The sequence below is a fragment of the Psittacula echo genome, assembly GCF_963264785.1.
Source record: "Psittacula echo genome assembly, chromosome: 4".
In the NCBI taxonomy this organism is placed as follows: domain Eukaryota; kingdom Metazoa; phylum Chordata; class Aves; order Psittaciformes; family Psittacidae; genus Psittacula; species Psittacula echo.
The window spans coordinates 104,259,726-104,321,312 of NC_137738.1; the positions used below are offsets into that span (position 1 = coordinate 104,259,726).

A 61,587-nucleotide genomic window follows, 5' to 3' on the forward strand; every position below is an offset into this window, starting at 1 on the left:
GAATATTCTATTAATGAAGTCTTGGGTGCAGGGGGAAATAAATTAGTCAGCTCTCAGAGTGAGAGCCTTAAGCAAACGGGTTGGGAGTACTGGGAGAAAAAAAAGGAACATTTTAAAATGTGAGTTAGACATGCTCGAAACCATCTAAAACCTTTAAACCTTGTTAGAAAAATGTCACTGCACTCCTTGGCTTCAACAGTTGCAGCTGTTTCACCATGGTAAAAAAATCAGCTTTTAAAAGAGATGAGTCTATCATGAATTAATCATGCTATCCTACCTGACAGCATTAGGCTGTGGCCATGCCAGCACCTGATGAGGTGGTCAAGGACTGCTGATGGCTGTTTCTTCATCAGGGAAGCACAAGCCAGCCCAGGAAGGATGGGTTTGGGTCTGTACATTCTGGAAGTGATGGCAGTGAGATGTGTAATGTGGTTCTGCATCCCACAGGGTAGGATGTTCAGCCACAAAAGAGGATCCCATCACCTTGTCACTTCTGGGGTGAGAGAGCAGCTCTTCCTTGCCTACTTTCCATTAAGCAGTTGCAATACAGGGCCATATGTGCTGGACTCAGCAATCTGTATTGTCTATCTGGTAGGGTGCTCCCTTTGAGCCATATATTCACAAGCTTTCCTGAGATGTCAGCAGGGATCAGGACCAATTACTAACATAGTTATTATCCTGGAAGAAAGAATTTAATAAAGGCATAGCCATACCCCACCTTAGGGACAGGGACAGGAGTGGTTTAGTTTTCTGGCACAGATGTGGCCATGTACTGCAAGGACTCTGTAACCCCAGTGGGGCAGGCAGCAAGCAGCAAGCAGCTCCAGACTCTACACCCAGGTCCAAGGACTGCTCAGATAGTTTTAATGTATCAGTGACTGGATATAATAAACACAGACAAAACAGAACAGAGTCTTCTAACCTCTTCCTTGAAGTGCTCCTGTCTGTCTGGTGTGGGGAACGGAGAAGAGAAGCTGAGTGCCTTGTCGCTACAGTGCAAAACTGGGAAGCTCCTGGTCCAGGCATTGCTTCCCAGCAGAGAGCTATGGGGATGAGTCTCTTCCAGCTGCCGCTGCTCCTCCTCTTGGTTTTTACTGGGCCAAGTACTCTGCTGAGGAGCTTGAGCCAGCAATGGCCAAGGACCAAATACGTCACTCGGGTCCCATCATTTCTGGAGTGCGGTGATGCCAGACAGAAGGCATTTGAGGTCAGCCCTGCACGTGTGACAGGAGCAGAAAACCATCAGGACACACTTTTTTTGCTTTTTTTCTGAATTTTACTGGCACACGTCTCATGTGTCAGGTCATCCCTTCACACATACACATGTGTGCGCTTCATTACAGCTCCTTGTCTCCCTCCTTTTCTTTGCTTTGCCCCACTTCCCTGCTGTATCGTCCTTCCACCCTGGGGCTTGGAAGCTGCATTGAGCCTCTGCAAGAAAACTGCTTCCAGCTGTGGGCTGTGACAGGCTCTCAGCCGCTGTGCAGCTGTTCTCAGGCTTTTGCTCCCTAAAGGAACGGGACCAGTGGGGAAAGGCTGATCCTTGCTGCTGACCGTCTTCACAAGCAGTTACGTGAGCCTGGGTTTGACGGTTGCCTTTGGACACTGCCAGCAATAGGCACAGGACCCTTCCAACAAGCTAAACCAATGAGCAGGGCTACAAGACCTAAAGGAAGATCTCAGCAAGGTGCGTCATAGCAATCTGGTGTCATCCACACCATTAATGCAGGAAGGGTCTAACGGATTCTTGGGGAATCTACCCTTCTTGAAGCAAATTTGGCAAACAAGGATCTTGCATGTGCTGTGCCAGGCAGCTCTGTCTGTGCCATGTGTTTTTTCCCCATGTGGTTACCTATCAACCTGTTACTGATGCAGTTTGGTTGGATATCAAATATCATCAAATTCTGAAGGAAGCTGTTTAAGCCTCCTTAAAGCCCTCCCTCTGGCTTTGACCTTGGATACTTGGGCCACAGAAGATCAGATTTATGAAAGGTTAAAATTCCTGTGAAGCATTTCAGCTAGTTTCCTAAGGCAACTTTCCTTTTGTGCCAAAGGCTCTCTTCAGTAGTGTTCAGACAGGTTTCTCTTTGAAACCAATGGGACAGAGGTGCTGGATTTGTGTTCCTGAAGACAGCAGAAATAGCCCAAATACAAAGAGGAAGACTTAGGTGCTTGCAAATGGAACTTGCAAGTAATTTAGCTAGTTTGGCCCCAAAAGCTATCTACAGCCATTGGGCCCCCTCATTTCTTTGTCACAAACATGTCACAGAACTGGCCCAGGCTGGAGGCTCCTTTCTGGTCTGAAGAGCCACCATGGTTTGTACAAGCCAAAGTGCCCCCAGAAGTGCCAGGTACAGTATAACCCAACCCCAGTTTTCAGTGTAAGTGGCTGTGACTACATTCATCCTTATGCTTCAAGACTTTGGAGGTACCACTCAGTGTCTGTGATCCAAAGGCAAAGAAGTCCTTTAGAGAAATCTGTCCCTTACAATACCAGAGGGTTGGCAAACTGCTGTCCTGCTGGAGAGGACTTCCTAGTAGGTAAGTAGGTGCCTCCCAACCAACCAGCATCTCTTGACCTCTCCTGGACAAGTCTTCATCATTATTTGTGATTACCTTTTGCTTGGTGTTTGCAGTATATGTGTCTGCCTGGCTCGAGCTTCTGCTGCAAACCCTTGTTCTTCTGGCTGAGTCGGCAGTTTCCTCAATCACTGTCACAACTGCCCCTTGAGTGGCTGCATTGGCTTGGCTGTGCTCCTGGGATCACTCATTGCTGCTGGAAAAGGGGAAGGCAGGCAGACGTTTGTGCATTCTCTGGTGATGCACAATCTGTGTCCTGTGGTCACTGGGTAACTGTAAAATTAAAACAGATCCTTGCTGTTAACCAAGAGGTATTTGCAATAAAGAGAAGTTAAATATAGTGCTGGAGGGGTTCATTTGCTGTCAACAATACTTTACAGGACCTGCTAGGAAATCGGTTTCACTGCTCTGCCCTTGCTCCCATGATTAAGTTCACCCCAGTTTAATGTGATTTAGAGTTAGGTGGGATTTTTTGTGCTAATAGTAGGTTGAAGGACTTTTGTGATTTTTGCCTGGATGTTGGTAGCATTGCCATTGTTAAGAATGACAGAATAAAATCCACAGAATGTGCTACAGCAAGCATGAAATATATAAAATACAATCCTTGAGCCTCCTTTTCTCTCTGTACAATCCTTTCGTGACGTAGAGGATGGCCACCTTCTCCCACCTTCCTATCTAGAGACCAGGCAAGAGGCCAAAGCCAAAAAATTCTGCCTTCGCTGGAATTTGGATGTTTTCCAGGCAATATGGTGATGCCGGATGGTTGATCTCTGTTACCAAAAGTCTGGACCTTCATACTCCTAACAGTGCTGAGGTTTGGCATCTCCTCTGGAAAGGCACTTTGTCACACAGAAATGACACACTTGTGTGGCTAAACATCTGCTACAGGTACAGAAACTAGCTAAGGCCCTCTAAAGCAATGTTTCTATAACACCAGAAAGCCCAAGGCTGGGTTGAGATGTGAAGATGCACCACAAAGCAGATACCTTTGGGATTTAGCCCACAGAACTGGGACCTCAGAGTGATTTCTGAGGCACATGGGATTCATTGATGTCTGAGAGCTGGGCACAAAAGTATTAAAGGAACTATTTCCTCTTTCACCACTGCTTCTAGGTTTGGGTTGGAAGGGACGTTAAAGCTCACCCAGTTCCAACCCCCTGCCACGGGCAGGGACACCTTCCACTAGACCAGGTTGTTCCAAGCCCCATCCAATCTGGCCTTGAACACTGCCAGGGATGAGGAAGCCACAGCTTCTCTGGGCAACCTGTGCCAGCGCCTCACCTCCTTCATAGGGAAGAATTTCTTCCTTATATCTAATCTATTATGTACCCTCTGTCAGTTTAAAGCCATTCTCCCTTGTCCTGTCACTACAGACCCCTGTCAAAAGCCCCCTTCCGGCTTTCTTGTCAGCCCTTGTAGGCACTGGAAGCTGCTCTAAGGTCTCCCCAAATCCTTCTCTTCTCCAGGCCAAACCAGCCCAGCTCTCTCAGCCTGTCTCCAGAGCAGAGGTGCTCCAACGCTTGGAACATCTTTGTGGCTGCCTCTGGATTTGCTCCAAGAGCCCCACATCCTTCTTATGTTGGGTGCTCCAGAGCTGGATGTTCAAAGTTTAAAGCAAGAAGACCAGAATTGTTTCTTTTTAAATAAAACATCAGGACAAAAGTTAGTAAAAGTATCTGAGGTCACTGCTGTAGCCAGGATGAGCTAAGGACATAGAAGCAGCATAGTCTGAAGGGAGAACATCATTCAATAAACCAGCTGGAACAGGGAGATGAGATTCTAGTTTCAGAGTTCAAGACTTCACGTATATCTGTGTTCACCTGTATGGTTTAACAAAAGACCCTTCCTTTTCCCAAACCCTTGAAAGTGCTTTGGTAGGAGCACGAACCAAAGAGGGGCTAGCCTGTTCTGTGATAAAGATTGATTTAGTTGAGCTTGAATTAAGAAAGAAAAGTGGGGGGACGCAATCTATGAAATAATTTCACTTCTATTTATATAATTTTATGGTCTGCCATGCAGATTAATTAATGTAGCCAGCAAACTCAGTCTTTTTTTAGGATCCAGCTGCAGCGATGGGCTTGCCCAAGACCTAAGATAATTAATGAACATCAATAGATAAGAGGGAGACAGCTTTGAAATCAATGCTTTATACAAGGGCCAGATATAACGAAGATCAGTGCAATAATTAATTAAAATAAAAATCATACAGCTGAAATACTCCAGGGGTGCCTTTGTGTCTGAGGTTCAACCAGTGGATATAGTCCTTTTAATCAGAATTAGTTCTGGAATAGATTTTGCTGGCCATAGAGCTAAAAACATAATCCTGACTGGCTCATTCAGCTTTATTAAGCATCTCTTGACTATTTTTCAAAAGAGTATCTCTTTCTTCTCCCAACAGAAAGGCTCATCAAATGCAGACAGGAGAGTAGAGGAAAGGAAATCTCAGCTTCATTGAAGTTGAAGCCAAATCTCCCATTGGTTTCACTGGGGCCACAGGCTCACCTAAGCTGCATAACATGCTTTAAAATGCTACTGCCATGATAATTATACAAAATAGACCCCACGTTTCTCTTCTGGGAAAGAGAAGGGAGTGGGAGAAGAAAAGGGGAACCTAACACACAAGTTTGTCTGATCCTATGAGGCATTTACCAGTAGCATGTACTTGGCAAAAGATCTGATATATGACCTGAATAAGTAATAAAATAGTCTGTGTTTCCTCGCGTCACAATTCGTAAATGCTTTCAATGTACCTAAATGATCTTAAAAGAGGTACTTTCATTTCCTCTGAGGAATCTTTGAGGAATTCAAACACATCAGAACCACAGTTGTAACTTGGAAATCTGAAAGTGATCTAATGAGGCAGATCCTGTCTAATCTGATATGTGAAAAACCTTTGACTTTAACTTGAAAGCAAGATTTTTCTAACCCTGATACTAAGGCATCTCTTAATAAATTATATATAAAAATCCCAAACCAGAAAACACCCCCTAACAACTGGCAAACAATCAAATCTACTATGAGTAATCATACCAGCAGCAGAATTGATGCTGTAAAACACTGCTTGCACCCACTCCTTTACCTTTTCACCTACTGTGTGGATCACAGTTATGCCTGAGGCAGCAGGAATTGGTTAAAGCCACCTCATTTAAATACATCAAAAAATTAATGAACAATAGGCTAGTTGGAGGGAAGAGGAGAGACTCACAGTGCCTGTATGCAACCAAAAAGTGAAGCTCCTTTTTATTCACTGCTACTCCCCTTTGCTGCAGTTATTAACACCCTGATTCAACAAAGTGCTTAGAGACCAAGTTGAACTTCTGAAGCAGTGGGACAATTGTATGTACTCAGCGGAGACAGAGGGATGGATTGGTTTACATACATTTTAAGTACATCTTTTAAGTGCTTTTCTGAATCAGGGTCCGATCTCACTCCCATGTGAGTTAACATGAGTGTAAGTCTTCAGGACCAGCAGAACCAAGTGCTCCGTTGTTCATAAGCGAAGTTACGAGCCGGGGTCCTAGAAAGGCAGAAAGTACAGGTCTGGAAACAGTTATAAGGACACTTTGCTTTTAGATGAGTATCTGGCTATTTTTCAACATGCATTTCACTCAACTAAGAAAACAGAGGAAATGCTATTTGATACTTCACTTTTATATCTGGCTTGGAAGACAGGTGCTGCTTTGAACCCACAGTATGGAAGATAACTGCAAGCTGGATTCCCGAGATGAATGTGAGGCAGATTAAGTCCAGACCACAATAATGTCATCTTCTCCAGCAACATCACTGTCCTGGGATACCGAAGGCAAGCCAAAGTTCACACACTAGTTTAAGATACTGCTAGCTAGTTTGCAGCCAAAGCAAAAAGTTCAGACATAGCTTTGAATGCATTTTATTTAGAAATCTATGTTCAAGCCATGTTTGCAAAAAGCAGTGAATCTCCAGCGTTTATCGTCAGGGGCTCAGATCCAGTTGAGTCAGTTACAGTGCCTAATTGTGGGTGGTTGCCTCATGTTAGCTACTTGCCTTGAAGCACTGCAGGCCATGTTTCACACTCACTTTAAGCAGACAATGAAGTGGGACAGCCTCTGACAGAGGCAATTCTGCCCCACTTCCACCTTCTGTTGCACTCCCTACCTCGAAAGCTGGTCCAACACACCTGTACAGAGAATTGCACAACTAAGGTGGATCAACATAGCTAAAACCAAATGTGGCTGCCCCAGTGCTTGCACCAGCAAACAAGGGTGCGAAAGCAGAACAAGCAGGAACAGCCAAAGACAAGATGCTACTTCTGTTGGCACTGCTTAAGTCTCTGCTTAAGGAAGTCAGAGAACTAGAGTGTATCTTGGCCTTTGCCAGCTGGAGTGACTAATTACAATGTCAAAACGGTGCATGTTTCACTGGAGATTTGCCACCTTTTGAAAAGCTGACTCCAGCTCTGCTGGATTTCTCACAGGGAACCTTCCTGTGGCTTAGAAAAGTCTCCCCCTTACCTCCAGGTCACACTTGATTTTTGTTGTCTGTGCATATGGATGAAACAGCTGTTATAATTTAATGCTGCTGTACTATTAGCTTCCCCAGGTACACATGTCCAACTAAACTAAAGCAATGACAGTCTTATCAACTCTGCAGACTTTGAAGCAAGATCCAGCTACGGGATTGATCCAATATGTAATAGCAAGTCTGATTCCAGGAAGAGAGGAAAATCATCAGCTGAAATTATTTAAAGACTTGCAGATATATCTTGGCATGCTAAATGGAAATGAAGGAATTTCTCAAACAGAATGTTAAATAATTCTCAGCATAATTGTTAACACACATAGCACAACCCCCATCCCACCTCTGTCACTCAGCTGGGTTATGATTTACCCACTGCAGTAAACTGTTACCTAGTTTGCAGTGTTTGTGGTTATACTTGTTCTTGGAAACAAAGACCAAATCAGAAGCTTAAAATAAAGATTTGGTGTCAAGGTGTGCTGGTCACTCTAGTGTCCACCAAACATCTGCATCAGATTTACAAAGTATTTTAGAAGGAGATTAAGGGAGCATTGTTTTGGACATAAACTGGGTCCAAGTCCGAGAAAGAGATCTAGAAAGCCCAAGCTCCATCACCACCTCCTGTTGGAAGCATTGATATCTACCAGCATTCAAATTTGAACAAATTTCCTAAGCACTCCTGTTTAAGCTACCGTACCTGAATTCCTTAATATGGGGATGTGTTAGACAGGCTCTCCTGCTCCATTCACATCCCTCTGGATCCAACAGACACATCCACAGACCATCCAGTGTGAAGTTTTAAGAGTGCTTTCAGCAGATCTAAGGCTTAGAGTGGGTACTAAGGCTGTGAATGATACCCAGAACTAACCAACCTCAGAAAACATCTCAAGCATCTGACAGTGACAAGTTACTGCCCTGTGGCACTGAAATACTTCTGGAAAAGGAGGCAGGAGTGGTGCCATAGTCACACCTCTGCCAATATTTTGTGTCTGCAAATTAATGGTCCAAGACTCCAGTAGTAGTGATAGAATCATAGAATCATAGAAGAGTTTGGGTTGGAAAGGACCTTAAGATCATCTAGTTCCAACCCCCCTGCCATGGGCAGGGACACCTCACACTAAACCATGCCACCCAAGGCTCTGTCCAACCTGGCCTTGAACACCACGAGGGATAGAGCATTCACAGCTTCCCTGGGCAACCCATTCCAGTGCCTCACCACCCTTATAGTAAAGAACTGCCTCCTTATATCCAATCTAAACTTCCCCTGTTTCAGTTTTAACCCGTTACTCCTTGTCCTGTCACTACAGTATGTAATGAAGAGTCCCTCTCCAGCATCCTTACAGGCCCTTTTGAGATACTGGAAGGCTGCTATGAGGTCTCCATGCAGCCTTCGCTTCTCCAGGCTGAACAGCCCCAACTTTCTCAGCCTATCTTCATGCAGGAAATACTCCAGTCCTCTGATCATCCTTGTGGCCCTCTTCTGGACTTGTTCCAATAGTTCCATGTCCCTTTCATGTTGAGGACACCAGAACTAGGATAAAGTCAAGATGGGGGAGTCCTTATAGCTTAGTATCACCTCTGCATTTTCTGTCCTCTGGTCATTACAGTCCTGATTACAGCAGGGCTCATTTAGGACCCTCAGCTATACCTGACACCAAGCCTTCCACAGCACTCTTTTTGAGCTCAACAAGCACCACAGGGCCTTAAAGCACTTTCTGAACCAAAAGGGTCTGTCCCTGGCTCACAGCAGGATTGGTTGGCAGCCAAGGGCAGGCAAAAAGTCAAACCAAGGTACAATTGAGCTTTAGGTGAGGCAAGAGACATTGTTTTCTTTCACTAGTTTTCTTTCATTATTGAAGTAGGTAGAAACTTCTGATCAAAATTCTGCTTACAGACAAGGAAAACAGTGTAAGCATTGTGCAAACACACTGAGCTGGAGAAAACACTGAACAAACCTCCTGTAGACACCTTTCAAATATAACCACCTTGTATCTGCTGCTTTGCATGCCAAAAATTCTTATCTGTTACAACTAAAAATTGGTTAATTGTATGGGTTTTAAGAATGAAAAGTCTTTTTCAGTCTATCAGTCCTTCTGAATTTGCCATTAAAAACTATTTGCTAAGGCAGAGTGTTTGAACACCTTCAAAGCTGTCAAAAACACAGGAAACTTCAAAGAGGCTTTGCTGCAGCCCTAGAAAGAAAGGAAATAATTGTAGTTGTGGTATTGGTAAGCCTACCAGGCTTTTCTCTTAATATCTCTAGCTACCACATAACCACAAGAACTGTCATGATGTGCATCTATATGATTTTTCCTTTTGGGTATCACCATCCAGACTAAAATACTCCATATACTACAAGACTGATGCTTAATACTTCTTTCCAGATGTGCTCTGGTTTAGTTAAATATTTAACACATTTCTAGAAGAATGTAGTCTATAATTGCATGAATACTTTACAAGAATGATGTCCTGACGAGTAAAGGGAAAATATTCAAGGCTGGCTGTGTAGCTGCTCTTACCAGTGACCAGTAGAAATCAGACAGGTCACCTTTAAAATAACCTGATTACCACTGATCAACATGGATGGCACATAAACAGACACAGGACCACAAATCTGACAGTGTTCCCCAGGACAAGGCCTGAACAAAGTGACATTCTGTAACATGGTAAAATCGCAGACAGGAAAGTCTTCATTTAAATTCAAGTATTTACAAGCAATATTTGCTGATGCATGCAACCGGATGTACCTAATCGCTGAATTTTGTGCTGTCAAGAACACAGTTTTGCCTTTTCCTTATGCAGTTCCACAAACAACTACTCAAAGGACCCAAAGTCTAAGGAGCTGGAAATAACATGGATCCTTGAAGAAGTCCAGGACATCTCCACAAAGATAAAAATATGAAAGCAATCCTCTAATGAGATGCTTGACTCTTGTAAATGCTTGTTACTAACAGCATTGGGAGTGGCTGGCAAAATTTTAAACAGTAACATCAAACTTAAGTGTGGTCTGACTAAACACTTGGGAGAAAGATTTTGGATGAGATTTAGAAAAGTACTTAAAAGAACAGGAAATAACGCAGTCACCCCTTTCAATCCCATCCTTACCCTTCAGAACAGTCAAAGCAGCAAGAAAATGAAAACCTGTTGAGATGTAGAGAGGAGTAGTAATGAGGGAGCTTTGCTCCAACCCATTCCACAGCTGTTCTGGGCAACAAAGCATGAGTAACCAACTCTCAAGGAGCAACAGAAAACACTACCAAGGATCTCAAAAGCACTATGTGTTCAGGATGTACCTCCACAAACCCTTAAATGATGGCACACAGTGATAACCTTGTGAATGTTCATGTCTGCAGTAGTAAAATAAACTATGTTCCCAGGATGCTCCCAGGCTAATTGGCACAGCACAGACACATGCCATTAAGCTACCAGGGCTGGCCACATCCCCACTGCTTACTGAGCATTCCTGGTGTCCCTGGCCTACACTAATTCACAAACCATGACGTGGAGGTGCTCTGAAGACACCAGCTGATCAGAGCCAGAACAAAGGACAACTCTAAAAACTGAACAAGCAGCTGAGTTCCAGTGCTTGTGATGTGCAAGAATATGGATGTAGCCCCCATAACCATCATCCACAAGGTCTGGGCCAAGGTAGATCTGTGATGTTACCCAAGTTCTTCTGCCCACTGTGTAAAAGTCAGCAGAAAAAGGTTCATCAACCAGATGGAAGGAACATGCATCATGCAAAGATTATTACATGGACCGCAATTATCCCACACAGGTCCTTCCTATTACAAATTACAGCCTTGGGAAATAAAAAGCAGCAGCAGAGAAAGGGAAGAAAGACAATCTACCAGAAACACAAGAGGCCTGGGATAGGGGAGGATTCGATTTTAGTTGAAAGACAGGTATTTTATATCTTAATTATTTTTTGACATTCCAAGTTTATTCAAAAGACATTCTGCAGGCATTTATCTTACAAGTTTTAAGACTGATAAAACACTAGGAATAATGTGATAACCCTAGCAAATGAAGACATGGCTAAAATCATAGCAAAGTGATTTTTTTTTTTCTTTTAATAAAATTTTGGCCATTTCAATTCAATTTTTACTTTTGGCCGAAGCCATTCATACATGGAGCATTTTGAATAGGCCATTAAATGAACAAAACTTGACAAGACGCAAAGAGCAGACTACATTTGATTTCTGCAATACAGTAGGTAAGAGTTGCTGGAGAAGTATCTGTACACCTTAATAATGTTACATCAGCGACGAATGGAATTTTGTGCTTTAATACTTTGCTTGAAATGTCTCTTTATCCAACATGAAGTCAGCAAATCTCTGCTGGAGCTCCTTTTCTCTCTCCTGCTGTCGTTGCACATCTTCCTTCAGACACTGCAAGGAAAACATAATTAAGCAACCAGTCAGTTTTTTCAGTGGTCACACCAATGAAGATCTTTACCGAGAGTTATATTTTAGTTCCTTCAGAGGAAGGGGTCACAACTGAGATAAGACATCACTAAAATTACTTCTTTTAAATATAAATGTAAAACAGAGCAGTTGATGGAGAGTATCAAGAATCACAGTTATTTTATTTCAAATGTCAGGTATCCTACCCTGGTTTTGACAGCAGTTAATACTAAATGCCTCAAAAGGAGAGATTTCAAATAGGAAACTTGACACAAGTATTGAATTTAACAGTTATCCATGGATTCTTCTTCCATGAGTTTGTTCAAAACATTTTTTGGGTAACCTTCTTAATCAACCCTGCATCCTGCAACAAGGCCTTCTACAAGCTTTCTTCCACTAACTACTCAAGGCATGAGGAACTACCGCTTCTTCTAAAACTGCCAGTTGCTAGTTCATTTCATCTCCCTTCACTTTTGTTTCAGGAGAGGCAGTAAATGTATTCTGACGATTAGCCCCAAGTAAAGTCCCATTTACTAATACCAGGGGCTATCAGTAGCTATCAAGCTATTTAATACATTTTTACTGTTAACTTTCACTAAAACAATCACTTCTGAATTTGCAAACACATCTATGAGCATTTATAAACAGTCTTCATAAGAACAGTTTTAGAATTGATATATTTTATCTTTTTTTTCAGCAAGTGGTTGGGAAGATCTGAGACTCAAGGAAAAATTAAGTTCAGATGAGCACTTGTTTCTTGGAAAGCAAGCCTGGCACTGGCTCTAGCCTAAGACTGCCTCTTGGTTGAGGGCTGCCTTGTTAGCTGAATAATGCATATAATATCCTGGAGATCCTTAACTAAGAGCAGTGGGTCTGGGGCACTGTTTTCATGTATTTCAGACTATTTCTGCTAGTTCCTGGCTGAAGTTAAGGCTGCTTAAGAGAAAGAGTTATCTTGCTTCTTAAAAGCCATGCCAACCAGTTAGAGGCCAGTAAGGCAGGCGGCATTATCAGGAGGTCCACATGCAAACGTTGTTAGTTAGCAACAAGACCACAGGCAAATGGTCTGAACACTGAGGATGGCTCAAAACAATAATTACAGAAACAACTGCTCAGCTTCTGAAACACAGACTCATGTTTAAATCAGTACAATAACTCCATTTCAGTACTGGCTTTCCAGAAGTCCACCCACCTGCAAGTCCAATGACAATGTTAGCCTCAGGGAGTAATATAATTAACATGTAAAAAGAAAGGAGAATCTCCTGTAGCATATGTTGCCATTTGGTCCATTGGCTTTTAAGGAAGTAGAAGGCTTTAGACAAGTTTCAGATCTACCTTAAGTTCTGACAGTAATTAAAAACAAGACAAGCCAAATTAAGACAGATATGGAACTTCTGCTGATTCACATTGCAGAAGATTAATAAAATAAACCACACAAGGAAATAGAATAAAAACAAATTTAAAGAACACACTAGTAGATTAGTCCCAGCTTCTAATATATGTATCACAGAATCTTTGATATTGAAATGAACAGCAGAGGAGTCGGGTCATAGCCAAAAGTATAATTTTAAAAGACCATTAAAAACTTAATACAAACTCAGGCTGTGAACCTCAGAGCCTTGTAAAAGCATCTTTTCCACAAAGTGCCTGCATTTGACCTAAAATATTACATTTAGGAATCCCACCTCCAGTCTCCGAGGGATTGCAGCATCTTCATGTTTCTTCAGTTCCTCGAACGTACGTAGCTCCAGATGTGCCTGTTCAATTTGGTCCCACAAATCATTTAATTGCTTGATGAGGCCCATTGCCCGAGACTGATAACCACCAAGCAAGATCTTCAGCTTCTTCTCCATCTTGGCAGCCCTCTTTGCTTCAGTTGTCATGTGACCTCTGTTTATCTGTCAGAAAGAACCCAAGAATTGGTTTATCTATCCAGAATTCAAAAGCCAAACAAAACAAAAAAGCAGCAAAAATATATCTGTGGAACTCTATCAAGTTGATTGAGTTCTTTGATTTCTATTAACAAATGATACTGCAGATTTTACAACAACCTAAATTTCTGGATTAAAATCCTTACAATGTAAATAGATTATTCTGGGGGGTGAGTAGTCAAAACAGGGGTGATGACACACGATCTGAGTACTGCTTTACAGATAGGAGCTATTGCAGCTGCTGAGCTAACTAAGCAGCCGAGTCACATGACAGCTTGCTATGCCACATCCCACTTACACAGAAGATGTTCTATGCCTTAGTAAAGTAAAACTAAATCAAAGTATTACATTCCTCCTTTTCCAAATTATATTCTTAGTTTGCAAAAGCAGCCATGTCTTTCAATCCCTCTGTCTATTCTAATAACATTCATCTAAATCATATTCCATATAGTAAAAAGGCATTCTGTGATTCTATGATAAAACTCAGAACCACAGTGGCTGAATCACCTACCCTGCCTCGTTTCTTCAAAAATCAAAGCTTTGCTGGTGATCATTCTCATATGCAAAGGACTTACACTGATTAACCCAAAACAAGAAGGTTTCACTGCTTTGAACTCTACAATTACCCAAGATATCATCTTTTACCAATTAAACTGAACTGCATTGGGAAGGAACTACTTTCCGATCTGTCCTTTACAGCTGTAACTACAGTCAGCCAGACAACCTCAGCCACTAGGACCAGTGCAGCCATCACAGTCTTATGCTCCAAGCTATTGCAAAGTGCATTTCATCAACCTTTCAACCATCCCAACTTTAATAACACATGCTCTATCATACAGCTGTATGTTTCTGTGAAATGCCCTACTCCTTAACAACTTATTCACTCATTTGAAACAGTTTTAGTAGGTGGTGCAGAGATAAACAAAGTGAATGGTCAAGGGAGCAAACTGTTAATGGGTGAGTGAAAGAGAAATCTGACTTTCAGAGCTGTCTAGTTTGCTCCTGGGGAGAGAGACACAGACTGCTATGCCTTTCAGTTTCTGTTTGCAATGTAGACTTAAGCTATGCCCAAGGTGCTTTAAGCATACAGAAAGGCGCCTCTTTTTCAATATTTATATAAATCTAGAGAAAATTAAATAAATAGATTAGGGATCTGTGAGGATACTTTCTGATGGCAACGTATGAAAGCTTTAAATGTTTCCAGTGGTAAATAATATGCTATTACTGCAACAACAAATACAGCTGTGCAGTAAATTAACTATTTTCCAATTACTGTTTCTTGGATGAAAAATGTGTGTTGAGAGCCACTGACATTTAGAGATCATGGAACAGATGGATGCACAGGCAAACAGAATTTCATTTATAACAGAGGTCTAATGTAACAAAGATCAATTGTCCTATGTTGTTTCACAGTATTATAGACAACACGAAGTATGTTTGCTGTGAAATGAAACTGCAATCAGAATGTCAGTCTCCTAGAACAGGTTGAAAAAGACCATTTAGAAAAGTTCAACTATTCTGTTGTCCTGAGGGATGATCTGTCAACAACCAGATATTCTAATAAAATGTTGAATACTGAGTACCTGAAATACAGTTATAAGCACTATCTCCACCATACAGAAAAGAGACTGGATCAGGGCATTGCAGTTATAAGTCCTGAATTACCTGCACTCTCTAAGCATCAGCAGCAGCAGTGGCAGTACTGTCTCACACTCTCTGATGGTCTCATACTTTTACACACTTGAGCTGGGATTCACTCTTCTCAGATTTAGACATCAAAATCTGAGCTTGCTGCCCGAGATCTTTCCATAATCAGAAGAGAAACTGGGAACTCTAAAGCATGTATCATCTGATCCAGGGCCTCAGAATGAGAAGCAGCATGCTACTGAAGTGCTCTTCACTGACTATTATGGGAGGACAGATGGCTTGCTCAGACAGCATTACCTAAGGTCAGGTGGATCAATCGCACTCTAAGTGTGTACTGTTTTAATGTATGAGATAAAATAAAGCTTTTTTTTCTCCAAGAAAAAAAAAAAAAAGCCAGTTCAATTCTAATATTTATTATAGTATCAGACCCTGATTATTTAAACACTCTTGAAATTTTCAGACAATGAGAACTGGAGTTGATATTTCTAAGTTGATCTGGATATAGATTCTTACTTTCAACTACTAGAGCTCCTTAGGTTTTATACTGCTATTCAGACCTTGCTTTTCTACTGGGGGGGCGGGGGGGGTGGTATTTGGGAAGAAAAAAGCCTCCCAAGTATCTAACACAAGAAATAACAGCCCTTTAAATAACAGCTTATAGAGAGAAATGTGAACACTCACCACCTTTCCTCCTCCCTCCTAACTACAAGATTTTAGGACCTACTATGAAAAGGTCAAAAAGAGGTCTTAGCTTTTGTAACAAATACTATTTATTCAAAACTGCTGACTGCTGCATTAATGCCAACAACTGCATATAATTTTAGTTCAAGCTTCATAAAATTTTAAGGATCAGATACCAAGCTAAAAATTCCAAGCAGTTATGAAGAGGTGTGTTTAAACAGTAGTCTACATTATTTGCTTAAAGCTAAGAAATAGATTTCACTAAAATCTGACAACCATTTGAATCAAGCAGAAAATGTAAAGACTTTTGAAAGATTTCTCCACTTTTGTTATTTATTTTGTACTGCTCCTTGGCCAGCTTTCGTTCTGCTGACTTCTGTACCAGCTATAGCAAAACAAGAACAGAATGTACAGACACAGGGTAGGATGATATATGCTGTTAGGGCAAGCATGAGAGCCTCATCCCATCCCAAATCCCCACAAAAAAGTCTTCCCTCAGGCCTAGTAGAGTTGTGTTCAATTTTCAATACTAGAGATCCAAACAAGAGAAAACAGAACACAGCAACAGACATAATCAGAGGTTTATAAAACATGATCTAGAAAAGGGGAGTCTGACTGAAAAAAAAAGGTAGATCTTTTGTTGGTTTTTTGTTTGGGTTTATTTCCTCCACCTAATAAAAAATAGAGAAAATTAAGAAGAGACACAACAACATGTTTTAAACATCCCAAAGTTCATTGTGAAAAATTTGTCTGTTCTTATGTCCACTGAGAAAGGAAGAGGGATTGAAATTTGGCATGGAAATTTTGGTTATTTGGAAGGTTTTACTAAGGACAACAAAGAACAGGGAAGACTGCTATGAGAACAAACACCCACTGAAAAAGATTTAAGAATAACTGACCCTGAGGAAGGAATGGCTGAAGTGCCCTTAAAACTGAATTTTCACATTCCTCATTTCACTGATGACCTCTCTCCTCAGTTCAATTCAAAAGCATTGGTTTTCCCTTTACTGATTGTTTGTGTCCATTAAATGTGGAGCTTCTGGTAATCCTTAAATAGCATTAAGCTCTCTTGTCTTCTCACTGATTTTCTTAATTATGCCTGATGGATAAAAAACATGATAGAAAACTGCTGCACGTTCTTACCAGGGCCATAGTTAAAAGTAAACCAACTTGTTCCTTGACCTTGGAGAATCAACATATTATAAAGCTGCTTAGCTTGTGCAGAGAAATCCTTTGCCAGCTTCAGCTATGCTGGCTGAACAGGTTACTTTTATGAATCTATATAAGACTACTCCAAGTGTTACTCTAACTTCCTTCCTTACCTCAGACCCACAAGAGGCCCTCCCATACTCAATTCCGCTGGCAGGAGCTGGATTAACTTTATTTAAGTAGCAGGGTTTGTGAACTTGCCTCATATTGGCTCAGTCAGGCAGAGTAGCTGGAATGAGACAATGCACACTCAGATGACAGCCTTCTGCCCTACACCAGGTTACACCAGCACTTCAAACCACCCCAGGGACAACAATGCTTGTAACACTGGGGCATCCTCTGTGTACAATCTGCCTTTATAAGCTTGAGTGTGCACTCTACAACAGCATGTTTTTAAACAAAAATTGCTCTACTAAAATTAAACAAATTGCTCTACTTAAAAATATTTTTCCCCTTCTATGCTCTTGGACAGAATTTTCCATTTTTCGGCTTGAAACACTGTTCCATCTGTCTACAGTTGACCAGGCAAAACTCTCTGTAGAGCGTGCCTCTTACCTCTGAGTTAGTAAAAAAATAATAGTCAACTCTGCTGGAAACTGAGGCTTGGGGTTACTATTGAACAAAAAATTGCATTCTCAGAGTAGAACAACATGGTCTCAATCTATCAAACTGACATCAACACTCACATCAGCTCAACTCATCAACTGAAACCACTCCATGGCTTGACACAGCTTCAGTATGCTGCTGCAACACTGAAGATGATGCTTACTTAACACACAAGGGGGCATGAAGATCATTAAGAAGGTGCTAATTACTAACAGAGCAGTCAAAAGGGGACAGAGCATGTAACTTTTAGGTGACAACAAATTTTTCCATGGAAAGATTTGCTCACAGGTGATCCTTAAATTAATGCACTGCCAGTGTGAAACTGCAACTTAGCAAGCCAAACTAGACCACATGTTCAAAGCCTGCATGGGAATATAAAGCTACCTTTCCCCAATTTAATACGGAAGCTTCAAATTAAATTCCTATATTGCACTTTGCTATGCAGATTATGTATTACAACCTACTGATATCTGCAGAAAGCTATTCTCATAGTCAAAACAAAACCCAAGAGCAATCTCCACACAAACTATGTTTCAGAAATTATGGCAATTAGCTTTCAAATGTCATGACATGAATTGGTAGGACTGCTGAGTAAACACAGTACAGGGTACATCAAAAGCAAATGTTCCCACAGAAGTTCACAGCATCCAACTATCTAGAACTAGAATAATCCAGAAAGTTACCACATAAGTTAGCAGTCATGATGAGTCACTGGTAGTGCAGCTAACAGCGGGTATAAATGAAGCAAGTTACTCAGTGAGCAGCAACTCATGCGGGCCTGACATTCACACGTTCTGACACTGCTCACATTAGGACAGGCTGAAATTAGGAAATCCTGGTTTCACCAACCACCACAGAGGAATCTACGGTTTCCATCTAGACATGGAAGGAAAAAACCTCCCACCATACTATGAAAACTGGCCAAAGAAAAAAGTAACTACTATGCAGTCTAAGCTTATTTTTAAAGAACTAGTTTATTGCTCATTTCTAACGTTTGGACATACTCTAGACTGAGAACATGCAGAAAAAGACTTTTTTTTTTTCTACACAAAGTTATCCAGCACCGCAAAAATGACGACTTGGAAGGCTAGCACAACAGTCCAATTTGAAGACAAATTTCAGACTCATACGTAAGATCACAGAAAAAAGAATATGAAGAACCCTCTTACTGACAGTTACCTGCTTCCTTTAAAAGGTCCCAAAGTCAATAGTAAGAGCACTGGTATGAAATCAACTAGTAGCATTTTCCTCAGCTGCTCCTCATTAACACCTGTGCTCCAGAACCTTCACCAGCTTGGTTGCCCTTCTCTGGGCACACTTCAGCAACTCAGTATCATTCTCGCAGTGAGGGGCCCAGAACTAAACACAGGATTTGAGATGCAGTCTCATCACTGCCACATACAAGGGGACAATCACTTACCCAGTCCTGCTGGTCACACTATTTCCAATACAGGCCAGGATGCTGCTGCCCTTCTTTGCCATCTGGGCATAAGCTGGTTCACGTTGAGCGGATTGTTGACTGAACCCCCAGGTCATTTTCACCGGTCAGACTGACAGCCCTGTTGCTCCCCAGATCATCCTTCCAGCCCTTCTTATATATGGGCATCACATTTGCCAATTTCAAATGCATCAAATGTTAAAACATCCTAGCTATAGAACAAACTGCATGATAACCATTCCTGTATACAGTAAAAGTGTTTTCACACACTGGTAAATTCCTAAGGGATGTGCCGTATATCTGTGTTACCCAAGAGAAGTATATACCCTCCAGAACTGCTAAATACACCTACTTTGATAATCAACTGCACATTAAGCAAAGATTAGACACTGCAACAGTGGTCTTGTATAAACAGTCAGCTCTATCAGATTCTGAACAACTTGACAGTGAGAACAACTAACATCCCTCATAGGTGATCCTCTGGTGCCAACTTACATTAGCAATAGACCTTATAAATAAAAGCATATTCTGCAAAGGCAACACAGGCAACAAACGAATACATGTGACCATAAAAGCAGACTGCTCAGAGATTTCACTGCATTTTAAAGGGTAACTTCTCTATTCCTAATCTTATACATTCTCTTAGTTTCTCCTGGTGTTTTCTCAGTAACAGCACACCTGAAAACCCAAAAGAAACTGAAGCTTTAGAAGCATGTAAACTAGAAAGAAATTAAAACACAGTCTCCAATAAACTAGGAAGTGATACACGTTGTAGTGGAGCATACCAGATAATTCCTAAAACTCTAGCTAAGCAACTGGGTTTCAGTGTAAATTAATTTAGAGGACTTGGGCTACAACTAAAAGCAAAAAACAGACACTTTGGTCAGGTAGATTACCATCTTGGTGTATCTTGGATACTGCAAAGAGAAGATAATTTACTATGCTCTGTGTATACAGTGTAACTAAAGCTTCTTCCCCTGTAGACTTTCAATAGTGTTTGTAATTCAGGAAGCAACTGACATGATGATGTTAACTACCACAGTTTTAATAAAAATATTTTTATGCTGCAAGCCAACTTTATGAACTGTCTTCAAAGGAAAAGTAATGCTGGAAGGAAGTTTCTACTTTATGAACTAGAAATGGAAGTAACTAGCTTGTCAAATAGATGCCTCTACTACCTCATTTCATCTGATAAGGGTCCTAGTTTAATGTACACCTTAGGTAGGAATGCTTTTCTTTATAAATATATTGCTTGGAAGAGAAGGGAGTATAAGTATTGCAAATTACTTTGAGCATCAGAAAACTCCCATTTCTGAAATTACTAGCTCTGCAGTGTAGCCTAGCCTTGAACAAATATGTTAGACTTTTACAAGCTACTGGGCAGATCAGAAAATTCCACCAGGATTCAAACAAATCTACGCTGCACCACTGACACATAGCGAGGTCACAGGGATTCACTTGGATGGACCTGAAACTCCCCATCTGTAATGCAAAAAAGTTCACATACTAATTTGGTAACACTCTTAAGCCACATTAAGTAACACATTCAGAGTCCAAAACTCTCCAAATAAAGGAGTAGTGAAAACTATTACTAATACAGAGGAGGACATTCCAATATTAAAACTATTTCCGAGTTGTGCATTACTGCCGCTGAATCCTGGACAGGATATCTAGCCAAACAGAAGCTCTCCACAATTGCTCACTTTGCCTCCTCAAGTTCATCAGTAACAGCACAAATCTGGTTGTGATATCACCATCAATCTCAGAAAGATAAATGTCATGTCAACATATACAAGGCTGCCATCACTAAATCACTCAGGCAGTGAAAACAGGCCAATTAGAGAAAAACGACTGTTTGTCCACGCCATCAATCTACACAGAAATCTGAGCAATGAAGACAGCACTAGAAATAGCTGGCTTTTTAGCACAGGATCTGCAGTGTGCTAGCAGTCCCATATGGAAGTATTAGACAGTGACTACCCAACGTGCAGTTGTCTCCAGCAAATGTCACTAAACTGTCATGGTTTTTTCCTAATGATCTTAGTACAATATGAAAGGGGAAAAGCAGCCCCAAAAGCTGACCAACATCAGTTCCTGTTGCTGGCAAACTCTGTTTTATAGTTTTTACTCTTCTCTCAAAGGAAGTTAAAGAGTACAAGCAAGTATCTTGGGGTATTGAAAGCTGAGCTAATATTCCTGGGTTTCATTAAGGTTGTTTGATACTTCCCATTAAAATATCTATTTCAACTGATAGTGCTTTCAATTTTCTTTGGAAAAGTATTAAAATGAAGGTGGGTTTTACCATTGCTGAGAATGGGTTAGGAAAAAAAAAACTGCTGTGCTTGTCTCGTATATTCTTTTGTTCATTAAACTGCTATGCTTTTTATTTAAAAAATGATCCAGCTGGTGACCTATACTTACAGACCTGTGTATCTTGCACTTAGGAAGGGCCTTCTAAATAGGTCAGGCAACAGAGCTGCACTAAACTCTATTTTGCACATACTTGGGAGAGATTTTCAGCTCAAATTTAGCTTTGCAGAGTCCACCTGCACTCAACAAACAGTGAGTTGTGAAAGGCAGCGCAGTGCTTCCAGTGCACCTGCAGCCGCAAGGCGCAGCCAGCTCTGCTGGCCCTGGGTGCCTGACTGAATTAGTTTCTTCTCTGATTTTACAGTACATGCAACACATAATTAGCCTGGTCTAGAGGCACGCCAAGCTCTCAGCTAACCTGAAGAGATGTAGCTGCATTAGTGGCACATGGAGTCTCCTGACTGCAGCAACTAAACATAGGCACAGCTAGCTGGATTTTTTTAACTGTCTCCCATGGAGTCCCATGCAACATTGGTAGCAAATGAAACCCTAATTTTTTCTTGGCAAGACCTTGGCAAGTATTTTGCTTCCTGGGTAACCATCTTCTGACTACAGAGCAGTGAGCACTTACAGAGCGAACAAATACAAAAGGAGTTAGACGAATGACTTGAACTTTCTTCTCTTCAATATCCTTAATAAACACACTACTACCAACTACTTATTCAAATATTGCGAGGAGATGAACAAAAATCAACAGCACAAGAAAGCCCACACAGAAGTAACTACTGCAAGAAATAGTGTGCAGTGTAAAAGCACAGGGCCACACACTGAACAATAAAGAGAAAACAAAATATTCAATAGCTACTCACTAAGCAAATACCATCCACCCCGTGCAGTAAATGAGTCTGTGGAAAAACTAGGCTATAATAACGAAATTAAAGACTGTCTCATAATGCATGTACATAGGCAAATTAAGGCTGTTTGTGCATTCCCTGACTTTGACTATTTGACTTTGCAACTTTAATAATGCACTTCTAACGCAGTTTTGGGCATAAGATATTTAAATTTCAAAAAGCATTTGTACACAAATGAGGTACAGCCCTCCGATCGCTGGCCTGACGCCAGCACAGCCCCTGCTGCCGTGCAGGCTGACTGCTGCTGCGCTCAGACACTGTTTTGGTGAGACGAGAGTAGAGCAGAGCAGAGCGTCCAAGCACCGCGCAGCGTTGGGCAGGGCAATGGTGCTCTCTGCTGGGGAACAGAAGCAACACAAGCACTCCGGCATCAACGCTAACACCCTCTGGCTACTGGGCTACATGCAGGTGAACCTCCCCTGGACCGAGTGGGTGACTAACAATGGTGGAGTCTGTACCAGGATGACATTCTTGACAGATAAACTCTACAAAACACACAGTCACACTTTACTTCACGTGTATGAATCAAGTGAAAATTCAGTGTTTCTGGCCTCTCATATTATTTCTGTGGTAGTAGCTGTTTGAACAGAGTTTTTCTTCCAGCAACAGTAGTTATGTTGATGTCAAATACAGAGTAACTTCTTTTTTTTTAAGTTTCCTTTTACCATGGAAATAATAATATGCTTGTATTTTATATATATAATAATCTGATACTGCATAATTTAGAGACACTTTGGGGCTAAAATGGTATTTTGGAAAACAGTTAATATGACTTCCTGCAAGTCTGAACAAACACATTCTGTGGGAAGAAACCATTCAAAACCACCTTACTTTTTATCATGAAATCACTATACTTGTGTGTTTTGGGTGAAGTGTTTGGGTGGAGCTCTAGAGAGGGCACACAGGGCAAAGGAAATCAGTGCTGAATGGTTTGAACTTTCACCTTCTACGTAAGTGCACCATACTTCAAATTATTTCCTCTCCACATCCAACTCCCTCAATCCCAGGACACCAAATCTTAACATCTTGTTAAGACCTGTGATAGTTGCATTTTGAATAAACTGATGCAAGCATGTTGACACTGGAGAACACTGTACTCCGTAACTCAACAGAAGAGGATGTAGTGTCAGTTCTTGGTCCCTTAGTACCAGTGCCCTGCCACAGGACTGTAAGGGGACACATTGGCAAGATGTTGCTACCTGAAGTCTGGCATTTAGTACTTGCAGAATAAATTAGTTACAAAAACAGACAACAGCAAACTCAAAAACTGAGTTTAAGATGCACTCAAAAGGAAGCCTATTATTATTTCCTGATTAAGTGAAATGGGATCACAAACATCCACTGTTTACTGTTGTTGGAGGGAATCACTGGAATTGGCAGAGGATGCCAGTCTGGCAAGAATTCAGGACTATCTGGACCTATACAGAATAGTCAATCAGAAACCAAATCTGAAGTCTGAAAGAGAACTTGAAAGGAGTCTGGGGACAGAGATGTTGGGTTTAAGCATCTTTCTCTGAAATATCTCAGATGGTCACTAACAAAGCACAAAACTAGGAAGATCGGGTATCTGATCTGCTAATAGTGGAGATTAAGAAAACAGCAAAAAAATCCAGATGGAATTATGAGAGAGCAGAATCTGACCTGCTCTCCGAGTTGAGAATCAAGTGGGTGAGATGAGCTGTGTTACAGCTAACAGTGCAAAGAGAAACTGTGTGGGGATACTCCGGAGGCATTTTAAGAAAAGGAGGAGGGTTAGAAAAAGCGATTTAAACACCTCAAGGGCATCTATGAACTCCCTCAGAGAATTCCTCAACAAAGGACCTGAATGATTTATAAAGTAATCCATAACTCTTATGTAAAAAAAAAAAGAAAGAAAACACATGGGGAGAAACTTAGGAAAAAAAAAAAAAAAGGGGAGGTGTGCAAAAAAGCAAAAAAAAGTGACACTGACCTCAAGCCTCTTTTCAAGAGACTCTATCCTGTCTTTTTTGCTGGCCAAGTTAGCTCTTGTGTAGCGGCTCTGTCCAGGCAGGTATAACACTTGACTGTAACATTCTTCCCACACCTGGTTATAAGCTTCACTTGAGAGCTCTCCATGCCCCATTCCTTGCTTTACCACTTCCATCTCTTGCGCCAGTAGATCCTGTGCCTGTTGGAAATTATGAGAAATAAACTGCAGTTACAATACAAAAGATACAGGAAAATTCCTCTTCAGTGTGCAATTCACGGGGGCAGTTTCTTTTTTCATACTAAAAGCTCACCATCAGGTTAAGCTAACTATGAAATCTAACACAGATGCTGTGGATTATAAATGAAACCCAGGCTAGAAGGCTACTCAGAGCAACTATCCCTCATTTTATATAATTTGGCCAAACCTGACATCACACTGCTGTAGCTAATGAACCCTGTTGCACAGCTAGATCCTTCATCCTGAGGCAGAAGAAAAGAGATAAAAGCAAAGATCTTTAGGGGAGGGAGAACTGTACAGACAGAAGCAGCTGTTGTATGAAACAAAAAATTACTTCTCATTTCCTTTTGCTTGCCCTTCTCCACAGAACCTGGAAAATCAAATTCAAACATAAAGGAGCTGTATAAACTCCATTGCAGGAAATATCTGACTTTAACATAGATTTTGTGTCTGAAGAACTACCAGTGAGATGAGCACTCTGCAGTTTCCAGTTTAGTTTACAAAAGTAACTTACAGTCAAATGAAAACATTCATGTTGTTCTCATAATCTTTAATATTTCTGAGAAAGAGGCTGGACCATGAAACTACACAGACACCCAGGTCCTTTGCATTTTATCTGTAACTAAAAACCTAAACTATCTTCACCAATCTGGACTTCATTGATTACAAATGCAAGTCCTCTCTTTCAACAGCATTTACATGTGCATCACAAATTTTCATATCATGCAATTCAGATATCACCAGATAAGATGATTCCAGAGATACGGAAGAAAGGAAAATAAATTAGTTGTCCCTGATGGTGGAGACAAATAAGAGTTCTCTAACCACACTTGACAGAGCTGAATCTTGGAAAGGTTCACTTTCAATGAGCTTCTATTTGTATACTGAGAGGAACTACTTAAGACTATTTATTTATGGCACCACAACTGTTCTATAGCTCTAACAGCTCAGTACACTGTGCTCAGCAACACTGCTAATCCTTTCAAAACAAGCACTACATATCAGAAAAGAAAGGAGCACTTTATTAAAGGATTTTAGTGGGAAGATGTTCTAAAAGCAAATGAAGAAGTAAAGCAAAATAAGCAAGCCCCAGATGAGAGCTTGAAGACAGGAAAACTTTCTGGTTTGAATTTGATTTTAGACAAAGAGGAAATATCATGCTGAAAGTTAAGAGAGCAAGCAGGAGCAAGGATGCAAAAAACTTCTGCCCATCAGGCAGAGATTCTGAAGAAAGTTTCCATACGAAAACTACTGGACTGTGTAATAGTCTTCAAGGGAAGTGACAGAAAACCCAACTCTCACTGCACTTCAAAACAAGCAGAGAAAACACTCAGAGAATGTTCCTAAGGGAACAATTTGACACTGGCAGGATAGTGAAATTCATGATCTGACTGTACTTTCCATCTTTAACTTCTCCTGCTCAGAAATCTTCAAGTATAAGTTTTCATTTAACAGCAAACTGAAAGCACATACTGTTCAGTGTTTCTCATTTTAGGCTCTTGACTCCTCGGTCTGATATGGTCAGACTTAAAATCTGCTTGTATATTTTTACACTACTATGGGATTTAGGTGTAGGGGTACCACAGCTATTGTCAGAACCCAAGTCTCGGATAGCAAGAGTCTGCATGAAGTAGATGACTTGGTGGCACATGATTTTGTCCTTTTCATTTTTATTCCTGTAAGCATATGGTCAAAGGTTACTGGCACAACTTCACAGGTGAAAACTCCTTGAAAGAGCTAAGCACAGCACCCTGTCTGAACTGTTCATCTGTCACTTGGCAACAAAAGGCAACATCTGTAGCTGCTTAAATAAGTGAACAACCCAAACCAGAACCCTTGGTACATGACTGCTATTTAACTCAGCATTACAATGCTAAACAGACTGAGTGCCCAGACAGTCTACTCATTTCATTCAGCAAAAACCTATTCCGCATATTCAGCGCTTTTTAACCAGGTATGCTCTAAGATCAGTTGCCGTAGCCGAGCAGGCTCTGTGCCCAGCCTAGCACAGATCTGTTGGATCAAGCTTGACAAGCACAATTAAACAACTGGTTTTGCTGCTTCAAGTTATAAACTGGCTATCACTGCCATATTTAGTTTGCACTGAAAAAAAATGCTTAGGAATTCTGGATTAACAAACTACACAGGCAGCAGAAGGTGGGCTTCACACCTAGTTAAGTCTCAATGATTTAGTAATTATTAATAATGGTTTTAATAATTTCCAGGAATAGTAAAGTAAATTGGTTAACTGTTGCAGCATAATAGCTCCTACCTCTACTTAAAATGATAAGCAATCACACAACACAATCAAAATCATATCAAAAAGACAATGTCTCTGGACAAATACAGCATCCTCATCACTCTGTTAAGTGCCTTTAACAGAAGATCACAGAAAAGAGAATGTGCACTTAAATTATCCTTACAGCTCTTCATACAATACTCTGGAGATCTCCAACTTAAATTCTGTGCAGGCTCACCTCTTTTTGCAAGATTACAGGACCATGACATAAGGAGACATTAGGTCACTGGTAATTAGGCCATACAATTCTCACCTTCTTGAGGTCCTCTTTGGAGAACTTCTCATAAGGATTTTGTTCCAAGTACGCCATATGTTCTGCATTGTTGCTTCCAAATCCTGGGCCTTTCCCCTTCTTACCACTAGGCTGTTCTCCAAATGGGTGGTGTAAAAGATCAAAATGAAGCATAGTAATCATCTCTTTCTTTATTAGCTCTTCACTTTTCTGCAAGTCTGTTAGAGGTGGTTCCACATTTAAGGGTCTTAGTATTGTTTCATTAACCTGCCCAGGAATAAAAAAAGTTCACAAATATCATATACACCAAAGATCACATTAAATTCATACACCTCCACCTGAATACAAATTTTATATACGAGCTAATCCATGCAGAAGAGGTGCCAAAACCCCTTGCAGTGTGACACACATACAGCAACTCGAACACCCAACTGTGGTTTCATTTGTGCATATGAAGTACCTCAGACAATTCTGCTGCGAAAGTTTCCCGTAATGCTGAAATCAGCATAATCAAATAGAGATTTCATTTTCTCATGATCTATTTCCTCCTATAATGGTTAAAACCTCTGTATTTTTTTCTCCTTATAAGTAAATTTTGTTTCCACTTACTTCAGAAGGCCGCGGTAGATTCTTCTGAACAGCTTTGTGCATTCTTTTCAGTTCTTTTGCACGTTCTGCCTCTCGGAGAGCCTAGACAAACAAGCTAAATGTTAATCCAGCTACTGGAATACAATCAGATGCTTCCTAGAAATGTGTGTGATATAAAAACTAATTAATTACCACAGCAAAGATTCCTTAAAGGCTTCATGTTACAAAGCCAGAGCCAAATAATGTGATGACATTGTAATTTACTGCCTCTAAACAGGAAGAGCATAGCAGACTAAGAGGAGAGATATCCTAAAAAGTAATTTCCAGCCATCACATTCTACTTCATTCTCAAGCCCAGCAGACTTCATTCCTTAACAAATTTCTCCACCATCAGGTTTGACAGCTGCTTGAACTCTCCAGACACAAAATCCACCAGGAAAAGACAGACTGTTAAATTTGCAGCCAGGATTGTGTTTGTTCTCTTCGATGACTTGGAGTAACTACTCACTAAAGCAATACTCGTGAAAGTGTAAAAACACAAGATTTCTCCTTATATTCAATTTTCAGTCAATAATTAACATGAAAAGGCAGTGCCACCTAAATCTTCAGGAAAAATAACAAAGATCCTCCATGTTTTAATTCCAGCCATGTCACACCTTCATTTGAAGGGCAGGATGCTGTTCTCTTGCATGATATTACAACTCAAATTCTTTTCTCTATTCTACATACATAAATTATCCATATTTATTCAAACTTTTTATTAAGGTATGTATGCACAAGACATGCATATACATGCACATAATGTGATCTTCCCCAAACGGGACAAGCTAGAAACCAAACTCTGGGAAATGCTTAGCAGATATCAAAGCATAGGACTTTTTTTTTTTAATATTTTGTTAACTTGTCAAGCACATTGATTGGCAAAACCCCCTCTGAACTCAAAAATAGCCATTTATTTGAATTTATTTGAAGGTATATAACAAAACTAGATTTGTATCACAAAAGTCAGGATAAGCAATAAATGGAAAAGACATTGTTCTTATAAACATAAAAATTTAAGGTGTCTCTAATTACATGTCAGTGCAGCTATTTAACCTGCAGAATTTCAGGCAGCACTTTATCAAGCCTTCCTTGATTCTGAAACAAAACAAAAGGGACTCATTCACGGCTCAGCTGTCTGGTAATCCTTTGGTGCAAGTCATACAAAAGGAACCAACTCACTGCCTGGAAGATTTGTATCTGTGTGCTACCAGTCTGCTGAATTTGTATGTACCGATCTTACACTTCACAACCAGTAACTTTTAACTTGAGAGAATAATATGAAACTGAAAAAGAAGAGAAAAGGTACAATAGTATAATTCTCATGTGCTTACAGTGAAGCGTGTGCCTCTGCAGAGAAATGCTTTTAATTATACTTTTATCTTTTGGGGGACAAATGCAGGACTTGGGGCATACACACTCATGACTTCATTGTAGAAAATGACAAATGAAATGTGATACATAACATTAACAGATTAAGAAAAAGAGTCAGAGAGAAAACTGATTTAGCCTATGTGTGTGTGTACACTGATGTCAGCAGAGAAAACAGGTACATTTTACTTTGTAGAAGCTGTACCACTTTCACTGAACAGGTATGAAACTATGGGAACCATACAAGAAACATTTTATTATAAACCGAAGGCACTATCTGCCTCACATACACCCACCTGCTTGCGGGCATCTATATCAGCAGTATCTTCTACAAAGGTTTCATCTACTTCATGTTCCTCAAGTTCTTTTTCTGCATTTTCAGGTAAAACAATCTCAAAGTCATTCTTTGGAGCAGGAAGGGCCATGAGTCCAAGGCGCAGGTGTTCACGAGACTCTCTCTCCTGTTGAAATAAACAGTAAGATATAATGCTTCTGAATTCATGCATTAAGGTGCAATTCAGCAGCATTCCATTCATTTCCATTAATAGACATGAGCAATACACCGCTGATATAATCCAGCTATCTTTGACTGCTACAAAGTCAACAGGAACAAGATCTCTAAGTCTGACAAGAGGCATGTTGCTAATCCAGCCTAGCGACAGGTTACCATACCAGAGTTCATGCACTTTTCATCACAGAAACTCTCTGATACTAAAAAAAACATTAGACAGATTTCTTAAAGATAGCTAATGAAATCTTCAAACAGGCTGAAATACACTCAAGTAAAACAACAGCACAGCATCTTTGCCTCACAGTAGCTTCAGTACAACAGCAGAGACTCACATAAATACTTTCCAAGAAACTGAAAATATGTGGAAATGTGATGATGGACACAGAGGTATCTGCAAGCCTAATGGGAACTTTCTTCCTTGCAGTTGCTCACAAATCTGGGGAATGTTTGCCTCATTTTCGTACTCTGCCACAATACCAGATCTGGGAACCAGTGGAGTCCATCAGGAAACTGAAGCCTCAGTTTTCCTTCTAGCAGCAAAAAGCCTTTTTACTATAAAAAGGCTAAGACAGAACCAAAGTAAGTAAACAGACAACAAATAATCCTTGTCCTGCAAGCTAGGAGGAAATCTGAAATTCTAAACTTGAAGAGCTGTTTTCGTGAGCAGAATGTGCCAAACACTTGAAGTGGATATCCTTAGCTAGCCCAAAAAGAAAAATGTCAATAGCTCTGGTGGGAGATATCCAAAGCCACAGTTAAGGCTGCAGAATCAGCCACATAAAAGGAGTTCCAAAGGTGCTACCTATTAGGTATATGCCATTTTATACCATGCCTAATTGGCAGGGTACATCTGGCTGACTCTCCAAGAATGGAAACATCTGTTGAAAAGGTGATGAAAGAATCTGGACGGGACTCGGATTACTGGACATCTCAAAACCAAGTGCTCCTAATGGCAAAAATTAAACTCTTTTAGCTCAATGTTGTCAACACGACAGACTGATGAAAAGGTCTTGTAGGTAAACTGGGAAGCCAAGATGATGAGGGATTTGAGGGCTGTGTGGAATAGCACGAAAAATGAATCTTTGCTTGAGACGTATTTCCTGCTCAGCTTCAAAGATACAAGTAGGACTGAAACTTAAGCATGTCTTCCTTGACAAACAGCTTGAGCGTGCTTTTACTGAGCACACTGAAATCTATTCTAAGTGGCAAGATTTCTGTTCTTTCAAATAGAGATTTGATTTTATCAGGTGATGAGTACAGACCTTCAGACAAGTGGTAGAAATAACACTTGCTTTTTCCCTTCTTAAGTGCTTCTTACCATTTGTTTTGCATAAGATGGGTCACTGTAATCTGCCATTCCTTCTTCCGGGTTGATGTTCAATTTATCACGTAGTGGCGTTCTACCAGGAGTTGTACCAAGCACAGGTTTAGGAGTCAGTCCTCCACGAGGAGTTAAGCCTTCTTGTCCATGAGGTGTCCTAGAGGAAATGCAGATACAGATATTTATTTTTTCCCTAAAGAGCTCTACTTACCGAAGTCTGACTGCTGGATAAAGTTACGTAAATACCATTAATAAATTCAATCTATATTTTTTTCTTGGATTGGGAGGTAGTAAAACTATAACACGCAATTAGAAGAATCAAAAAAAATAAATTGTTTAAACCTGTCAAGGCGTGACCAAGGACTTGTCAGTCTGAAATCTAGACACATCATTACGTGAAGAGACATTTCAGGAACTACATCAACACAAACTCCCACTGCTACATTTGAAAGAAATTATCCAGTCACCAGGCACTATTTTGGGATACAGTAACCAGGATTTGATTGTAAGCTCTGATTTCCTTACCACCTGTGGCAAGTCATTCACTCTGAATTCATCTGGCCTAGCAGCTGTCCCAACTTACAATTCAATTAATCACTTTGAAGGTGCCTCTCTGCTTTCACTGATTATTCAAGAAGTAATTACATTACAATAATTACTTTCAAGAACCTAAGTTTAGGCAAGTTAGATTAAGCCTTAGATTTTGTGGGCCTCAGCTGCTTTTCTTCTAGACTGGGAAGAATTTTGTTCTCTATCCCAATAACCTACTATACAAAAATCTTGCAGACATGGTCTTGGATATAGTAACAAGTTTTCTGTTGCCAACTTATAATGAGGTTTCACATAGTGATGATGACGGTAGTAACAATAAACTGATAAGATATTATTAGCTGTCTCAAAGAAAGTAAGTTCAGGATGGGGAAAACTTTTAGAAAAAAGCCTACATTGTGGTACTCACCTGTGCTTATGTGATTATTTTCAGACAGTAATGACAAGTATGTGTACTGCAGAGAATCATGCTGGCAGAGACAGCTGGACCAGATGATTTAATACATAATTTCCACCACTAGATATTGTAATTCTGTAGTGCAAGGAAGATACCATAATGGTGGACAAACACAACTGGCCTGACACACACTACTGGTCCTCTCCTAAAGGATACAACAGCACCTTATCTACTGGGTATGTCTTTGAGAGGCATGTGATACCATCCTCTTGCTTGACAGTGTTCACAGATTTTTTAATGAACTCTCATTTAGGATAACAAGTACAAGCAATAGAGTTTGCAGGATGACACCCACAAAAACCCAGCAAAATGAATGTTTCTTAGAATACACTGAGATTTACCGCAAGGCGGTGGGACAGTGGCCCAAGCTGCCCTGAGAAGCTGTGGGCGCCCCATCCCTTGAAGTGTTCAAGGCCAGGCTGGATGGGGCTTGGAGCAACCTGGTCTAGTGGAAGTTGTCCCTGCCCATGGCAAGAGGACTGGAACTAGATGATCTCAGGGTCTCTTCCAACCAAAACCATCCTACGATTCTACGATATATTTATTTTGTTGATTATACTAGCAGAAAAGGTTTTACGCTGACTTTCCAGAAGAAACAATTTCCAAGTAAGTGGGTTATTTTTTCCTAGCTGTCTCAGTTCCATATAGTGTTTAAAACCCTATTACAATTTTCAAACTCATAGCTTTTAAGAAAATTTGTGTAATTAGGATGTGGAAAAAATACACCAACCCACAACAACCAAAACAAAACACTTAATACAAGGCAACAACTTCCATAAAAACCTTGCATCAAAACATTACAAATTTCATATGACCAGAGGAGAAAAAGGTGTACTTAAATATTGCAGATGGCTCTGCTTCACTACTCTGCCTCCTTAAAAAGTTATGGCTTCCCGTTACTTATTTTTTTACCACTTTATGAATTTATTTTGTTCTTTCTGTTCAGTCTTGGATATTCAAGCTGATAAAGCATTTCTGCAAGCAAGCTAAGTTGATACATAGGTACCATATTTACATGTACAAATCTGAACTTCAGAAGCTAAAAAACCCACCACAAACAAAAAACCCCAACACCCAAACAAAATTGGAATGCCTTCACATTTTTGAATATAAAATCACTCAAATGAACAGCCAGATCACTCCAGGCCAAACTCTACATTCATTCTGCACTGAACTGATGTTAATAGATCTCCAGAAAGGTATTTGCTTATGTAGATCCAATTAAGAGAGCAGGGCTTTTGCACACGGGTTTCAAACACCAAAATAAAGCTTCTTTTGAAAAGCTGCCATAAAGGCCTTTTTTATTCCTTTCTCCACTTTTCCTACTAGCATGATACAAGTAAAATTACAATTTAAGTTGAAAAAAATTGACAGACAAAACGTACCAAGTGTAGTATTTGGTAGTAGTTGTACAGTATTCGGCATTTGTTGGATATATACTTATTCAGGACACACTGCAATAGTTAAACCAGCAATTCCATGCTATTTAGATTGGCAATATCCAAAATAAAATATTTCTTACATATATGGCTTTTAAAATATTTACTTCAGCTTTAAAAAAATTCAATGTGGGTTTGGCTAAGGGACCTCCTACACTTTTGACTCAGAGGTAATACTTTGGAAAGGTTAGGATCCACATACAGACTGACACTCTATCTTACTATTTATACCCCTGTTTTACTCCAGTATAATTTATATTGCTACAGAGCACAGGCGGCCTCATTTTTGGACAAAAACTCTAGTGAGCTACACACTGTACAAATATAGCCAATGATGTGGCAGAGCTTGCAAAAGACACAGAGAAGGAGACAGGTGCACAACAAGGGCCTGAAATTAAAAAGTGAGTTAAAACTTGTTTCAAAGCACTGATCATGACCTATTATTTCACACATTGAAATCCACTCTGCCCACCCATCTCCAATAGATATGCGCCCATCCCAGCACCCATTAGAAAAGGAGTCTGCTTTACCTGAAGGGCGTGGAAAGCACAGTATTTGGAGTCTGGATAACCTGTTTCTGTGGTGTTACCCCTGAAAAGTCGCTTTCATGCAAGGGAGTGTTAAGTCCTCCTTTCAAGGGGGTATCCACATTTGTGAGAGCCATCAGATTCTGAGCTTCCTGTAAAACAGACGATACATGCAGTACATCACTAAGACTTTTCATTGTCACACTCTACTCTGTATAACAGATTCACTAGCAGTAACAACAGCTGAAGAATTATTTAAATATGAGTGAGTTTGTGGGAAACATTTAACACTTCTTAACACCCATACACTGGTATTTACAAACCCGACTGTTCCACTGAAAGGGATTTTAGACTTTATTTCCAGCAGAATATGTTATCAATTGGAGTTGCAAAAATGAGTGGGTTACTTATGTTTCAGCTTCCTTCAGTTTGCCAGACTCCATAAGTTTGCAAAATTTATTACTGAGTGAATACTCAAGTCATCCTAATGATCCCAATTTCAGACACAGCAGCACACTTGCACTCTGAAATGCAACAACAATGAAGTTTATCCAAGCTGTGCTTCAAAGCGAATGTTCCAACAGAGAGGGTCACAATCCAGAGTTTTGGTCCATGACTCAGTTGGGCTTTTTAGGAATATCCCCCTATTTTGTCTTTTTCCTTCTACAGCGAAGAATCAGGTCACTGAACATGAGCTGACATAATGAAACTACTGCATATAGCCATTATCTTCACAGAAGACTACTGCTGCAACTGCTGACCTGTGTATATACATAATACTGCAACATACATGATGTCAGATTACTCCATCTGAAGGTTAACAGGACCCATCCTGCAAACACTGCATGGAGACTTAGGTCATGATCTGTATAGGCAGGAACTCTCTTTTCTACTATCATGAAACTGTTAAAATATAGCTAATTATCAATACAGGTTGGGGATCTTTGTTTCAGGCTGGGTTTTTTGGGGTGGAGTTTTGTTTGTTTTGCACACTAGCAACATCGATTTTATTCAGCCATTTCCCCGCACTCAGCAAAACATTACCCAACACTACCAGGTTTTGAAAGAACCCAGACACGCAATCAGTATAACACAAATATAACTGGCAGGTTTTTGACAACCTTTGTCTTCAGTGGTTTTAAGCCAATAAAGTGCCAGGGAACTATTCCTGTATTGTTGCAGTTAATTACTTCTTGTTAACTGAACGGCAAAACATAATTAGGAGCAACATAAAAGACTGTTTTAAGGACATCAACATTACATACATCTCTCCAATGCTGAGAGGAACCCAATACTAGAGGAAATTATCAAAAACACCAGGAGAATGGTTAATGCTAGAAGATGAAATACAAAAAAAAAAAAAAAAAAAAAAAAAGGATCACAGTATTTAACAGATAGAAGTGGATCTGCTTCTGTGCTTTTTACTGTGCCCTGGAGATCACATATCAGTTCAAACCCCAGTACCACACACAACCTAAGGACTGTTTCTATAGTACTTACACCTTCAGTTACTTCAGTTACCACTTCACTAAAAATAAAAGACCATAGAGTAAATTTAAGTTAGATGTTAGGAAGAAGTTCTTTACTGTGAGGCGCTGGAACAGGCTGCCCCATTCGTGGCAATGTTGAAGAGCAGGTTGGATGGGGCTTTGAGCAACACAGTCTGGTGGAAGGTGTCCCTGCCCACGGGAGGGGGTTGAATTAGATGGTCTTTAAGGTCTCTTCCAACCCAAACCATTCTGTAATTCTATGATTCTGATTTTATACATTTATACTCTACCTGCAGGATCCTGTCTTGTGCTGCAGGAGTTCTGGGAGTCCTCAGTGCTATGTTGTTGTTGGTCACGCTGTATTCAGACAGAAGAGTGCTGGAAGCTGAATTTGTAATCCCAGATTCCTCAGCAGTTTGGCGTGCAATCTCACTCGCCTGGCCTACTTTCACGACTTCTTCAAGTTCTGTATCAGATATCTTTAAAAGAGAAAATCCCAAGCCATAGTAAAATAAAATATAACCACGAGATCCACTTGATAAAAACAAACTCATTGACTGGCATTGGTTTTTTAAGTCATTTATTGATCAATGAACAGCTTACCTGAGGAGCTGGAAGCACCAGCTTACTTCTTTTTTTGGTAAATTCTGACACTCCACTGGTCTGTAGAATAGCTGAAGGCAAGTCTGACTCCTTTTTCCGTTTCATATGTTGTTTGTCTTTTTTGCGCTCTCTTCCTTCCCTTTCACTGTCATTACAGATAACAGAATCATTTTAGAACATTCAGAACAGCTACAAAGTAAATCAAACAAGCAATGAGCAAAAATGCTGTATGTTATCAAAAATGCTGCATGTTAACTATCAAAAGTTGGATATGCTGAAATAAAACATGTTGCAGGAAGAGTGAACCACCTTGTGGAGCAGAAGCTAAGTGATTAAATATGGTCTACAGATCTCGCAGCAGAACCTACAATGCAGGTTCTAGTAGTAGTAGTAGAAGTAATTAGGCAACAGGTGGTTGCTTCAGCTACAGTCAACAGCACCACTGGAACAAGAAAAAAATGTCAATCCAAGAACACAGATAGCAAGAATCAGCAGCTAAGTGAAGACAAACGTCTGTGGGATATGGGAACCGGTTTCTCTTCAATATTTAATAAAAATGGTATTTTCTTCAAATAGCAGTGAAGTCAGCCTGTGAAATCAGTTCTGATTTCACAATGAAAGTGAAATCAGCTTCAGTTTGAAGATCCTGCCAGACCTTCTGAACAAAGACCCATACAGAATGAATCGATCTTGTCACAAGCTAACGAACCAAATCATATGTAGTACTGGACCTACTCTCTCAGTAAAAAGCAGTTGGCAGAAGTAGCGGGAAATGCAATTGTATAATTAAACATGTAACATGCTGTTCACGATGAAGATGGGCACCTTATTTCTCAACTGCATTTTTTTGTGGAGGGGGAGAAAATAAGCACTTCAGGATATTCTACTTAAGAACGATTCCATCAGAAGTAATACTACAAGCAACATCTACTCCTGTAAGCAATCTTATTAATGTCATTACTTGAAGAAAGGACTGCAAAGCTACTGCTTACAGAAAATGAACCTCGAAAAAAATCCTAAGATTTCCATTTAAAGAGCAAGAACATGCATGAGGAACTTTATTCTCATGGAAAAAAAAGGTCAACTAGGCCTTTTAAAAAGTTAAGAAGTAAAGAAGACTGAAAAGGTAAAAGCCACCTGTACTAGTATCTGTCCTACAGAAAATACAATTCCTGCCCATATTAGACTTCAGGCATTTTCAGGACCTAACATATCTGTGTATGTACACATATAAGCACACACACACACGCATATATATACACGAAGGGGGTTTTTTTTCAAATATACTGTTTTTTCCTTAGTATAATGCACACTTACGATCTTAATTCTCCATCCAGGTCTTGCTGACGTAGCTTTCTGAAATCTGCATCCAGAGATTGGTAGTTTTCCTCTGACGTGTCATAAAAACCAGGGGCAGGCTTCTTTTCAAATGGAATTTCTGCATTATAATCCACACCTCTCTTCTTTTTTCTTTTCTTCTGGATTTCGATTCCAGCAGCCCGAAGTTCTCGTCTTTTCTGGAGAGCAGCAAGCCGTCTATAGAAACAGTAACACCATGTGATTTAAAGTGCATACGATAGGTGGCTCCTGTATCCTAAGACCTGGTACTACTTCAATAGGTTGCTGCTGAAATAGGGCTACACGTATTTCCACAAGAATGAAGCTCTTGTCGCAAATAACAAAAAATATCTGATTCTGCAATGGCTTAAGGCTGTGACTGACTTTATGCACTGTAAATGCTCCAGAGACACCAAAAGCAGTCCCAATATATAAAACTAAGAATAAGTTTACCTAGCTTCCTCCAGCTGCTTCTCTCTTGCTTTCCTTTTGGCCTTCTTTCCCTGTGTATTAGCCAGACGAGCTCTAGCTTCAGACAGCATTTCAAGTTCATCTAAAATAGTACAGACAAATACAGCTATGAATTTGCACTTAAAGATGGGAGTAAGGGAGAAAATGACATTAAGATCAGAAAGCAATCTTTAAAAGCTGAATCAGTGCTTTTACAGGCACTCTGAATGATTGGGTTGCCCAAGGAAGTTGTGAATGCTCCATCCCCGGCGGTGTTCAAGGCCTGGTTGGACGGAGCCTTGGGTGACACAGTTCAGTGTGAGGTGTCCCTGCCCATGGCAGGGGGGTTGGAACTAGATGATCTTAAGGTCCTTTCCAACCCTAACTATTCTATGATTCTATGACTGATAAACTAGTTTTCTCCAAGTTGTCCCAATATATTTCCTGAATCATTGGCCAGATGAAATAAAGACTTCAAGAAAAAAATGCTTAATGTTGAAAATTATTCAACATCTACGGCAAATCAAAATGTCTACATAAAGAGGAAAACTGACCACACTAATGAAATTATATTTCAATTACATCTTCATCTGAGAGGACTGTTGTTAGAGACCTTGTCAATTTTATTTACATCCAGATCCAAGACTGCTGTGTATGTGACCCTGTGACTCCTGAAAACCACTGTTAGTCCATTCATGGAATTGTAGCAATGTTCAATTTTTAGTTTTATAACATTGCTATGCACAAGGAAAAAAATAGGCATGTAGTCTTTCTGTGCTTCTGCATGGATTCATCTGGAAGGTATGAGCTGATAGGAAAAGATGAAGATACAGAAATAAGAAGAGTAAACGAGCAGAGCATTTGTCAAAGCAAAGAACAGTCAGTCATGGTTAAGAGGTGATGACAACAACTTCAACAGCAGAAAACACACCAAGGAAAAGGAAACTGGAAAAGTATAACTGACTGGCCACATACAGAAATAAGACAAGTCCTGTAAGAAAAAAATGATCTGGGGGTGGAGGAAAAAAAATACAAGAGAAACCCAGGGTATGGAGGCTGTGTAAAAACAAACAACAAAAGGAGATCAGACTTCTGTCAGAAATGGCAAACAAACTCTTATCTTACCCTCATCCATGTCAATAGGATCTGGCCTGGCTGGTTTAGTTTCTGGATTTGGATCAATTTCTCCAGGTTTAAGTTTCCGAGGATCATCAGCAGTTTCTTCCTCATTGTCTCTTTGAGCAGCTTTGTCCCTAAAAATGCATTTTATGAATGTGACAACCAGCTCTTTGTTTCCCTCAGGCTCATAATAACCACTAGGTCCCCAAAGACTGATCAAAAAAGGGTAATCTTGTACTATTTACCAGACATGAAGCTTGTTACACAACTACTGCAGAAAAAAAACCATGAACATAGTACAGTTACATAATTTGTAATCAGAAAGACATCTTAGTATTACATTACAGTAAAATATTGTATAAAACACAATATTGATAAAGCTAATAGTAAAGAACTCTCCTCAAGCAGTGTGACAAAAAAAAGTTTCCCATTATATATTACACTAAACCAATCACACCAGAATTAAGCAAGATCATGAGCGAAAAGAGCACTTTCCTTCTCTTCTCACAGCCTAAAGAAACCCTCTGTAGCATACAGAGATGAGAGATGCACATTCAGCCATTTCAACATGTGGTTTGTCTTTTTTTTCTTCTGTCACACACCCACACATGCTGATCAACCAGTCAAAAAATACCCAAATAAACCTCAAATGTAAGCCCATAAAAAACATCAGTCTTGACACTCCTCTAGCCAGAAGGACCAGAAGTAAGAAAATATACACCTATCTCTATTCAAGCCTGTTCTCTGGGTTCCAAAAGCTTCTTCTTTCAAGCTAGACACACTGACTGAAAAGAAATGGTCCTTAAGGATTTGCTTACAAAAGGACTGTCAGCTTGAAACCACCAGCAGCATGGTAGAAGGGAACGACACACTGCTACAACAAACGACAGATTTGCTTGGTATGCACCTCCAGCAAAACAGTAACTCACAGCAGAAATTCATAGTGCTCCAAACACTGTGCAGCAGTTCTCCCAATAATTGGGGCAATGGTTCTCCACTGGGTTGGCATCAGCTTGGCCAGGTGCAAGAGTTTCTCCTCCTCTTCCCGTGACCACTCTGTCTTTTTGATGCTTGGGTCTAGCCATTCATACCTGTTAAAAAGAGAATAAAAATCAGGATGACAGATTCAAGCCATCCATTGATTTGTCTAGAATTAATTCAGAACAGTGTCCACCCAAAAAACTACCAATGAAATCTCAAAATCTTGTCATACAAACTTCATAGAAGCTTTTTCTGTGCAAGAGGATGTTACTCCAGAGTATTTTTATGACAAATGTATTCGAGCTTTAAAATGTATTGTTCATCAGTTTTCATACACATATTGCCTCTTCTTTCTTCCTACATCTCTAGTCTAGCAAAGTAAGGAGTCACAGAATCCAGGAAAACAAAAGTAAAAACTGCAGCAACTAAAGGTTCCATAAGTGGTAGATTTGTTTGGTCTGGATCCTTTAACAGTCATCTGACCAATTTCAAACTGTACCAGTACTGTTACCTTTATATACAAGTACTGTAATAAATATGTGAAACACTGGCACATGTTGCCCACAGAACCTGCAGCTGCTCCATCCCCAGCAGTGTTCAAGGCCAGGTTGGATAGGACTTGGAGCAACCTGGTTTAGTAGAAGGTGTTCCTGCCCATGGCAAGGGGTTGGATCAAGATGACCTTTAAGGTCTCTTCCAACCCAAACCATTCTGTGATTCTATGCGCAGTTCAACAGTCGAGAAATTAAGTCTAATTCTCAAACAGTTTCAATTAGTTTTACGCTGCTGTTTTTTTAATATGAAATTAAATTCCATGGTGCAATATCTAAAAATTTATCCTCAAGCCAAACTATTGTTAAGAAAAATTAGGAAATTATCTTTAAGAGAGATTAATATCCTACAATTTTACTTCCTTGGTGATTCTGATTAAAAATCTGCAAATAGAGGGGAGAAAAAAGCATGTGCACAATTTTCAGTGATCCTTTACTAGGTTTGCTAACACTGCAGTCACTGGCAAAGAGAACACTTGGCTACTTTTGTTCAATTACTTTCAAGCAACAGGAATTTGAAATATCCACAAGAGCAGAAATCAAACAAACTTAAAACTATTGTTGCTTCATGGACATAAATTTATCTGTGGTAAATTTCTCAATTCCCAATAATTATAAATCTCTCACTCTCAGTCATGACACTTCTCACTTACCATCTGGCTTTGCACTGCTTTGCTGATTTTCTATGCAATAAAGATGCAATACGAGACCACTGGTTTTTGCCATATTTCATCACAGCTGCTTTCAAAATTTCATCCTTAAAAAACATAATAAAAAGTTACAGATCACAAGAAATTGCAAAACAGAAAGTCTGAGCTCAAGCAGAGAAGATCACCGTGGCTGTCATCCAACAGGCTGACCCAGTTCTTATTCACATTTTATTCTCAAGATGAATGAGGATTTGTATTTCACAGGCTAATTAAATTAATAAAAATTAAATGAGAAAGACACATGATGATGCTTGTGGCCAGACCTTCCAAAACAATGACTTTCAATGCTCTCTAATGCTCAGTTTTTAAAGGTTCTGTATGTCTTCCCTGAAGGACAGCAATAAAGAGGTAGGGAAGTGCTTCTCTGGCAATGACACAACATTTGGAAAGAAAAATACAGAACTAACAGTTACCTCTGGGTGGCTTTTTTCAAACAATACCATAAAATCATAACCTTATTGCGTATTTAATGCAAATGGAATATTTACCTACTAATGAAATATACTGTTAAAAAGATAATAATACTTGATAGTAAGTTTCTCTTTTACATGTAAACATCTTAAAATAAATCACTTGAATGTTCAGAATGTAACATTCAGAAGTTCTAATCCAAAAGCCTATAAACTTAGGGGGGGGAAAAAGTAAAAATGTAGTGGATTCAGCTTGGGAGCCAGATGGTTCATAGACATCAAAGTGCGCATTGAGATTTGATCAAAAGCTAGAAGCTGTATCAGTTGTCTGTCAATCCATCTACCAGTCTCTCCCCTCCTGCCACTCTGATAAATGGGTTCATTATTTCTGGTTTCCTCACAGGTCAGAAAGTGGTATTTTAAATGCATCAAAGCTATTCTGCAGCCTTGTCAAGCACAGATGTTCCTCTTCTGCATCCAGTAAGTACTTGTAGCTGTGTTCAGAATCCGTTCAGCTGTACCATGCAGATGCTAGTCATCATGGGTAGATACTGTGGCCCAGCACAGACATCTCTCAGAGCATACAGCAGCTTTATCTGTAAGATGATGATGAGCTCTGGCTTGAACTGCTACAGGAAGCAATTAATGTAATTTCTATTAAAAAATAATAATAAATCCTCTTGGATTTGGGTTGGGTTTTTTTTAATTTACTTGGTGTTATGTAGCATACAGTAGCCATATTGATGACATTAGCAGGCTTTTTTGCAAGAAATGAGTCATTTTACAAATTATCTGATATCAACTGGTTCCACTTTCTACATTTTTAGTCTTGTATGTATAATCAAAATGTTAATTAGAAAAAAATATAATACAGTACCAAAAAAGAGCAACTTCATCTCTGGTACACAAAAGCACTGAAACAATGATGTGTTTAACACACTGCTGTAGCTGTTAACCGTCACAAAAGTAAGTCAATTTTGGAAGACCATAAGAATGGTGTCAGCATACAACAGTTCTTCCTGTCCCCTGCTGACCCCCAATTTAGCTGCCTCCTGGCACATAGTTGATAACATCACACATGGTTAAAAGCACATACCGCAGTTAGTACATCATTAAAGGCTAGACTAGATGGAGCTTTGAGCAAGGTGGGCTAGTGGAAGGTGTCCCTGCCTATGACAGAGGGTTAGAACTGCATAAGATTTAAGGTCCCTTCCAACACAAACCATTCTGTGATATATTATTTTTCTCACTGCTTTTTGGAACTAGGTACGTGCCTAGTGTTCAGGGTATACAGTGGGAGTTCTGCACCTTCGTGTCAGGAAAAACCTTTTATTTTAAACATGCATCTAATAAAGCTGACATTCTTGACTTCTCATGTTATTATTTTCCTTTTCATGACCAACTGCAGTTTTGAAAGCACGTGGTGGCAAAGGTGAGACAAAGGGTGTGTGGGTTTTTCTTTTTCTTTGCGAACAACACATAGATTTGTGTGTACAACACACATCGGCCTGCAGATGAAGAGGATGCACCCATCCTCATTTTCGCATCTGGCAGGGTCTTGCCTCATACCCATAGAGACGAAGAACCGTAACTGTGCAGTACAAGACACACTCCAGCCTGCAAAAGGGACATCTCCAAGAACAACACGACCAACGCACCCCCTACAGCTGGCGAGGGAACGGTTCCTCGGGGGAGAGGGGCAAGAGACACGACACACGGCATGCCTGAGCTGCATGTTCTCCCCAACGCGCAGCCTTCAGGAAAAACAACAGGGACCTGACGAGCGGGGGCAAACAGGAAGGCAGGCTGCCGAGGAGCCAAGCCACCAGAGTCATGTGCCTGCAGACGCCTAACCATCTAAATCCCCCGTCTACACCCCAGAGAGACCCAGGTTTTCCCACAACTCCACGCTATTACAACACACTCCAACATACGAACGCACCGAGCATGCGCGCCACGACACCTCCATCAGCGCCTGCGTACTAGTGCAGGATAGCCCCCCCCCCCCCCCGGGATTAAAGCGAGGAGAGACCTACCTCGGTGTTCCGCCACACACCGCCTTTTATCATAATCCGCGGCATCTTGGCGGCGAAGGGGCTGGTAGTGCTGCACAGACAAAGAGGCGAGGGAAAGGAACGGACGACCACTCGCTTCAGAGGAGCCGGCCGACACTACGCCCAGGCGCCCTCCGCGGAGAAGCAGCGTTCTCTGCGCAGGCGCACAGGGGCGAAGGAAGCGGAGGGAGCTGGTTGCTCTGCGCATGCGCCGGCAGCGTACACCTGTGTCTCCTCTGCCGGCGCGGTCTGAAGGCGCTTTGCTGCTGTCGCCCCCCTGCGGCCCGGAGGTGCGCACAGCGCGGGGGAGCAGCACACACAAACGGGGAAGGAAGAGGAACAGAAGTAGATGCTGCACTTCAGGTGCGTTTTCTTAATTTGAAAAAAATAAAATAAAATCACACACATGCATTTTTCTGCAGCCCAAATGGAAACTGAGAGCAGCATCCAGCAATGTAAAAAAACCATGTTGTTATTTCCTTCCTTCCACTGTAGATACATCTATGTGGTGATAAACAATATAGCAGCATGGTCTGATTCACCTGTGCTCATTTACTTACTGTGCTTAACTGTTATCCACTTATTTAGTAGATGTATAGCAGATAAAATAACACCCATTTGCTCAAGTTCTCATTAAGTGTGATTTCCTAGTATATGTCATTGTTTTATCTAAATTCAAGGTGTGTCCATAAAGAAAATAAAGCATTTTCTTTTTCTGCTGAAATAGAAAACAGGATTTAGGAAAGGCTTTGAGTTTTGTTAAAACTCTGCAAGAATAGAAGATTTTACTTTAAATTACCAATAATAATAATAATAAAGTCAAGAACAGCCTACATCCTTATTTAAAAAGGCTTATGCCCTTACATTTAAATTTCTCCACCTCGGCAGACTAAGAATCACTTTTCATCCCCAAAAGTGCAGTGCATTGCACAAGAAACACAGAGGAACCTCAGAAGTCAAACTTATTTTTATTAGAGGCAAGCACCTGGAATAATCATTTTTACAAACTTAACAAGCTCCATGTGAACGTATCCCCCCTTGTTCTTTATTACAACTAACAGATACTTATGCTGTTTACAAAGTCTTTAAAAAAATTTCTTCAATGAATTTAACTGCCTTAAATTGGGGTCCCTTCATCGCTGTACACCAAACTTTTAAAGAATTATTCTCTATCATATTTAGCTTTCCTAATCACACCTGATACATAGGCTTACAATTCTCTCCACCATTTTTGTTTCCTCTTTGTACTTGTTCTTTTGAATTTTTCTTCAAATAAATGACCAGTATTGTACAGCAAGGTAAAAATTCCTCCACACTTGTATAACTGTTACTATTTCTCAGAAATGCTTTTCTTTATTCATGTCAGGACAACGTTGTTCTCTCTTACAACTGTATTAGATGGTCAGCTCAGTCGTTCCAAGATCTGAATCACTTGTTCCTGGCTTGTAGTAAAATCATCTGTAACCATCAGGGCTCAGAGTCATTGATATTTACTTGTCTGATTTACTACAAAGAACTAGATCATTTAAACAGCTTTGCTGATCTGGCCTTAACTACATGCTTCTATTCATGAATTTTGATCCACACTTGGAAAATTGCATTCCAAATTACAAAATGGCTGTGAGACCTCTGGAGTTAACCTGGCTCAAGGCCTGGTCCAGCAGGGACACACAGTGCTGGCTTCCCAGGACCCCCTTCCAGGTGGCTTCCAAGGATGTCTGAAGAGGGGGACTCCACTACCTCTCTCAGCAACTGCTTCCAACCTGTCTTCTACATTACCAGAAAGCCTCTGCAAAATACTATCTATATTTATAAAGAAAAACACACATTTGAGAGCACTAAAAACATAGTGGTAGCTTCATGTTTCCATTCTCTAATTTAAGCTGTACATTTATTCTGCTGCTTCATGGACTGAACTGTAACACGAGGGGTTATTTGAACCAGTCCTCTGCTACAGCCTTTCCTTGGATAACACCCCTGTTATCAATTGCACTGAACATATTACAACCAGTGATGCCCACATAGAGTTGCATGTTCTGAGAAGCTCTATAAAGCAATCAAATATTCATCTATATTTGAATATAAAGTGGAAGAAGCATCTGTCTTCACCACAGTAACAACTGCTGTTCAGCACAAGTGATCCTTACACATGGTGCTGTAGATGCACAGGAAAGCTCTTTAACAAAATAAATTTCATAGTTCAAGGTATTGCTAATTCTCAATATATCAGCAAGCACTTAAATTAACAGAAGTTCTTTGAAAAGTATGGTATTGTCTATTTTAAGAAACAGAGTGCAATAACTATCACCCTGAGAAAAGATGAGGCATTTCATACAAGATTAACATTAGATATCCACAAAAAATTGAAGATCAGTTTAAGGATTCCCAGTATCATAAAATATCTGATTAAGGACAACATCACCATTTCTGTCTGACTACTCAAAGGAATTATCAGAAGTACAGTCAAGATAATGGTTTAATCAACCTTTCACGTACACACACATACAGCAAACATAACCCTCTAATCAAGCAATGACACAAATCTTTTTTCTGTAATTTTGTGAGATATTTTTTTTTCTTGCAACACTTGCAAGAGAACCTGCAAGTAGTAAATGAAGCTTTCAGCAGATGGGAGGCAGCACTAAGCCTTGAAACACAATAACAATTTTTAAATGCAAAGCTTTTACTACAAAATAGAATGTGCACTTCCTTTCTCCCTTTAAACATTCTTTGAGTTAGTAAAGTTTTGGTGGTCTTTTAAGAAAAAAAGTGGCACAGAATAACTGTTTCAAACTGATGGACATACAAAATCATAATTGACCTCATAACCTTAAGTTACCCTTGGCATGAAAAAGCACCTCCAAGATCTTCTTTAGCACAGCCTGTGCTAGAAATGGAGCTGTTGCAAGAACCTGGAGCAAGCCGGTACCCTAAGTTTCTCCCTCTTGACCAAAACACCACATGCATCCATTACCAGTCATTGTTCTGGGGACAGCAGAGGAATGTAAAGCAAAGAACAAATTCAGGACATGCAAATCTGTTTAGAACCAGATGCCAACTTGCAATTCCCAAGACTATATTTCAAGCTCATGTTGCCGCTTATGCTGTTCCAGAAGTTTTTTGGTAGGCAGCATTACATTACATATCCCACACTTATGCTTTCTTTTGTGTGTTTTCACATGCTTTTGGAAAGCACATTTATCAAACGTTGAAAATTTACACCTTCTGCAGTGCAACTTTAAATGAGTCACCAAGTGCCGGTTCAGGTGGCTTGACGTGCGGAAAGCAACAGCACACTGACTGCATTTGTATGGCCTCTCCCCTGTGTGAATCCTCATGTGTAGCTTCAGGTTTCCATTGTGGAGTGTGCAATATCCACACTCCTTGCAAGTGTATGTTTTGACAGGTAGCTCCTTTTGTTCATAGAGACAGCCAGTAGATGAGCTTTCCTCACAAGAGTGTGAAGCCAGATGCCGTTTCAAGGACACCCATTTGTTTGTCGAATAGTCACAGTTCCTGCACTTGAGATAATCTGAATTATAATGCGTGACTCTGTGTCTTTTAAGGTGACTGGAAGTACGAAACTTCTTCTGACAAACACTGCAGCTGTAAGGTCTCTCACCTGTGTGAGTTCTTACATGCAGTTTAAGATTACTTAAAATGTGAGTAGCATACTCACACTCTGCACACTGATAGTATTGTGGCTGACTTTGTCCTAGGAAATCATTCCCTTCGCCCCCCTGGACATCTGGCTGTAGTCCAGAGACTTCTGAACCAAGCGAGGAACGGACACTTTTTGAACCTTCCAAGGAACCAAAATCTCTTTCTGGACACACAACTACAGGCATGTCACGATGCCATTCAAGATCCTCTAAACAACTGTCTACATAGAAGCAACAGCCAAACTCATATCCATTCTTTACGCGAATTAGGCTGTGTTTCTGCAAATCATCTGCTGTTTTAAATGCCTTATTGCATTCTTCACACACATACTGTCTTTCATTTGTATGTAATTTCAGGTGCAGCCTAAAGTTGCTATGAACAGTGGTAGCATAACTGCAGTGTTGGCACCTGTATGTTTTGAATGCAGACAAACTGGAAGGCCACGTCACCTTTAGGTTTTCCACATATTTACAATATGCATCATCATCTTGAACCTGTGAATGAGAGGCCTTGGAGTTGAAGAGAGGCTCCCCTTTGCAAATGACAGCTTCCATATGGTGTGAATTCAGAGGAACTTCAGATCTATTCCCAAAAGGTAAACTGCTGCTTCCATGGCTGTTTTCAGAGAATTTCTTTCTAGAGTGCATTTTCTTATTGTCCCGCACATTATCCTCCTGCTTGGAGCCTACTGCTGAAGCCAGCATTCTCCCACTAAGACAATCATTTTCTACACCATCAGGAACAGACAGAGAAACAGTCTCCTGGGAATCACTGTCAGCTTTGCATATTTTTCTTTTATGATATTCATTGCTCTGATTCGTATAACCATTAGCTTTAAACTGTTCATGAAATTTCTGGTGAAAGCTGAGATGTCCTTTAGTGTAAAACACCATGTTACACTCATCACATGTGTAACCCTTCACAGGTCTTTGGGTTCTCTTTCTTCTAGTTGCCGAGTCAACTTGCTGCCCTTGGCAAGTTTCCTTCCCTGCATGTAATCTTCTGTGTCTCTTTAATGCTGTAGTGCTTGTGAAGTTTGACTGGCAGAACTCACAGGAATACGGTCTAGCCCCTGTGTGTGTGTAGCTATGCCTTACCATGCTTGCAAAATACAATGAAAAAAAGGTGCAAAACCTGCACTGGTACAGCTTATATCCAGCATGCCAGTAGATGTGATTCAACAAATAGGATAAGCTAATGCAGGAATAATCACATTGAGGACACTGGTAGGGTGGTCTTTCTTTATGTCCCTTCATGTGATTAATAAAAAACCTAGGATTTGATGAAACAAAGAAACAAACTCTGCAGGAAAAACTAACTGGCCCACTCAGAGGTGTAAAGTCCCTTTCTATTTTGCTGAAAAGTTTATTATATTTACTTTCTTTTTTCTTGGTCTCAGATTGTCTTTCTTCAGATCTTCTCTGCCCAACTTCTCTCACATTCTTTCTATTTTTTCTTGCATTTTTCAATCTAGTTATTTTCTTATGAAGCTTAAGGTGGTTCTTAAGGTTGACAGAAAAGAAAAAGGTTCTTTTACAAAAGCAGCATTTATACATTTTCTTACCTTTATGAGCTGAATAAAGATGTTTCTTTAGATGTGCACTGCATTTATATACAGAACTACAAAACCTGCACTTCAAATTCAATCTTTCATGCTTATTTGTAAAAGAAGATGCTTTAGGAAGGGGTTTGATGGTGATAACATTACTTAGGCATGCTAAACCTTCTTGCTGGTTTTGGGATTCTTTTGGGCTTGCATGAAGAGAAATTACTTTTTGCTGCCGACGTCTTTTTTTAGGAAATGGTGATAATGTCTCATAAAGATGCTCTCCAGGAGTATTTGATTCAGCAGGAGTGAAGGCACTCATCTCCAGTTTCCCTACCTCTTGTAGCAATTCTTCTGAAGTAGAAGAACATCCATTAACAAACGGAGCAGAACAATTATAGGTAAATTTTGGTTCTTCTTTCAAGCCACGCTCCAAAAGAGAAACCAGAGTTTCATCTTCAAATTTGCTTCTCTTACTGTTACTGGCTTCATTATCTCCATTCTCTGAAGAGTCAGGATCTACAGGGGAATAAAAAGTCACATGCATGACAGGTCATACAATCACCAATGTTAGGATTAATTGGTAGTAATAATTCTGAATTGTCTAATGACTTGATTGCTCTTCACCCCTTTTGCTTCCTTAATACTTACCTATCTCCACTCTTTTAATGTCTCTCTTCCAATACCTAAAGGGGCTGACAAGAAATCTGGAGAGGGACATTTTACAAGGGTCTGCAACGATACAACATGGCGGAATGGTTTTAAACTGACAGAGAGGAGATTTAGATTAAATATTAGGAAAAAGTTTTTCCCTCTGAGGGTGGTGAAGCCCTGGCACAGGTTGCCCAGAGAAGCTGTGGCTACCCCATCCATGGCAGTGTTGAAGGCCAGGTTGGACGGGGCTTGGAGCAACCTGGTCTACTAGGTGTCCCTGCCCATGGCAGGGGATCGGAACAAGATCATCTTTAAGGTCCCTTTCAAATCAAACCACTCAGTAACTGTGCTTTGTGTATGCATCCACATCCCATCCCCACCCCCCCACTAACACTTAAACAGTGTTTTAAGATAAAAAATCCTAGGATAGAAGCCTTCTTTTCACTTAAAGCTCTGAACTCCATTGGACAACACTGCATTCCCTATACTTTTTAGGGAACAGCTTTATGCTAAAATTCCTATAAAAGTACCATCACCAAACTTTGCTAGGGCTCCATTCTCACCAATATGACACCCCTTTTGCTTTTTAAGTTTATTTTCAGACACTTTTTCCTAATGAAAGGACACCTTGCAAACTGCAGCAAAATGCAACAGTACCAACTTATTGTAGTTTCATTACTTATTTCACATGAGTCTGTGAAAGAACTAAGCACACTCCAGCCAATATTCTCTTTCTGATGCATTTGATATTAATCCATGTTGAAATGCTTACTCTAAAATAAATGGGGCTGGCATTCTTCCTATACACCTTCCTACCTATTTCAAAAACTTGAGATTTCTTAAGCTCTTGCACTAGGCTTACTAACAACTTACTTTTCATTTCAACAATAGTCTCAATCTCCTTGGGGATTTCTGGTTGCTTCTCTTGACTGCTACCATTTGCAGCACTGACAGGTTCCTCTTCATGTTTGGGTATCACTGTCAATGTCACCTGGCTGTTTGTTTTGATGATATCATATCTATCCTCAATGCCAGCAGAGAAGAGAGGAGGAATCTTCTGAGAGCTGTCATCAATATCACAGTCTTCTCTGCAACTGGCTTCATTTCTCTCTGTAAGCTGTGTTTTGCAAGATGATGTAGGCAACACATAATTTTGATATTCATTCATGCCTGCACCACCCCCATCAGTTAAATATAATTCGTATTCATTACACACACTCTTGGCAACCTGTTTTTCTTCAGTGTATGTTATACTATTATCCTCATTTGAAGCAGTCTTGTTTTCTTCCCAAATGCTCACACTGTTACTGTCATTTGAAGCTGTTCCACTACTTTGTAAGAGAATGCTACTGTTCAAGTTCACTTCCAGCTCATCCTCCTCCTTTGACTTGGGAACTGACTCTGCTTGCTTCTGAGAGTCATCTGGGAGAAAATCATCATCGCTCAGCACAAGCACGGTGATAGGCAGAACAATTTCAAAAACATCTGACTCTTAGGACACAAAAAAAAAAAAAAAAAGAAAAGAAAAGAGAGTGTAAATACTATTTCCAAAATACTGCATACATTTCTGGTGTCCCCAACATAAAAAGGACATGGAACTGTTGGAACAAGTCCAGAGGAGAGCCACGAGGATGACCAGGGGAGTGGAGCACGTCCCGTATGAAGACAGGCTGAGAAAGTTGGGTCTGTTCAGCCTGGAGAAGAGAAGCTGCGTGGAGACCTCATAGCAGCCTTCCAGTATCTGAAGGGGGCCTACAAGGATGCCAGAGAGGGACTGTTCATCAGGGACTGTAGTGATAGGACAAGGGGTAACGGGTTAAAAAAATAGGGAAAGTTTAGATTAGATAAAAGGAATAAGTTCTTCCCTGTAATGGTGGTGAGGCCCTGGTATAGGTTGCCCAGAGAAGCTGTGGCTGCCCCATCCCTGGCAGTGTTCAAGGCCAGGTTGGACGGGGCTTGGAGCAACCTGGTCTAGTGGAAGGTCTCCCTGCCCGTGGCAGGGGGTTGGAACTGGATGAGCTTTAAGGTGCCTTCCAACACGAACCATTCTCTAATTCTACGGCCGCCACTGTGCCGCGCGCCACCCACTGTGCAGGTTCATGCCCAAAACCTAGCCGCCGCCGTACGGGAACCGCGCACGGATGCGATCGGGAGAAGCGTTTTCCAGCCCCCGCACGATCCCTACCAGGGAAATGGGCACCTACCGCTGTCGTCCGCCGGCTCCGAGCTCCCCTGCGTCACCGACATTCTGCTGCCTCTCCAGTCCGCTCCCCCTGTCAACCACACAGCCTTACGCACAAGGCCGCAACAGCACCCAACACACACGCGCACGCAAGACGGAGGAGGACAGCACGGCCCGGAGCGCAACTTCCCAGCGGCCAGCGGGAGGAGATGGGAGGGGCGTGCGCAGCTGCCGCTTTCTGATTGGAGGAAGCGGCTGGGTGGTGCCGTCTGGGAAGGGGCGTGGTGTCCGCGTCCATGAGGGAGCTGTGTAGTGGTGGTTAGGGTTTCAGTGGGGTTGGTTTGGCGTAGTTTAAAACTCGGTTTAATCACCCAGTGCCTGGATTAGAATACCCCAGTCGTGAGCAGGGAGGGGTTTTCGAAAATTCTGCAAAATCTGTTCGCGTTTTAAGCAAAACAAAAAGAGAAGATAGCCCATCAACCGGGCGGTGGAGAGCTCAGACCTCCGCGCCCCGAGCGTTCTTTCCCAGGTTCTCGCAGCGATCTCGTCATATTTGCTTTGGTCCTGCTGCTGAGGAGCGGAGGTGGAAGAGAACAGGCAGGGTAGGGTAGGGGAGAGACTTGCAGAACGGGTCTGAGGGTATATTTGCTGGTGAGAGTGGGTAAGCTGCAAGGTGTGCTGAGCAGCTTACCCAGAAACCTGTTTCCAGAATGTTACAGAGGAGCCTTCAGAGGTGTTCATTCAGGAATGAGCTTCTGTGCGTTGGTGAGGGTTTGGGCTCAGAGATGGGTATACTAAGGACACACAGAAGGAGGAGTTTCATGGTCAGTGAACAGTGTCTCAGGACTTAAAAGACTGCTTTGCCTCACTCTTGCTCCTCTGTGCCAGCTCCTTGCTAACTCAGCTTGTAAACCAAAGGAAAAATAAAGTTGTTGTGTCACTAGGCCCAAAGGATTTCACAGAAAGTAATTTACAGTAGTGAATCTGCTTACGATAATTTTCTTCCTAGCAGCCAGTATAGTGCTGTGTTTTGTGTTTGTGACCAAAACAGCATTGATAATGCACCAGTATTTTGGCTGCTCTTTGTACAACATCAAGGCCTTCTCTGTTTCCCACTTTGTTCCCCTGTGAAGCAGGCTGAGGTAGGCAAGAGGCTGGGATGGGACCGAGCCAGGACAGCTGACCCCAGCTCCTCACAGGAGTTTGATCCAAGTGACCCACAGGGTCATTCTAGACTGTATGACTACCTGGTGTCTTATTAACACAGTTTAGCTAGCAAATCTAAAACAGAGCACCTTGCAGGCAGCTATGAGGAAAGTTAACACCATCCCAGCTGGAGACAGTGCAGGTGCTGATGCCCATCTAACAGAGGAGTAAGAGATTTTGTTCCTTTTCAGTTTACTGCCCGGCTGTCCATGTTGTGGAGCTGTTGATAGAGAAAACAGCACAGGAAGGTAAACTGAAATAAAAAGTAAATCAGTAATGAGAGTAAAACTGGTTATATTTGCCTTGAAAGGAGTGTTCTCAACTGGTCTGATAAGCTCACATGTGCTGCCAGAACTTTCAGTCCCTTATAGCGAGGTAAGGATGCCGTGAATGCCTCATGCAAGGCCTGAGGGAAAAGTGTTGGGGTTTATTGAATCTATGACTCCACTAAATGGGAGGCTGCTGCAGCTTCTCACTGCCAGATCCAGCCAGCAGTAAGGCTGAGCATGTACTGCCAAAAGTCACTCGTGTTCATACACCCAGCATACAAATATATATATACACAGATTTAAATATAAACACACAAATTTAAATATACATACACATGCATGTATGTGTGTAATAATAATCAGCCACACAGATTAACTCAGACAGAAAACACAAAGCACTCAGACAAATACTAGAGGTATTGGTGCCCTCATCCTGTTCCTCCTCACTGCCTGAACATGCTGGATTCTGCTAATGGAATAGGTATGCATGCATCTATAAATATGCGTACAATATATATATGTATATATATACCCATACTAAGGATCATTGCAATAGCTGGTGGAGTGCTCAAAGTCTCATTTATGGGGAAAGAAGCGGCACACCTTATAGAATCATAGAATAGTTAGGGTTGGAAAGGACCTTAAGATCATCTAGTTCCAACCCCCCTGCCATGGGCAGGGACACCCCACACTAAACCATGCCACCCAAGACCTCATCCAGCCTGGCCTTGAACACCGCCAAGCATCGGAGCATTCACAACCTCCCTGGGCAACCCATTCCAGTGCTTCACCACCCTCTCAGTAAAGAATTTCTTCCTTATATCCAATCTAAACTTCCCCTGTTTAAGTTGGAACACGTTACCTCTTGTCCTGTCACTACAGTCCCTGATGAATAGTCCCTCCCCAGCATCCTTGTAGGCCCCCTTCAGATACTGGAAGGCTGCTATGAGGTCTCCACGCAGCCTTCTCTTCTCCAGGCTGAACAGCCCCAACTTTCTCAGCCTGTCTTCATACGGGAGGTTCTCCAGTCCCCTGATCATCCTCGTGGCCCTCCTCTGGACTTGTTCCAACAGTTCCATGTCCTTTTTATGTTGAGGACACCAGAACTGCACACAATACTCCAAGTAAGGTCTCACAAGAGCAGAGTAGAGGGGCAGGATCACCTCCTTTGACCTGCTGGTCGTGCTGCTTTTGATGCAGCCCAGGATACGGTTGGCTTTCTGGGCTGCGAGCGCACACTGACGGCTCATGTTCATTTTTTCATCGACCAACACCCCCAAGTCCTTCTCTGCAGGGCTGCTCTGAATCTCTTCTCTGCCCAACCTGTAGCTGTGCCTGGGATTGCTCCAACCCAGGTGTAGGACCTTGCACTTGGCATGGTTAAACTTCATCAGGTTGGCGTCAGCTCAAGCCAAGAATTTGTTGTTAGCACAGCTGATAACAGTTTAGTTCAAGAATCATTATTAGTCTAGATCTGGTTATTATTAAAAAAAAATAAAAGAATAGGATTGCGTTTAGAATACTTCTGTGGAGAAGAAATCTCAACAATAATAGAGCAATTAGAATGTAAAGCACCCAGTTTCTATTATTGGGCAATGAAGAAGTTAAGATTTGTAAAGGACTGTGTGTGTGAAAGCTTGAAAATCTTGAGTTTGGAAAAACATTGTTTCCTTACTAAATTCACAGGCCTTGAGAAGAGGTAAAAGACTGATACATATGGATCAGAAGAAGAGTAACAACTAACTTGGGAAAGATTAGGAAGGAACCCAAGGTCAAAAATCCAGAACTAACTTTGAAAAGCACAGCAAAGCAAAAGATAACTGTCCTCTGTGAACTTAGTTCATTGTAATAGCAAAAATCACACCCCCTGAGATGAGACCCTTGCCCACAGAGACCCTTTCTGATGGAACATGCGTAATGAAGTAAATATGTACTGTGTCCTCAAATGGAGATGAGAGAATGGAAGAGGCAATGATTGTAGATATAGATTGTTACATGTATGGAAAACACTGATTGTCACTGTTTGAAATGCATGAAAGTGAATATCTGGCAGACTGAGGGTATGCTAGGTCTGTGAAACTACCATCTAGCACCCATCTTTGTGCAAAAAAGAATGGAACAATATCTTGACTCTGGGGTGAGGGGGATGTCTTACCTAGACTGTTTCCTGCCACAGCAATCCATAGGACGTCCTTCTTGTTCCTTGTGCAAAAAGAAAAAAAAACTAAGCAGAAACATCTCCTCCTGCCAGAACCGCCTGAATCTTCTCCACAAGAGGGCTCTGCGGCCGCGGATTTGCTCCGTGGCCGTGCTGGGAAAGGCTCTGAAATGGGGGAACCTCAAAATACACGAGAGGTCACCAATAATCCCGTTCCTGTGCATCTGGTCCAAAGCATCTCTTGTGGAAAGGGGTAATAGATCTGATTTTCAAGTAGAAAATTAAGGGGGAAAAGAGCATCACCTCAGTGGTAATTATAATGAAAAGGTAATTTCCCACACATTTGTTGTTCCCATTTCATAGGTGACTTTCAAAATGAATCATATTGTTACCTCAAAAGACAGTCTCAGAAACTCTCTAAGATTTGATTCAGAGTTTTAAAAAGCAGGCATTCTTTATTGCAGCACTGGGCGCACACACAAATCATTTCGCAAAGGTGAAAGGCGCACCTAAAGTCTACAAGCAGCATCCATATATCCCAAAAAATTATGCATATTTGCAACCTTTCTAGGAAATGTGTTACATTATATTTCCTGAAACTAATTGTAATATTTGCATTTTAATTACACGTGCTTTTCTTGCTGAGTGGTGGTCTTGAGGGATCTCTGTTGGTCATCTCTGCTTGCACATGTGAAAAGACTCTTGTGAGTTACTTAACAATTGTGTCTGTGTTTTAGGTTAGTTCTGATTTGTTCTTCATCTTGAAGAACCGGCCCTGTCTGTCTTGTGAAAAGCCGCTCTCCAGCTTTCTTGTCAGCCCCTTTAGGCACTGGAAGTTGCTTTAAGGTCTCACTGGAGCTTTCTCCAGGCTGAGCAAGCCCAGCTCTATCAGCGTCTCTGCATAGGAGAGATGCTCAGCCCTTTGATCATCTTTGTGTCCTCCTCTGGACCTTCTCCAACAGGTCCATGTCCTTCTTACATTGGTGTCCCCAGAGATACATAAACCCCAGCTGTTTTAAAGAGACTAAGCTACAAGAAACCCATTGTGAATAGGACTTCTTTTTCTTGGCTGTGAGTCATACCTGAGTTGTCAGTGATGTAGACACTGATATCTTGTAGTGATGTCTGTCTCAACCATTTGCTGAATCTTTATTTTTTTTTGCCCTGAGCAAAAGTGCAGGGGTTAACAGATGAAAAGTATGTCACTGCTCAGAGAGCTGGTGTTCCTTGTAACTTGTGTCTGCATCTGAGGAAATGCAGAAAATGAGGAAAAGAAGTTAATTGGGTCTGGTTAAGTTATTCATATATTCTCAATGGAAGAATAATATCTGTTTCCATTTTTTTCTTTTTTTTTTTCAACATAAACTTTTAAACAATCTTATTTGAAAAATATCTCCCTCACAAGAAAAACTGCAAAACTCTGTGCAAACTTTGCAAAGCTATAAATGACAAGCCTTCTTCCTTGAAAGTGAGTATTTCCACTCTTTTTCTTACAGTAACAAACTATACCTCTCAGCCTAGTACTCCTTAATGCCATCATCCACCAACTAAAGTAATCATGCAATGGCTGAAGTGTGGCCTATAGACAGTGGATCTGGGGCACAGTGGATCTGCCTTTACAAGCCCATTGCACAAAACTGTGTTCTGCAAATTCAGCTTGCAGTGGAGTGATAGAAATCTGCCTGCAATAACACTTGTGCCCACAATCCAGAATGAAAAAAAGAAATAAGTTGTGGGAAGTATCTTGTAAGGAATCTCTGTGATTCCTGCATCTATGCCTTCTAACTCTGTGACAAAACCGGGAGAAGGAGAACATCTTCAGATCCACTCTTAAATGGAGGAGGAGTTGATATTAATTAGTAGCCAAAGGTCATTATTTATGAGCTTCGATTATGATTATCCATGCATGCATGTGTCTTGGCCAGTGAATGTTCCTATTTTCCTTTGATTTGCCAGACAGCAGTGACAGAAGCATGCATATATTATATTTTTTAAGTGTACTTTAACAATAACAACAATCTTTTTGTCTGCAAGGTAAAATTCAGACACTGATTTGTACTGAGACTTTGTCTATGCTGATTAACAGTCAAATATGTATCTTGTACTTTTGGAAGATAATAAATTTGTAAAACAATTTGGAAAGTATTGGACACTAACACTGCAGAAAATTGTAGTATCCCTAGTGAAATGTAATTATTTGAAGTGTGGATTTTTGACATCTCTGTGGCCAGAAAGGTGGCCCAGATTTACATCAACATAAGGCATTGACCTGAAATGTGTGACATGAGAGTGCAGTCACCCTAGGCTGCTCCTAGAGCAGGCTTTTTTTTTGATTCTCATGCATCTAATGCTGTGCATTGGAAGGACCCGTAACAGTAATTTCATGAGGTCTTACATCAGGATGCTTCAGTTTGCTAGCTAGGGCCTTGTACCTCCAAAAGGTAGCCTTAAGTCTTCTGAAAGCTGAAGAAGGTTGAAAACCATTGCTGTACAGTGAGAACAGAGGTGAGTGAGGTGTTAGGCTGAGCCACCTCTCTCAATTATGGAAGAACTTTGGAAATTACACTCCTGATATGCAAGCTTTGGCTTCAACACTGAAGTGAGAAGTAGTACATGTGGTATCTGTCTACACAGTGCTTTGCTTAGAGGCGCACAGTCTGATTACAGCCTCTAAGTGCTGCTGCTGTATAAATACTACTGTTGCAGCAGTTGCACACTTTGTATTTCATGCTCCTGATTCTGTCTCTCTGAATGACTGTTTGTCATCATCTCTCATATTGATGCCATCAGAACCTGTCATTTGTAAGTGCTGGCAGATGGCAATATAAGTCCTTTCCTAGGCATTAGAATATGCTGTTTAAAACCTCAAGACAAATACCATCAGCTGTAGATGCTTCCAGATTGTCAGCTGGACAAAAACATCCACTGCTCCTAGTAATTTCAGTTAAACCTTTGCAGGTTTGGCATGTAACAAAAATCAGGCTGGAAATAGCCTAGTTGAGCAAAAAGCCTGAAACCCCAGGGGTAAAAGATAATGTCAGTTTTAGACCAAGGAAAGTCAGAGAATTTTTCCTAGGAAAATAATGTAAGAGCAGTTATGGTCTGGCAATTAGAGCAGGCAAAGTGGTAGCCGAGTACACATCCAGCTGGAAAAGCACAGAAACAGACTGGAAGAGTTGGAAAAAAATCATTAATTTATCAGCTAACGTAAAGAGGGAAGATATCTCTAGAAGGGTTGGTCAGCACAGTATCAGCTGTATTAGGACTGTGACTTACAATGACTGAGAGCTCTTTAAAAGCCGGGATGTTGCAATAGCAAACCAAGACCTAGGAACTAACTGGCTTGCTTTATTGTAAAACCTTCTGGGTTGTTGTTTTTCTCTTTTTCACACTGACTCTATTTTATTTTTAATTTTTTTTTTCCCCAAACAGCTTGACTGAAGTCTGTTCCAGAGGGAAGAGAAGAAAACATCAGTAAGGAGCTAGTCATTGAGAAAAAGCTGAGCAACACTTAGGGACAGAGTCTTCTAACACCAAATGCCCATGGAGAGATGCAGCTCAGGATTGAGAGTCACACAAAGTCCCCAGTGCACTCTTCTTTTCAATGCTTTCTGCCCCAAGCTGATCTCTTTGTCATTAAGTTCACCTTGAACTCATTCAAACTGCAAGACTGCGGGAGAAATTCAGTCTTATGGTTATGGCACAGTAGCCAGGATATTTGATTTCCACTCCTGCAGGTGGAAAGGTTCTGCAGGTTTGTGTAAATCAATGTTGTTAGTAAAGTGCTTCACATTCTTCACATTGCCTTAAGAGAACAGTGCAGTGCTATTATGTAAGTGTTTGCAGCTCTTGGTAATTGGAAACAGGTTTTAATTTATTGCCATACACAGTATTTCCCTGAATCAGGAGGTAAATATATTGAAGGTAGAATGCAGGAAAACATGGAAATACAAAGGCATTTCTCTGGTAAACTGAGCACATCCATGCAGCTGTTTCCCTAGAAGGGAGGGAGTCCGGGGGATTCCGTGTCTTAAATACATGCTAAAATGCATAAGCCATCCACTTCCCTTAGTTTCATGCCCATGTTCTTCAAGGAACACTGAAGACTCTACTCTTCCGTCTGCTCTTATTTCTATTCTTTCACAGTTTTCTTCTCTTTTTTCCACCTGCCAGTTTTCTTTCTCATTCCCCACATTATCGCCTTTCTTTCTGCTCTCTGTCCCTGTTCTTTCTCTCCTAAACCTTTTCTCTCCCAGTCTTACCCTCATTTTTCAGAAATCTTCATTTGACTCAGTTCACACCTTGCTTTGCACAGTAGGATCTCCAGCAATCCCTTCTGCTCTCTGTATCACTGACTTGCACTTTGGTGACCTGCAGCTTCTTGGAAATCTTAAAAGGGAAAGCCTTGCTCAGCCCCAGTGACCCCAGGGTGGATGTGCCTAATGATCGCAGGAATGGTGGGAAAAGGAGCTGTGCTGGGAGAAGCTCAGTGCCAGCACACTGGACAATATAGCTGTCAAACTACGTCTATTGTGAGCATGTATAAACTGTTTTTTTCAGGGGCTCGGAGCTGTGTTTTATTTGGAAGAACATAATGAAAACAACTAGACACAATGTTGTCCCCAGAGTTACATGTATGGCTCGATTTCAAGCTTCAAAGCACAGAAATACTAGAGCTTTTCAGATTAGTGTACTACTGACTGTATTTTTTAATTATTATTTTATGTACACAGAATATTGCTTAACACTGGTCTTGGAAATTACTATTTTTGGGGGTTTTTAATTGAATCTTTCTGAAAAAAGTATCAATGTGAAACAAACATTGCCAAGGAAATTTCAGCTTGAAAGTTCCAGCAAGACTTTATTATGGAAAGTGTGAGGAAATTTTAATATGGAATATTAATGCCTCTGCCTTCAATAACTTGAAAACTGAACATTAAATTACTGACAGTTTAACAGTGAGTAATGAGCCATCACTTGTCAAAAATAGTATTGTAGGAAGAGGTCAGCTGTTCCGGAAAGCAAATGCCTATGGATTGACAAGGTTAATCATAAAAATACATGTATCACTGCCAAATTGTCAGTTGCTGGGTGACCCACAGCTGAAGAAAAGTATATGTGCCTAATGGACAGAATTTAATGATTTACTATCTGTGTGAAGTTTTCTTCAGTGGAGCGTGTAAGACCAAAATACATGTTGTACAGACAAGAAGCAACCAGCTTTGTTGGTGGAGTTCAGGATATGATTAAGACATAGGGTTTAGTCCAGTTACTTGCACATAGGTAGGTGCCTTGGGTTGATTGAAAAGCCCTTGGCTACCCTACGGCTGTTTCTACTGCTGGTCTGGAAGGAGCAGGTATCCTAACTGTGTCCTATTGGCCAGCCCTGTGAGGATGTTTCCTATCAGCACAGCATTTAAAAGAGTGCTACAAGTCCAGCTATGAACTGATTTAACACCTTAAAATGAGATTGAGCTACAACTTAAGAGACCTGCACCACATGTGTGTACCGGTGCAGCAGATGTCTAAGCCCCCATTATAGATGGTAGACCTTAGGAAGTAATTAAGCTTATCAGCCACTACATGGTTCAGTCACCTAAACATGGGTGTCTACAACCATTTGAGGTGCCATAGGGCATGTGAGACATCTGTGTGGGCTGGCAGATATGACAGATATGACGGAAAAATGAGACCTTCGGGAAGAGCATCTGTAGACCAGGCAAGATAAATCAGGGCTTCTCAAATGGCTGTACACTTACTTAGGCAATACAATGTACCTGTCCATTTTGTCAGCTGATCTCCTTCTAGACTTCATTGGTAATATTGGCTGCAAGCTCTATTCAATTGGCTGAACATAAATAACAATAAAAAGTTTCTTTATTTAGTTTTTATGTATCCTAATGGACTTGAAATAACTTAAAATAAAACATTCCCACCAATTAAATAAACCATGCATTTTATTTATGGAACAGTTTCTTCACAGGCACAAGGGTTGAAGACCAACCCAAAAACATGATAAACAGAACTTGATGGCTAAGGCACCTCATTCAGAATGGATAATGTTCTGTTTGCTTTGAGTGGATATTATTTGATTGTTTCGATGATTCTTGATGTATTTTTTGCATGTGGCAGGGTTTTTCTTTTTTCTGGTTGAAGGCCTTCTTAATGTGATCTGTTCATGTCCTGTTGTGAATTTCTTTTACGCTCCAAAACTGGGTGGTTAGATCCCAATTGCCATTTGGAAATTATCCATCCATATCTCTGTCTCTGCCAGGCTGCACCAACAAAGTAGATAGTGACAGACACCTGCACAAAGCAGTAGAACTCAATCCATCTATATGGATGGCCTGGAAAGGCCAGGTTGTACAGGCCTTTGAGCAACCTGGTCTAGTGGAATGTTGACCCATTGCTGGGGTTTGGAATTAGATGAGCTTTAGGGTTCCTTCCAACCCAAACCATCCTGTGA

General features: G+C 40.8%; 2 protein-coding genes across 3 annotated transcripts; both read right to left on the reverse strand.

The window, feature by feature from the left end:
* Nucleotides 1–10,953: 10,953 nt before the first annotated feature.
* Nucleotides 10,954–44,276, reverse strand: CDC5L (cell division cycle 5 like). The gene is made up of 16 exons (XM_080615765.1): nucleotides 43,426–44,276; nucleotides 40,923–41,026; nucleotides 39,667–39,828; nucleotides 38,744–38,871; nucleotides 37,622–37,721; nucleotides 37,148–37,366; nucleotides 35,831–35,975; nucleotides 35,518–35,706; nucleotides 33,741–33,889; nucleotides 30,763–30,922; nucleotides 29,230–29,394; nucleotides 27,545–27,625; nucleotides 26,957–27,202; nucleotides 24,168–24,365; nucleotides 13,166–13,378; nucleotides 10,954–11,465 (listed from the first exon to the last, which is right to left on the reverse strand). Exons 1-16 carry the CDS (start codon nucleotides 43,468–43,470, stop codon nucleotides 11,361–11,363), a joined length of 2,409 nt encoding a protein of 802 aa, XP_080471891.1. The 5' UTR covers nucleotides 43,471–44,276; the 3' UTR covers nucleotides 10,954–11,360.
* Nucleotides 44,277–44,392: 116 nt separating this feature from the next.
* Nucleotides 44,393–51,673, reverse strand: LOC308220012 (uncharacterized protein). Of its 2 annotated transcripts, none has more exons than XM_080615764.1 (3): nucleotides 51,511–51,673; nucleotides 50,180–50,791; nucleotides 44,393–49,171 (listed from the first exon to the last, which is right to left on the reverse strand). In XM_080615764.1, exons 1-3 carry the CDS (start codon nucleotides 51,551–51,553, stop codon nucleotides 46,518–46,520), a joined length of 3,309 nt encoding a protein of 1,102 aa, XP_080471890.1. In that variant the 5' UTR covers nucleotides 51,554–51,673; the 3' UTR covers nucleotides 44,393–46,517. The 2 variants fall into 2 exon arrangements, with proteins under 2 accessions (XP_080471890.1, XP_080471889.1); XM_080615763.1 differs by having other exon boundaries at nucleotides 50,180–50,797.
* Nucleotides 51,674–61,587: the final 9,914 nt, after the last annotated feature.

What these genes read in the sequence shown, in the direction of transcription:
- CDC5L (XM_080615765.1), bottom strand. Translation starts at nt 43,470, where the DNA reads ATGCCGCGGATTATGATAAAAGGCGGTGTGTGGCGGAACACCGAG. An exon ending in GTGTGTGGCGGAACACCGAG is followed by an intron (nt 41,027 to 43,425) that starts GTAGGTCTCTCC and finishes ATGTTTTTTAAG; the next exon opens with GATGAAATTTTGAAAGCAGC. An exon ending in GAGCACTATGAATTTCTGCT is followed by an intron (nt 38,872 to 39,666) that starts GTGAGTTACTGT and finishes ATGCATTTTTAG; the next exon opens with GGACAAAGCTGCTCAAAGAG.
- LOC308220012 (XM_080615763.1), bottom strand. Translation starts at nt 51,553, where the DNA reads ATGTCGGTGACGCAGGGGAGCTCGGAGCCGGCGGACGACAGCG. An exon ending in GGAGCCGGCGGACGACAGCG is followed by an intron (nt 50,798 to 51,510) that starts GTAGGTGCCCAT and finishes TTGTGTCCTAAG; the next exon opens with AGTCAGATGTTTTTGAAATT. An exon ending in GACTATTGTTGAAATGAAAA is followed by an intron (nt 49,172 to 50,179) that starts GTAAGTTGTTAG and finishes ATTCCCCTGTAG; the next exon opens with ATCCTGACTCTTCAGAGAAT.